The sequence below is a fragment of the Saccostrea echinata genome, unplaced genomic scaffold, assembly GCF_033153115.1.
Source record: "Saccostrea echinata isolate AGI-Se365-2 ecotype Australia unplaced genomic scaffold, CSIRO_AGI_Sech_v1 ptg000002l, whole genome shotgun sequence".
Lineage (NCBI taxonomy): Eukaryota > Metazoa > Mollusca > Bivalvia > Ostreida > Ostreidae > Saccostrea > Saccostrea echinata.
The window spans coordinates 22,690,968-22,758,312 of NW_026889751.1; the positions used below are offsets into that span (position 1 = coordinate 22,690,968).

A 67,345-nucleotide genomic window follows, 5' to 3' on the forward strand; every position below is an offset into this window, starting at 1 on the left:
TGTGTACGCAAAAATTCGGCATAGCAAGAAAAAGATGAACATTATAAAACGTGTCTTTGGGCGTTGACAAAAATATCCAGCGCTCTGACAAGGTGACCCTTGCGTCGCTACTGAGTAAAATGAGGAAAATCTAAGAGGGACTTCCGAAGTCCCCAGGAGGATGCCCGAATCCCCCGAGTACATCGACGCTCTTTATGCGGCGGCTATCTCCAAATAAGCCGTCGATAGAAAGACTTGGCTTCCAAACTGCCGCATAAGGAAATACTGATATAAAACGCCAGCGGTCCAGAGAGGTGTTTCCCCAGTACTGTTTCAATCCAAGTTAAATATTGCAGTAAACCACAGAAAAACACCGCTCCGCTGAAGCAAATATGACATTGTACGAAAACACTCACGTGTTTGATTATCACTTTACATTGTAAATAGTGTAAATTTGTAAATATTTTCTATGTATTGATTACAATTACAAAAATGGCTTTATACTTTTTTATCATCTAATAAAGACAATTGAAATGTGCAATTCTTCTTCTCTAAACTTCTTTTTTTTCGCTTATGTAGTTACTTCAAATTATAGTTACAGAGAATTAATTTAATGTAATCAAAACATCGACGTCAGCATTCTCTTAAACACAAACTTAATAAAATGTCTGGAATTTTGTTACGATTTAAATTGAATACTTCTAACGGTCCACGCAGGTTATCGTGTTGTATAACAGGTTATCTAAAAGTGTCAATAATAAAATTCTTATGTTTTACATACAATTAGTATCGTTGATAAGAATTCCTTAGATTAAATACTTTTATACGTTCAGATTGTAAAATAATAATTGAAGTTCGTTCAACTGTTCAAGCCATTAACTTCACATAATCCTTCATCGATCAAGCTTGTTAACAGATTGTTAAAATGTCAAGTGGCACTCCATGTTCTTATTAATAAGCATGGGAATAATCCATTAAAAGATGTTGATTTGATTTTGCTGGGATTAAATACTTCAATAATTATATAAACTTAAAAGTCAATGTTATCATAATCAAGATGGATACTTATTGTTGTAGTGTTGAATGTCAAAATAATTTATATAGAAGTGGAATTTCTTCATGATCAACATATTACAGCCAAAATATGTCCAATTTGTATCCTTAATAAATAGAACAAAAACATTTTGATATTGGAATGTGACGAATCAGACTCTTTAAATTATTTTAAACTATGTCTGAATGAACAATTACTTCTACAGAAGAGTTTAACAAACCATCTTAATTTACATTTTGCAAAAGAGCACTTTTTGCTTTTTTACTGGAAATGAGATAGCGTGAAAATGATCTCCCAGGAAGAAGAAATTTCATAACAGGTTTATCCCTGCAAAAAATTGAATAGTTATTCTTAAATCAGCTTAGATCTATCAATATAAGATATATTCATTGCGTTGCAGATAAATTGGTGATAAAAAGGTCGAACGGTCTAATACTTTATAATGCTCGGCTTAAATGTCTATTGTGATCGACACACTGCAGACAACACGAGGAACTTCAAAAATCTTTCAAACCATGGCCACAAGCATCTTTGAAGAACTCAAAAAATGCAACTGTCACTATTTTACAAGCCAAATGATTGAAAAAGTGTTCTTTATTAATTATTTTAAGAATTATTTTTAATTTATTATGAAGATGTTGAAAAAGTTAAACTAGGTAAAAAATATGTCACTTTAAAAGAAAAAATGCCCAACTTTGGGCTAAATGAAGAATCGAATAAGTGTAGAAGCCAGTCGTTGTTAAATTAATATTAGCTACTGGTATGAATTTGTATTAATATCATATCTCTTTCCCAAAATATTTAGGAAACTTGATGACAATGGGTTTCAATATTAATTATGAATAAATTTCAAAAAAAAAAAATACGAATATTTAGTTTGATTTTATTTTAATTTTGTGTATAATGCCAAAAAACTCAGATCTCCAATTTCCTGAAGAAATCAGGATTTTTTTTTCTCAAAAATAGCTTGAAATCAAAAGTCATTGGAATAATATATCCAGATGAACTTTGATCATTTTGTACATCATATGACTGAATCTTGCCTCCCCTTGAAAGTTTTTATTGGAATTCCCAGGGGGGTGAACATCGGTCATTTATGTAACACTTAATACGTGGCCTTTACCTTAGGTGACCACTAAGCTGCCAAACTCGGACGATTTGAGATCGATCATTTTAAAGAATGATGTTCCTTTATTTAACTTGTTTACGACGCAGAAGGATTTAAAAGGATCAAGCGTTTTATGCCATATAGAAGCATTTACTACCCAGGTGGCGAGAGTAATAGTTAACATTTAAAACCATCAAATCATTATTGATATGTTGATATATTAAGCAAAGATAACTACATGCAACATTTTCCATCCTACTTCCAACTAAACAGAATGATTTTTTGACTTTAGTACATGTACAATCTGATCTAACATTTATTACGAAAAAAATCTGAAATATGCTTTTCAAGCATATTAATTTTTTTTAAATTTAATTTTAAGAAGTATTTTTTACCAAAATATAATGCTACTACTGGGCTCTATTTCTCCATCTGCAAAACTATCTAAATGTTTGAACAGCTGTCAAAAAGATCACAGGGAACGTATATGTTTTGGCAAAATTAGTTTATTTGGCGGCATTTAACATGCACAATATTAGCTATAGGTCACTAAAAATATTATCATTGCAGATTTACCTTATGAGTATCACTAATTAAACATTTCCTTTGAATTATAAAAACGTGCAAGGTTTTCACGTGATGACAAGTTTATTGCATTATCTTCAAAGTGATGTAAATCTTATGAGTCCTAATGTTTATTTCTTCAGATACAAACGGGTCTTTTATAATTTAGCATAAATTACAAACATCATTTATTCTATTTAAAGCATGAAAACTGAAAAAAAAATGGCAAGGAACTTTTACAAGTATTAGAGACAAACAGGTCTATAAATATACAGTATGACAAATTGAAATTTTGATTACTAAATCGATCAATCATCTGACGTCATAACTGCCTTCAACTGGACCTTCCGTAATAAAGTTGTGGTCAAGCTGAGATGATTATGTACATGTACATGTAACAATTTATTACATAGTTTTATTACAGAGATCAGAAAAAACGATATAGGGCGATTCGGACATGAACTTTCTTAAAGGGCACTGCACCTTATTTAACTTTTTGTATATTCACAAACAAAAGTTTAAGAGGTTTAAGTGCTTATCTGTTTTAGAGCTGGAGATAGTAAAAAAATATAAAAGTCGTATCTTACACAATTCAAAAATGGATAATAATGACTGCATGGTTTTTCCTCTACAATGACCAATGCTTACCTATTTAATGAAAAGTTTATCCAAAGGGATTAAAGTAATGAAATACAGTATTGTACAGGATATTGTTAAATATCTAAAGTACGGTTCTTCTTACATCAAAGGAACACGATACACCCTCCTTTTTTACTTCAGTGTAGATAGCATAAGAGTTTTGGGGCTGTCTACAACGTCCAAGAGACTATAGAGATAGCAAAAAAAATAGTACCGATGGTTTCACTCCAGTGCTACTTGATAAGAGAATGCAGCGGACGGGAGACCAGAGTTTATTACAGAATCTGTTGTTGTTACAGTTTAGATTTTTAGGTTAAAGTCAGACGACGCGTTCCTCAATAATATATAATTTATTTTTCAAGAATTTGTCATTGAAGTATTGCTACTTTAATACGTTTCTTCACAAAAAATAAGACATTTGTGCAAAATACGAGAGGATGTTATTTGCTCTATAATCCTATTAGAAATCACTACCACTGCCAAAATTACAATTTTTTGTGTCTTTATTTATCTACTAAGACATTTTGAAAACAGTTTAAAAATCACAAGATAATGATAATTATGAGTAATTTGTTGTATATCACGAAGAGATACAAAACAGATACTAGTATTCGAGCAACGTATCGTCAGACCTTAAGCATTTTTTGCGGCAAATAAAGTATATAAAGTATGTTATATATCAGGCCCAGCTTGCGTCACAAACGTTTAAATGCTGATTCATTTAAGCAACCATAAATAATACTGAATTTTATTTTAAAATTTGAATTTGTATATCAAAAGCGTGCGAATTTTTCACGTGATGTAAAGGCAAAGGAAATAAATTGTTGTGGACTTATTAATTCGGATATCTGACAGATATACGGTGACCTATAGTTGTATTAACGTAGGGTTGACGATTGAACATATTTAATTTGCATTTATAATCACTTAAACAATCATTTTTGTCAAGAATGTGTTTCATATCAACTTAATCTAGACATTCTGGCGAGAGCTATTTCTCTGAGAAAATATTGATGAAGCAAAGCTTCCTTGAAAAAGTTTTCTGGACAGCTTCAGGTTCTTTGATCTTCTAAAAATCTTTTGCATTTCAAATATCGATTGGAGTTTTTCTCTAATTATGCTAGTTATTAAGGACACGGTTTTAATTATTTTAGAACAAATTTTACATGTTCATGGTCTTTTCATCCTGTAAATAGATTTTTTTAAAAAAAGCAGGAATTGAAGGCGAACTTTAATTCTATTGTCATGATTTTTATTTGAATTGGATTTGAATGATAATGTTGAAGAAGTATTAACTAAGGAAGTGACTTTTTACTGTCGTACTGTCGTAAATTTTGAAAATTGTTCTTTTTCCTATAGATGATTTATACTGTATACTAGAATCCGTGATAATCTTAGAAAATTTTCACATTGCATGTAATGAAGTTGATGTAAACTTTAAATAGAATGTAAATATTGAATGTAAAGTGAAAAAAAAGTTAGAGGAAAAAAAGAATAACACTCTTCTTTTACGATTTTAAAGCATTGTACACTTACAATGTACATTTCAAACAGCACAAATGATTTTGAATTACCACACCTACATGTGTATATTAGATTCCAGAACTTTTTTAAAAGGCCTTAAAACAAAGATACATAGCGGGATATAGCAAATGTTCTACCAAGCTTCTTTTTTTACTCCTATAGAAAATACTTATAACAGTGAGGGGAAACTTCAGCAGTACAGTGAAACAATATATTCGAGAAGTAGAGTTTATCAAACTTGGATACTTTGAAACTCCAAAGAACTTTTAGAATATTTAAAATCTACAATTTTTACCAAAATCAACAGGATCAAAATGAATGACCTTGCAACACTTTGCACAATATTCCCAGGATAAATCAAAGACTATATGCTTTTTTGACATCATAGACAACTGCCTCTTTAATAAGAATGGAACTTGCAATTTTCCTAATCTTGTCTTCGGTCATCTATAACTTTACTCAACAATCTATAAACTTACTTTGTTATAAACCATTCTGATTCTTCATACAAATACTCTAAAATTGCTACTTAAAAATGCTTGAGTTCCTCATTGATAATATCTATGTAGTCTTTGGCAATCTGCTGAAACTCCCGCGGGTTTGATGTATATCATTATTAGCAGATCTGTTTTTGTATTCTTTTGTAGTAGAATTTCTTCAAAAACTTTACATGAAAAGAGACATCTCTTGGTGTGACCTTCAATTCAATATTTAGATATATCGATGACGTTTAATCAATTAACAATACCGGTATTTATTTTCATTTATACGTTGATTCGAGATACTCAGTATCCCATTGAACTCGAAATGAAAGACTACGCGGAGTCTGACACATTTGCTTAATATTTTGATACTTTACTTGAGAAAGACATTGATTGCTAACTAACAACTAAAATTTGATACATGGTACACGTTACATCCATGATTTCAACTTTCCTATCGTTAATGTTCCTTATTTATGTAACAATATACATGTACCCTTATCACCTGCATATGAGATTTATATCTCTCAGTTGCTTCCATAAGCAAAAGCGTAGTCTTCATACAAACTATTTCTAAAATGAAGCAGACTACTGAAAAATATGCTGATGATATAAGGGTATCTAATATCTCGTGTAAAGTCATACATTATGTCTTTAGGTAGAATTTGACAGACGTCTTTCAAAAAAAAAATTGACAGACTAAATTTCAAAATAAATTTACCATGGATTTCTCTTTACCTGATCATGATAAAAGGCACGAAACGGGTGTGACCGGTCGACAGGAGATGCTTATTACCCCGATGGTACCTGATCCCACTATAGATTTTTCAAAAGTCCGTGTCTGCACTGCTCTCAATTGTTTCATTGGACTTCTGAGCATGACTACATGATCTTTACATTCCATATCTATTCGCCCAATCAAAAATAAATTTTTAAAAAAAGAAGAGAATCCTGAGAAAATCGTTTTCGATGAATTGCCAAAAATGTACTTGAATATTCTTATTCAGTAAAATACTCAGCTAGAGAAAACTGCGTTCAAAAGATCAAATATCAAAATCTATTCAAAAGATCATACATCAAATCTATTCAAATTATAATAAATACACATCATGTGACAGATAATGACATGTGCATGTATTTTAAGCACATATATGTATATCTTCTATATCTTCTGAAATTTTATATCATTTTTCCATATTGCATGGAAAAAGTAATAGATACCATGTAGATTCCTTTAAATTTCCCACCACGTAATACCTGATTTAGTAAAGGCAGATACAAGGTGTATTTTTATTCTTTACATAATGTAAGTCCACTCAGTGATTGTGCTTCTGCAACACTAAATATAGCTCCTGTTTCCGTTTATTTCATAGGATAACAAATGACGCCCGTTTCTATTTTTGGCAATTAAAATTGCTTGCTAATTGCAACTTTTTAGGGACACTATATTATTCAAGTTCTAAATTAAAAAATTAAAATGATGTCATCGTTGTTTTAAAATTACTATGCGTATTGCTCTGTTTCCCATTAGCCCTTGTCTTGATGTGTTATATCTTTGACAACTAATAATGCTTAAGAAAACAAAGATCTACAACTCTTGCTCATTATACAGTTTTATTCAATAACAAGCATAAGCTACATGTATATGAACATAATAAAATGAAACATTAAAGCATTGCATGAATGTCATTTCATCCAATTACAATATAATCATTGTAATGTTTTCTCTTTATTACGCTTAGTCTCTCACTACTTAGTGCTGAATTGATAGACTTAACTGCTACAGAGTCTATTCTGGTGTAAGCACAGAAGGAGGATCTAGAGAGACGTGCAGCAGATTGTTCTTCTAGGGCCTCGAACGCTGACCATATCCACAACCTGGAAGACTTGACGTTCTTACGAGGAGTTTATTCATTAGTGGTGCACGAACCACTTTATTATAAGTCAATGATAGTCATCATTTCAGCGACCCAGAACTCTTTTGAGAATGTTGACCTTCCTTTTGTTGTGTCTGATACTCGCCATTACGGCACTATGAAAAGTTTCCTGCACACCAGACCCGGATTTTGCGGAGCATTCTACATAAACATCGGCACCAATTGTTCTGGCCAGAGTAAGGCCTTCAGTGGTAGAAATGTGTCCAGAATGTCCATTCTTTTTTAGGTCTCCTTGTGTACCAACAAGGACGATAGGGACGTGCTTTCCAAGTGCTTTGATTTTTGGAACCCAGAAATTGAGCACACTGTCCATGGAGTCATCATCAACGAGGCTGAAGCAAACAATGTAGGTATCTGGTGTTGTTAGAGAAGATAAGTCTTCATGCTGTAATACAGAAAATTAAAAGAAATATGAATTTGCATTCAAATCCGAGTTTGAATAAAATAATAAAATGATAAATGATATTATTAACTTCTAATAGATATTTTGTTTTGTTCAGCTTACCTCTCCAGCAATATCTAAGACGTTCACGTTGTAAGTATCCCCGTTTGCGGACAATTTCGTGGTGTAATCGTCCTTAAGGGTAGCGACATATTCCTGGTTAAATTGTCCATTGACAAATTTCTTAATCAGACTTGATTTGCCAACAAAACCATCACCAACCACTATAAATTGCACTGATTTCTGCATTGTAACAACCATCATAACGTTCCTTGCTGATTTTAAAGTTTCTTGTTACCGGGAAAATGAACGAGTGATCTACTGGCAATTCACCTCGTGCTTAGAGCCTTATATATATAATCTTCCCACAGGTGACGCAGACTTTGCATTATTTCCTTGTTAACTGGACCGTGACCATCACACCAAAACATTCTAATTTTACGTTGAGTCATGTTACACTTAAAAACATCCCAGGATTTAACCATACATCCTTGCAGCGTTTTAAATTTCCCAAGTATTGACTTAACCTAGGAAATATCCATTGCAGGAGACCTTAGATCCCCTGAAGAAAATTTTCACCAAATGGATAAAATATGTTTCTTTTTTGAAATTCTTTACATAGGTTATTTAAATTATGCACACAAAAACAATATTTAGACATCTAAAGCGTTCTCATGAAATGCTAATTTTTGAAATTTTTGCTCAAGGTTAATATTTTGAAGTGTTTGGTGGTCCAGTTCATAACAAAGGAAATTATGTTACGAAACTTGCACTTGATCAAGACATGACCCTACAATCTTAAGATTAAAATGTGTGTCCACAATGCATATATCAGCATTAAGTGACACTCACAGAGGGACTAATAGGATCTTAACACTTACAAACTCAGGGGAGGGATTCTCCTTTCTTCTTTCTTACTTGCAGGGATATGACAAGTATATATATATATATATATATATATATATATATATATATATATATATATATATATATATATATATATATATATATATAAATATATATATATTAGGGCATTGTTAAGTCGATAATCACGTTGTGGACATCCCAAAAGAACGCTTTAAGTAAATAAACACTATTTCAAGGCATAATCGACGTGTTTTAAAACCTAAATTCCCCATGGATTAACAGTTTTGGTATATTTAGAAAGGAATGAGTCAAGAGTTGTTGCTTTCTTAGTGTATAAGAAAAGAAAAGTAGGGAAGTTTTAAATGCTGAAAAGGTAAACAGCTTTAGCTCTCAATATATAGTTCGATTGAATCGATTCCCCATTGGATAGTAAATAACCACCCGAATTTCCAAATTCTTTTGAATTTAAAGGATTTAATGAATAAATTAACTGATTAAAAAGTAGAGCATTCCCTTACCGAGTTGATAAACATCAACATCACCATCCTGTTTGACGAAGTTCTGGTTACGTAATGATAGAATGAAAAAGGTGTCAATAAATTGCTCATTATCATAATAAACACCTTAACTCTTCTACCAAAGCAAAGGCGTGTAATAAATTTTTCTGTTTATCAGTGAGATTTTCATGCAATAACTCTTTTACATAATCAACATGTTGATGTTATCTTCTAACTTTGAATACACCTCAAACTACGGATGTAAGTGTGTATGCACTTGTTCTTCTCCCTCTTTGTTGATTTATTTGTGTTACAAATCAAGACCCGAAAAACACTCCCTATGCTACAGTTTTAACAAAAGTCATAAAAGTGAACATAAAATGTTTTACTGGTCTTAAAATTTTAATGGTTTTTAAAATCGTGTGCATTGTTATTGCAGTCTAACATTGCTTCGTATATTAATAGGGATAATTAACAAGTTGTGAATTTATATTACCAACAATGTAAGAATTGCAAATGACCGAGTTTGCATACATTTATGATACATGCAAAAAGATGTCAAAATTGTCGCCTCGTTGTCTCGGCGTCCCAGACCTACTAGTGTGGGTTGAAATCTGTTTGGATGCCATTGACACCTGCACAGAACTGAAGTCGTCTGGAGGAGATTTTTTGTCAGCGTAAAAGTGGTACTGACAATAACTGTAGACGACATAAAAATGGAGAAAATAAATATAAAAGTAAATTGCTCAATTTAGCATCTGCAATTAAAACGGTCTTTTCAAAAAAATATATTGCTAAACAATATTATACAATACTTCAGTAATAATACAGTAATAATACAGGGGACTAAAATTGGATTTATCTTTATTATGCCCTTGAAACGAACGGAGGGGATATCGTAACGAGCTAGTAAGTGTGTTGGTGAGTGAGTGAGTGCGCTGTTGTTTAGACTTAAAGTAACAAATATTTTGAGAACCCCTATGTTTGGTAAGTAGCTTGCAAAGTCCCTACTTAGTAACGGTAAAGCATAAGTTAAGCAGTTCCAAAAATTGATTTAATAATCTGGATGTGCTAAACGTAGTTAAACATTTCTTCCAGCCCATGTCATGTGTTGTTTATCTCTTAATAATTAGCAAGAGGATTACAATTATTGCTAACATAGATCTGCACTTGACTTGGAAGGCAACTTATCGCAAACAAGAAAAAACAGAAGTGTTTACGCAATAAGCAAATTGTGATTTATGATTATCCTTATTAATGGTGCCGAGACAAACGGGATCATTGAAAAAATGTTTTGCATTTTGACCTTGAAGGTCAATCGCTGACAATATACCTTTCTGGTGTTTACGCCAAAAGATCTGTGTCATTGTTAATGTAAAACTTAATTAAAAGTGAAATAGACAAGGCCCTACTTTCTTCCACTGTTTAGCAATAAACAGCCAGTTGTTACGGCTTTGACAGAAATAGAATAAAAACATAAAGAAAAACAATTAAACAAGAGGATATTAAGTGGGCAGATTGTGACAAAATGTGGGTGTGGATTACTCACCTTCGTACAGGAACAGCGTAAGAAGAGGATACCGTTCTCATAAAGTGTTGTCCCGAAGTGTCCACCTGTGATACCTGACATTGCTGACGATAACGATGATTATGAAGATCAGATCATTACAGTAATAATAAAAAAAAATTGTAATCAAATCATATACATGTATGTAGTATGATTCACATTTTATTGAGACTTACATCTTATATATAGGAAAAATATAGTTGTATGAAAGCATATGTATTCATTCATCTTGAAATACTCTTTAAACATAAGTACATAGCAAAAGATTTTGATTTATTTATTACAAGCAAGGACAGATAGAATAATGGTATTATCTACTGCATTGGCTACTGCTTTCTCGGAAATATAGGCATAGGGTCATGAAAATATACCTTAATATGCATAAAATATGCTTAATATGCTTGAAATATGTAATAGCATATTTATCAACCCTCCTCTCTAGATCTTACATAGGGTATATTTTCATGACCCTATGCCTATATTTCCGAGAAAGCAGTAGCCAATGCAGTAGATAATACCATTATTCTATCTGTCCTTGCTTGTAATAAATAAAGCCGCCTGGTCAGCAACTTTAAGTGTCCAACTCTGCAACGAAAAAAATCCGGATTATTAACTCAGCCAGAACAATTACGGTTATTTGAAGAAAAAAAAATAATTTTTCATATATTTTTCAGATTAGAATTCCCTATACATTAAGAAAATACATGCAATACATACTTTTTTGAACAATTCTGAAAAAAATGATACTTATAATTCAGTTGTTGATTTTATAGTGTATTAAAAGTTTTACATAAAAGATTATGGTCGAGCTACGTCATGTACATGTTTGTCAGTGCAGTATAAGGGCAAGGAAGTTCACACAGAGCATCATCAACTGACATTGTATAAATATAGAGATAGGATTAATAATTCACAAACTCGATAAAGGTGTCAAATTTAAAGTCTCCTGCCACATTAAACCCGCCCTCGTTATGTTTGATGTTGTGATAAGCAGACCCCGATACCCTGTTTTCCGTTTCAGTGATTTACCTTCCTATTGTGAAAGACGAGATGACTTTGCATTTGGATTGTAAAGTTGTTTTGATCGAAGACGAAAGGGGTTAAAAACTTGGGTACATATTTAAACTAGTTTATCACTGTGTTTCATAATCATAGATTCTTTTCTGCAGCTCATCTCTAGAATACCTCAGAGGATTTAGTGAGGCTATTTTTGTTCTTAGACCGCACCGGTCGTTTAACCTTGGCGCTGAGTTACTTAGGCGATTATTCTGCTGTGTTAACTATTTTTTTCACTTTCAAATTATGTCTTGCTGACAAAGGAATTCGACATAAGCCGTGTAATGTTGAATGGAAAAGGACCACCACATACACTTCAAACTAGTCTCAGATAGAGTAACGTGTAGTTTCAATTATTTTTATTTTATTCAAAAATCGTAATATATATGTACATGTGTATATTGATATAGAATTAAATAGAATTGTCAAAAAGACAGTGATGTAATTTTTCCATAGTTGGATTACATGAACCTCTCTCTTCTGCAACTCTTGTAAAATGTATATATGATAGAGAATTATGTTTCAATATCTCATAGCACCCTAATGTTTAAAGGCCAAACCCTCTTAATCATAATTACATGAATTTACTGATTCACGAAATGGTGCAGGGTTTCGCCGGATGTAAAAATTTTGGCTTACATTCTATTATTTTTAAAATCTAATTTTATCATTTCTAAAGTGATTTAACTGAAACCTGTATATCAGCACACGTTGATCAATTTTTTGTACCAACCACAATTCTTCTTCCTTAACTAAAATATAAGATTAAATTGTAATGAAAATTGTTTTTATTCACAAAATTCTTAAAACGATGACCAGTAACAAAAATATCCTTTTGATTCATCGGTGACATCAAAAAAATAAAATTCAAGCAGTACAAAATACAAAAGCCTCTCTGTACAATAGTAATCTCAAGGAAAAAATGATGACATCAAATGTCTTAAAAATCGTCATTTCTGTTGTAATATTTCCTGATTGTGAATGTGGACACAATAAATGTCCTTTTTATATTTCATGATTGACAGCAATTAGCACAAAGGCCTGTCTGACTCGTGAAGAAAGGACTCTTGAATCCAGAATTCCAAGTGACGAAAAATCTGGAGAGAATTCGTCATATGACCACAGATTATTATGAATTCAAACTATGGCACAAGGACCATAGGATCAATTTCTGTCTATCAGTTCATCTATCAAAAATACGCTTGAAAAGACTTGGTTTTCCGATGTTGCACTTGTTACTGGCCATCAGGACGCTGTAGAATGCTACATCTACCCCTGTGGTGTCCTTTGCTGAGCATTCAACATATGCAGCAGCACCAATGGAATTGGCCAATGTGAGTCCCTCCTCAGTAGAAATATGGCCTTTTCTGTGTGCTCGTCTCTTGTCTGATTGAGTGCCGATCAGAACAATAGGTGTTTCTTTTCCTTGGAGTTGGATTCTTGGAACCCAAAAGTTGAGCACGCTTTCCATGGAATCTTTGTCCGCAAGGCTGAAGCAGACGACAAAAACGTCAGGTATTTCCATGGATGTCAGGTCTTCATGCTATAACCAATAAAAGCAAAACGTAAATTTTTGATGCATCATAGAGTCATTTTGTCTGAAATTACGAAGACAAAATACAAATCATGAAGAGAAAATAATCTTTTGAGAAGACCGTGGACCTACCTCTCCAGCTATATCAGTGATGTTCACACACAGGCTCTCCCCATTGACTTTGCATTTTGCAGTGTAATCATCCTGTAACGTGGCTACATACTCGTTATTAAAATCTCCTCCAAGAAATCGTTCTACCAGACTAGACTTTCCCACAAAGCCATCCCCTACCACGGTACACTGAAGAAATTTGGACACAGACAAAACCATCTTTGCAACGTTTTTAACTCTTTCCCCAGACTCTTACGGTAAGGTAATGTGTACATGATTAGTCACGTCGGCCTTTTTATAACTGATAGGCATGTGACGTAAGCACTTTATTTCCTGGTGGACTGGACCGTGAAATTTAGTCTAATGAGCATGTCAAATGAATTAATACAGAATAAGAGAATGCTGTCACCATGCTAATGGTATAAAAAATATAGATCAAGTAAGTACTAGCTCTTGATAATGTGTTAATTACTGCAATTGCAAGAATAGGTCATTTTCCCCCAAATAATGGGTCATTGAAAATAAGTATATCATCAGAACACTGCAGTGTTTTAGAAAATAAAACTCATCATGAAATAATTGCTTAATAATTGAACAAGGTCAAGGATATTTTATCCCGAATTATCAAAAGTCTGTGTGATAATAACCATTTCGAAATTATGTGATATAAATTACAGTTAAAGAAAGAGGTTACTTTAAAGTTACGTGAGAATTAGCCACTAGAAAAGTCCTTGACCAAGACTCCCCTAAAATTTTATTCAATTCAACGATTTTTTCTTTCTTTCAAAAATCAATTACTTCTTTTTGGACCTAAATATATTCATTTTAGTGAGAGATTTAACTCCCCCAAAGTCAAACGACTTCACAGGGTTTGCGCATATTTTTAATTAGCGAGTGCAGGATGCGTCAATTTCAGGTGATTAAAAGGCGTATTAATTAACAACGCCTCGTTATACTACTTATGCAGCAAATTGGTTTTTGTGAATTCAAATTTTCAGAAAATTTTCAATTATTCGTCTGCATGATTTCCAACTAACAACAAATTAGCCAAGGTTAATTGTGGATGTAACGAATTAAGACAATACTAACCATGATGTATATATTATCTACAAAAATTAAATTAAATGTAAAATTAAAAGAATAGTTTAATTTTAATTTTACCTGTTGTTTAAGCTTAACAGTGCAGTTAATAAATCATAGTGTTATGAGGCGCCAAGTGACTAGATTTGACTGACATAGAAACCCTGTCTTTCCTTAGTACCATAGATTTATCATCGGTAGCATACAAACATTGGGGTAAATGCAAGAACAAAATTGTCACCATATTCCGGCACTACTTTCACAGAAAAGCACGAACAAATGAGTGTTATTGATTGATTGTTTTCATGATAAAGTTCAAAATGACTTCATTTCTTTTAAATGATATTTCAAAAATTCATTTAACTGTAAATTATTGTAGATTTGTCCAAATAATCCTTACTTCATTTGTATAAATGTCAAAAGATCATGTTTGTTTTTGATTGAAGACTCATTATATGTGGTTGTCAGGTTAGATATTAGTAAGACCTCGCTTTGTAACATTAAACTATTACATGTACCTTGCCTCTCTATTTAGCTCATTTTAAACAGCTTCCGATACCTAGTACATATGTATTTTGTTTGCAAACATTCTGTTTTCCTTTGGTTTCTGGCTGTTTTGTTGTAGGAATTTTATAATGATTGGTGAATATTTCGGGGGGATTTGTTTATGTAACTTATTTTATTCTGTCAGTGTTTGTTTGTTTTTTAATTTCAGCATAGGAACAGGGGAGTTCACATTGTGATATACAGAGAACTTGTGCTATCAGTATTGTCTGGATCTCCCCTTTGCATGTTTTACTGCTATATAATACACTTTTTATCTACATTTTATGGCTTTATCGTCATAAAATAAATGATAATACCTATGTTATTTATTTTTGTTTTGATTCGCATTTGAAAGAACTTTCCCAAATCACCAATATGTTATAGTTGCGAGAACAGAAAACAAAGCAATGCCTTCTCTAACTAAATATGGTCCTATGCCTAGCAAATAAAGTAAAACGTAAAATGTGCCTGTAGTTGACAATAAATATTTTCCATACCATTTCATTCTCACTAGCATTAAAACATTACAAAAAATATATAAATATTTTAGAACGATGTGTTTCTATACTCTGTATCTATGGTGTAAACTATGGTTCACTTATGAATCATGCTATTTAAATTTGAGTATAAGAGAATTCAATTCAAAAGTATAATTCATAAATTTTACCGAGAATATCATACAATATTCTAAACCTTAAAGCTATTATTCATTACGTGAGATATTATTAAGTCTACGATTAATAGGACATTTGGTTTATTACACGTAGCTCACTTAAAAAGAAATAACAAAATAATGAGCTTGGAAATCTCATGCCTTTCTTCAATTTAAATCAGTATAATAAATAATCGCTGATTTTATTTTAATTATATATTTTTTACTCGTTACCTTTATATTTTTAGAAGGGTCATTTATGTTTCCGTATTTTTCGAACTTTTCCCACTTACGTTATTTTGATATTCTTCTCCCATTTTCATATGCATCATTTTTTTCTTTTTGTACCACTTTATATTAATTTCCTGACCAGCGTTATCAAATAAATCCTCTCAATTTTCCTTATTCTATATTTGCCCTCATCGTGACTTGAACTCTTTTTCCTCTTAATTTCCCTGCAACATCTGCTAAAGGAAAAAAAGAAAATCATCAAATATTAATTAATTAATAACATGACAAGATACATTTGACCTGCTCTTTATTAACATAACATGCTAGTCACGGTTTGTAAGGTAAACGTCCTTAAAGGACCTGCGAGATGAAACACTGCCTGCAAAACAAATATTATACAACGATTTAAGAGCTGATGTGCCTTGAAGAGTAGGTCGTCTTTTTGTCAGATCATTACTCCAGATCAGTTACTATATTTGGCGTTTTGAAACAAATAAGATACTGTTAATGAACACTTAATGCAAATTGATTAAGCTGTTTGTGGAAAGATATTCTTTTTATATAAATTAGACAGTTGGCTCTTTCTTGTTTTTCTTATAACTGTTGATTTTTTTTTTCATTTTTCACATCGGTATATACTGTACTTTGATTACCTCAATTTGTTTTTTTCTTCTTTTTTAAAAAAAAAACATTGAATATGCTTTCAGAGAAAATTGTTGTTTTCTTTTGTTTGAATAATATTGTATTTCTTCGAAAAAAAAAAATGAGCGTATGTGAACTTTTTGAAATAAAATAATTACACTGTTTCAGAGATGGATAGTTATTTCATATATATACACAAAAATACAGAGATAATTTGAAGAATGAATTCATAAATCCCTTAAGTTAGGATAGGGCATTTTACAATCATCAAACAGACGAATGTGAAGACAAAATGGTCATTAGAGAGAAGGAATTTGCTGATGTGGTATTTTAAGTGGTATATATGTATTAATAAAGTATTAATGAAGAAAAAATGCTTATCAAGCAAATACTCCTTATCCAAAAACTTTAGAAATGTAGTAAACAAGTACTTAAACAAACTAAAAATAGGCACTGCTGAATTATACTTTCTATTTTAAAACTACACATTTCAATTCCAGATCATCATTTCGTCCAATTAGACTCGCTTGGTTTGAATTCTAGACCGAATGGGTCCACAAGGTTTACCGGAGAACTATTGACAAAATCATGTCAAATTAAGCTTCTTATCTTTGTACAAAGGTGGTTGTAAATAAGAAGTTAACTGGCAAACTTGGTTTAAAACTTTTATATAGAAATATAGAATAGTATACCTGATATGACAATGCTTTTTATTTCTAGTGCTATGTTGTTTTTGCATCATACTGCGTTTTGAATTGATAGATTTAACAGTGTTTACTAACATTATACAGGATATTTTCTGTGATCAAAACGTTTAAATATTGTCCATCTGATAATAATACACCAACTCTTCTAGTACAACACTGGGGCGACAAGACTTCTGGCATTACTAAATACGTATTAGCATCATGTAACAATGCAGATTTACTACGTAGACAAAACATTGAATTTGTATTCACTAAAGTCAATGATCTGAAGTAACAACTTTTGGTGCATCTAAACCTGATGTGACAAAGTTTTTATTGGCATGCGCAGTTTTATTGGCATGCGCAGTTTTACGTTGTTTAAGCATCAAACTGCGTTTCATAGTGAGAGACTTTGCAGTGTCTACTTACTTTATACAAGATATTTTCTATGATCAGAACATTTTAATTATTGTCTTTCAGATAGTTATACACCAAATCTCCTAGTACAATTCTGGGGCGACAAGACTTGTGACATTACTAAATACGTTTCAGCGTCATGTAACGTCGCAGATATACAAATATACAATGTATATAAAACATTTTTGTAAACCATAATGACTATCTGGTAGTTAACACAGTTTTTAGATTGTTGATCGGGTTATAATGCAACAATCCATTGACAAAACACGCAAAAAAATTAAAGGCAGGAAATGTGTGGCAATGCGGTCAAAACGAGGCTCTTGTGTATGCTGTATTTCATCAATGATCATGTAATCTTAACCTTTTCTTTAATTTTGTTAAAACAAGAAAGGCAACCTATCGTTTATAAGTCTTTAACAAAAGCATTTAATTAATGTTCATTTTTCTTAACATTCACATCTTATTCTCATTAACATTTCCTGTGGACAAATTTAAGTGATTTTACAATTTTTTTCATTTGTCGACAATCAGGTGCAAAGTTCTTTCTTTACTGCAATTACAGGAAGTGTTCTCTAAGAAAAATTAACTAGGGCTATAGTTTACTATATAGGTTGACAAGGTATATACTTTATTACATGTAAACTTTACTTTGATACGTTTGAAACATTGCTAGATACTTTGAATTACTATGAAACTTCACCTAAGAACTCCTTTTTCTCAAGTTTCAGAGTTCTTAAATTCTATATCAATGTTGCAAATTTTGAAAATAACATGTTCATGAACAACTAACTTTTCCTATTTTAAAATAAATCGCATGTAAGAATCGGAGAAAATGAAATATAACAATTTGAATTTCATGTAAAAATATTTTGATTTCTGTGGTAAAAACTTTGTTTAAAATGGTAGAAACTTTTATATTTTGATATCGACGAGGTTTAATCAATTAACAATAGTTACTTCCATTCATATGTCGACTCGATATATCCCAGTGAACATGAAATAAAAGATACCACAGAATCTGCCACATCTATTTCATATTTTGGATGTTTTACCGACTATAGACGATACGGGCTAACTAACAACTAAATTGCATGACAAACGAGTTGATCTCAGTTTTTTTTTATTGTCAACCTTCCTTATTTATGTAGTAATATTCAGCTAACACCTGCATATGGGTCTACGTCTCCCAACTTATTCGATACTCAAGAGCATACTCTGAGTACGATCAATTTTTAAACCGAGGCAGGATACCGATAGATAAGTTGATATAATAGAGATTTCAACAACCTCGTTTAAAATCAGCATTTCGTAAATTCTGTGGTCGTTATAATGACCTTATTATCAAATATAACCTATCATTGGGTCGCATTTTGACTGACGTGTGTCATATTAATTGCCTTTGTTTTTATACCAAATTTGACTACGAAACATTCCCTATACCTGATCAATACATAGGCCCACAGCGGGTGTGACCGGTGCACAGCGGATGCTTACTCCTCCTTGGCACCTGATCCCACCCATCTAGAATTTCCGGGGATCCGTGTTTTATACCCTGTTTACAGATTAGTATTGTTTGTAGATTTTTTTTTTAGATCGGTCACTGTTCGTTATCTTCACCTTTTTCATTTGATCTACTCCTAGTATATGTTTGTGATTAACATCAATTTTACAAGATTAATAATTATTATAATCCCTTCACCCCATGTATATCATGATTTAAGTACTAGAAGAACAAACTAAAATGCGCAATAACATTATGAAATTAATAACAAAATATTGTCTGCCAATTACAAAACAAATAAGCTCACAAAACATTTATCTGTACTCAAAAGCATAGTTTATATGGGTGCCTTCCGTGAACTTGTACAATTTTATTGCATTGCAAAACAATAAAATGTCCACAGTGGCTAGAACATCTTCAAGAAAAAAACAATCGACTTTCATGATATGAACACTAATTTCGGACCACCTTGATGCCAGAATTGCGCATTTTACTTAATAGTTTTTTCTAAAATTGAATTTAGTGCCCTATACTGCTTCCAAAGGGCTCGACCCTTGTTCATGTATTTATGGCAATGGGCTTCCCCTTCAAAATTATGAAGATAAAAATAATCACCTTTGAAGTATACATTAACCTTAAGATAATATTTCGCTGTGATGATTTTAATTTCATTTCTTACGATTATTATTATTTCTGCTTCTTATTGCACTTTATATACCTACAATTTAATTTGTAACGATGAAATCATTTGTAAGGTATGCATAAATACTACTGTATTGTATGGTCATTGTAACATGTAATAAGGCGTTAATGGCCAGTTAATAACTAAACTGTATGACGAACGGGATGACTCCAGCTTCTCCTATTTATATGCAGTAATCTTCCACAATCACCTGCATATGGTCTTCCAACTGATCGATACTTTAGAAAAGTACGATCAATATTTTAAAAAGACATGCTAACTGAAAAAAAGTTGATGTTACAAGGCTTTCAACCATTTCGTTTAAAGTTTAAAGTTTTTGCCGTTCGTATTTTTTACTGGATTTATTAGTTGGATTACGTTCGTTTTCTTCACCGTTTTCATTGAAAGTGGAAATAACGAACAGAATTCAAGCTCAAAAGTCCATTCAAACAATACAAATAAGAAGCAGAGCAAGCACGTACCTCTAAAACATCAGAGGTGGGATCAGGTGCCATGGAGGAGTGAGCATCCCCTGCCCACCAGTCACATCCGCCTTGTACTCCTTGTCATGATTGGGAAAAAAGGAAAAAGGAAAAATAATGGCCTAACAATTAGTATGAAAAACGTCAGTCAGCATTTGATTTTATAATAAATTGTTTCTATTGACAAGGTTAGAGTATCGACCATAGAACTTGCGAAATGAGCCTGTTAATATTCTTGTTTCATCAACTTGTTTGTCAATAGCTTGCCTCGTTTTAAAAATTGTTCGTACGTGGAACATGTTCTTGCGTATCGAATCACCTGAGAGACATAAACACCATATGCAGGTGATAAGGGTATATTGCTACATAAGTAAGGGGAGTTGACGATTGAAACGTTGAAGTCTTCATATAAAGAAAACTGCAGCAAATTGCATCTCTGGATTTGATTTTACTAGTGCAAAAAGTATATTGTACCAGTAAGTACATGTAAATAAGTATTTCCATAAATGCTTTGAGATACCAAATATTTCAACTATAGCGCGGTAATGATTTCAAAATTATTTTCATAATAGAATTTTTTATTGTTTATTTAAAACATTAAAACAATAGATTATTTTCTTGCTTAATTTCATACGACAGTAGTGATAATTTGACGACATTTCAGCAATAAAAAATTATAATTAAATTAATGAGGGTCATAATGTTAGGGTTGTTTGCAAAACTGGAGCTCTCCTTGCGGCCAAAATATGAGTCATATTCAAAATTAGTTTAATGAATTGGTTTCATGATACAAGTCTTACTAGTTTGGACCACAATAAAACCATAAAAGTATACAAGTAGAATATTAACTCAGCTATACGTAGTTATTTAATGTTCATTTTAACTTTAACATGATCTAATAATGATTCCACTGTTTTGTCTATTAAAGTTTATTCGGTACTTTGCCAAAGTACAAGAATATATGTTTCTACACCTTTTTAAAAAAATTTCCCGATACATCCACATTAGAGTATAATAGAGCTATCGAAGATGGAATGGATTTAACAAATCTCACACCGAACCACCCACCCACCAATCTACCTACGTACATACATCAATAGATTTATTACTCGCCAGTCATTGATTAAATTTTTTAATGATATGATGTATTTAGAATAGACTGCAATAGACACAGGACTTGAAAGAGAGCTGACAGTCACGGTAGCTCGGTCTGTAGAGCGCTGGCGCCGTGATCGGAATGTTGTGGGTTCAAACTCCCAGAAGTCGATAAAAAGAAGTTCCTTCGCCAAGCGCTTAGCACTTTGAAGGAAAATTGCGGGTCTTTCGGATGAGACCATAAAAGTCACGACAGGTATTGGCACGATAAAGATCCCTCACTGCTCAATGACCATGAGTGCATAGTAAAAGCCCTTCACCGGTATTTGGTGACGTTTCGATATAAGTGAAAAATTCTCAAATGGGACGTTAAACAGCATACGATCAATCAATCAAAGAGAGCTACTGTACTGCACAAATATATTTAAATGGAAAACAAGTTTGTTAAACTACTTCCTTAATAAAAAATGCAAAAAAAAATACAATATAAATGTATTATCGATATAAATACTGCATATGAACGTCTTATTTTTATGCCCCCGGATCGAAAGATCCCGGGGGTATATTGTTTTTGTCCTGTCTGTCTGTTTGTCTGTTTATCTGTCTGTCTGTTTGTCTGTCTGTCTGTTGTCAACTTTAACCTTGCCCATAACTTTTGATTGGTTGGAGCTATGACTTTCATATTTCACATGTGTATTCCTTGTGACAAGACCTTTCTTTAAGTACCATCATATTTGACGTTTTGACCTTGACCTTGGAGTTTGACCTACTTTTGCAAAATTTTATGAGACTTTAACCTTGGCCATAACTTCTGAACAGTTGCTGCTTGTGGTTTCAAACTTCACATGTGTATTCTTTGTGACAAGGCCTTCCTTTGGATACCAAAAACTTTGACCTATTGACCTTGACCTTGGAGTTTGACCTACTTTTGAAAAACTTTAACCTTGGCCATAACTTTTGAACAGTTGATGCTTGGGGTTTCAAACTTCACATGTGTATTCCTTGTGACAGGACCTTCCTCTGGATATCAACTTCTTTGACCCTTTGACCTTGACCTAGGAGTTTGACCTACTTTTGAAAAACTTTAACCTTGGCCATACATTTTGAACGGTTAGAGCTAGGGCTTTCATACTTCACATATGTAATCCTTGTGACATCACCTTCCTTTGAATACCAACCACTTTGACCCTTTGACCTTGACCTAGGAGTTTGACCTACTTTTAAAAAAACTTTAACCTTGGCCATAATTTCTGAATGGTTGGTGCTAGGGCTTTCATACTTCACATATGTAATCCTTGTGACAAGACCTTCCTTTGGATACCAACCACTTTGACCTTTTGACCTTGACCTAGGAGTTTGACCTACTTTTGAAAAACTTTAACCTTGGCCATAACTTTTGAATGGTTGGTGCTAGGGCTTTCATACTTCACATATGTAATCCTTTTGACAAGACCTTCCTTTGGATACCAACCACTTTGACCCTTTGACCTTGACATAGGAGTTTGACCTACTTTCGAAAAACTTTAACCTTGGCCATAACTTTTGAATGATTGGTGCTAGGACTTTCATACTTTACATATGTAATCCTTGTGACAAGACCTTCCTTTGGATACCAACAACTTTGACCTTGACCTTGATGTTTTACTTACTTTTAAAAAACTTTAACCTTCGCCATAACTTTTGAACAGTTGCAGCTAGGGCTTTCAAATTTAACATTTTTTATCTTTTGGCCTGGATTTTGACTTGCATTTGAGAAACTTTAACCTTCGCCATAAGCTGCCGGGGGCATCAGTGTTTCACAAACATATCTTGTTTTCTTCTGTTTTACTTATACATGTGTATAATCAGAGATTTAAAATTTGTGACTTGTACAAAGGGTGGAGAGTTCGGCAAGCATTCAATCCTTTTCTTTTTGAAAATAAATACATGATTCAATTATTTTAACCACTAAATAAGAATTAAAATTTGCGTGCTGAAAATGAATTCTACTTGAACTTAGCTTTAGAATTCCAGATCAGTTTTAAAACCAGCATTTAAATTATTTCTGCACATCTTGCAACGCATGAAAAGCAAATTGGTGAACGCCATCACCCAGTTGACTTTTAATTTTTCCTTGAAATTGATTAAACTTTTTATTGTTTTGTTTCTATATCTAGATAATTACAATCATGTACATTATGCTATTGGCCAACAACTGACCAAATATGTTTTCAGTCTATCTCCAAATTGTCCTTGATGTCTGCAGCCTGCACACCCACCAATAAAATCAGAAGATGAAATCTTATGAGCTTTTAATTATCCTTTCTCTTCAGAAAGTGGAATGAAATACACTTTTTGACGCATCTTTTGATTAAAGAAAAGATCATAAAATTAGAATTTTGAGAATACATTTCAGATTCCAGATGCCTTGCTTAAGTTTGCTATTGGTTCTTTCCAAGTTTTACTTGAAAAGTTCATTTCACATCGTAATACCTTAATTGTTGCGTTTTCTACTTTTACATAGCTTATGTCATCTTTAACATAATTACATAGAAAATTAACAAATAAACGTCTCCCTAAATCTAGGCCGCAAATGTGTTTTTTTTTTCTCTGCAGTTGCTCAAATGAGCCAATTAAAATGTTGAAATGTGAAAAATATGGGAAATCAGTTTATTATGATATTCACAAAGAAGTGTCATTATTTGGTTAATCGCACTCTTCTTAATTAAATAAAACATTACCATTGCATATAACAAATAGACATGATTGGCATAAAAAAATAAAGGTCTGCCCTTATTTCATTTTTTTTTTTCACATGTTTATTTTCCTCTTAAAATTCCTAGAAACTTAGGAATAAGCTAATGGTTTGTTCCAACATTTTTTCTGTTGCAATTAATGCCGCAATTCCGAATTAATTTCTAGAAAGTGCATGAAACACAGGATAGAACATAATTGCTTGAGATGTTGTCGTAAAATAATATCCAGTTTCAAATGTTGCTAAATATTATTAGAGTCTTCATTCTGTGCTGATTAATTTTTACTAATAACTTTGAAATTTCCTTAAAAATTGTGCAATAATTATCAGAAATATTTTGTATCCTTTAACTAGTTATATAAGGTTTACTAGAACAGCAAAACATTGAAAAAGAAATGTTACTTTGAACAAATTCATTGACTTTTAATGAGAATTTGCGTCCTGTTTACTTTTAAGAAATGAAAAAAAAAGATTTTCTTTAAATAATGTATTTGGAAGTAATCGAGCTGTGAAACTTTTCATGTGTCCTTCTTTAGCCAAGTGTTAGCAGTCAAATGCTGTATACATACAAAAGAAACTCAGTTCTTTGAATGTAGATTAAGGTGCAGTTTCATATTTTTAAGTTGGTGTAAAATAAATAGTTCTTGTATTAGTGAGATTGTTATGACTTTTTTCCAAGAACTTTTCTGAAAAACGTCCAAATAAACAACAACGGCGACACAATATTGGATTTTATAGATTTCATCAATATCTGTCAAATATCTGCAATATTTTATCTGAAAAATACATCAGAATTAAGATATTATTGTATAAATAAAAAAATACTGCATAATGTAACCATGCTCTATTTTTTTTAAAGTACACCAAACTCCGTCGTTTATTCAGTTGGAATCTTGTATAAACACTTGCAGAGATGAAGTGGCGACAAACAATTGTCATTTATTTCTTTATCCGACCTCAGTTATCGCTGGTACTAGGTAAAGCCCTCTAATTTAAGAGAAATAAATAAAAATAAACACAGTTAAACTAAGTACACAACAATTAATGGAGTGTTCATTCATGTAAATTATGAATAAAAGTAAACCATTATGTTTATATGGATATTCCTGTCATATGAATTCTGTATTTGTCTAAATTGTACATTTTTAAACAGCTACATGCACATGTAGTTGATTACGTACTGCTTCAAAAACCGATATAAAAGTTTAAGGGGTTTCAGAAGATGAAAACATGAAATAAAATTTTACTTTCTTAATAATAATCATAACTATAGTAATCATGCGAATACATGTAAGAAATAAATGGACTCTTATTAAATGTACAAAAATATTATTTAGAATTCATTTTCGAGGAAAATCGTTTGTAAGTGTGGGGTTTTTTTTAAATTTTTAGGGCAGGGTCTTCTGTTTTTCCTTTTCCTTTTTTTTTTTAAATTCAAAATTTAAATAATTGTTGGTAATTCTTTGAAACTGGAAATACATTACCCCAACGGTACTTTTCCCAAAGCAATTTACTAATTTTAGGTATTCATATCTCATTAGTTTTGGTGCCCTTTCTTCCTTTAATTTGTTTTATAGTTGCGGAATTAAAGATAATCTTACGGTCGTGAGTAGGGACAATTAGAGGGTCACGCAGCAACAGAGATAATACACAATTAATGACTTACACACAAACATAAGTACTGTTATAAACTACAAATTACTTACTATCAGACTGTGGGTTTAACATACTAAAACCAAAGCCGAGAAGTACTACTTTATTAATTTTTTTTTTTTTTTTTTTTGTTACTTTATAATTTGAATGTATTTCCGCCATTTCACGTGTATCTTGTATATTGTTTTTGTATATATTGTACATAGAACCTCATGTACCATTAATTGGTTTGAGTGAATAAATTGAACTTGAACTTGAACTTGGTCAAAAGCTTACATATAGAATACTTTATTTTAAACTAAAAAAATTCCCCCCAACTGAAAATTTTTGGCTGTGCCCCCCCCCCTCCAACTGAAATTGCTTCCTACGGGCCTGACATGTATCATATTTCTATATTCTTTCAAAAAATGCACATTTTAACATTAGACTTTAAGAAGTTGATTTTCCTAGAGAGACTCCTTTTTAATTTTTTATTTTATTTTATTTCTTCAGACAAAAAAAAGTTTATTAAGAAATATGTATAACAAAAAAAAAACATAAGAAAATTCATGACATGCTGAGCATGGGAAAAAAAAGATAAAACTGTTAATATAACATAATTAAATACAAAAATATATCAATCAGCTCAAATGTCACAAGTTCAAATTCCTTTCCGGTTGTCGGTTTTAATTCATCTTGATTAACCATCGAACAATTAATCAGGGGTCGAGGCTGAGTGCAAACTCCCATGATGCCGAGGGTGCAGTCATCCATCTTTGCCCCGGTCACCGGCTGACACAGTTTGTAACATATTACCATTAATGATCCAATCATTGTTGATTTGTAAAGCTAAACTATTTAAAATTGATTGTGTTTTGTTGACAGATGACATAACGAGTTCTTCTTGCACTCCGAGTTTAACAGCCGATTGACCCGCTGACCGCCAGAACCAGCCGAGGTGTGAAATTCCTCCGCCGTAAGGTTATATATCTTAACAATTCCCGCTTGCACTTCTTTTGATGGTCGGAAAGCCTCGGGATATATCGACCGACTGGTTATGTATTGGTAACAAAGTCATTGAACGATGCAATTAAAAATTCTTTTTTTAGGACAGATGGCTATCTGCAATATTTAGAAGATTCTCACAAATTTGCTTCTATTTCTAGAAAGGTCTTTAGGTTAAAGCAATAAAATGCCACTGAACTTAGAAAAGGTTGTTGAGCTGCGTCCACTTTACCCTCATTTCAACCAGGTCATGATACCCTTCCTTCAAATAAACATCCAAATGTTAATTGCATTTCACTAAACAAAGTGGATTAATCTATCTTTCATTTTGCCTCATTTTTAAAAAAAAAATGCTTTATTTATGCTTATAAACTATAAACAATAAAATAATAAATGAAAAGTAACAGTCTTTTTCTTTATTTCAGTTTTTAGATTTATATGTATCAATCAGATAACCTGTTCAGATTTTTTTTTATTCTTGTCACTCGTAACAATTCTGTCAACGGTTTGTATCTGGGGAACGCCTCAGGAAAAATTTGAATTAAACCCTAAGAAAATTAATTCTAAATGGATTTGATTGGAAATACAAAACAATCAATCATTCATTTATCAATGAATCGCCCAAAAGAAAGTTCAATTAATTAGTTTGTAAAATGACATAAAAACGTATCAATGTACTAGAAATATTTGATTTCTAACATACATATTTCTTAATTTGATTAGACACATTTGCTTGAAAATAGAAAGAACATTGTTATTTTTAAATGTCAAAATGAAAGGGGAAATTTGAATCTTTAATTAAAAAGTCCAATACCTTCCTTGTTTTCCAGTCAGTTCTGAATAAATGAAAACCATTGATATCAATAAAGGACGTTTTTTAAGGACTTATTAATTTTAATATTTGATTTCCAATTGAAGAAAAAAAATGATTTCCATATTTTACTTTTTCAATTTATTAATATTTTTGACGAGCCTTAAACAATTCCATGTTTCAGGTTCTTTGAACATTATTTGTTTAATTTACTGATTTTTATCGTCATTTTAGCCCTTTCTTGGCTAATTCAAGAACTTGCAAGAAAGCAAAATACATACATGTATATAAGACATACTATAATATAGGTAGTATCAATAACTGAATATACATACAGGAATTATGGCGGTAATAAAATAAAAATATGACGATGCCAGGCAGTGCGCTCGGTTTTGTTTTTTATTTTGTTGCATATAGAGAGTGTAGTAGAAAATGTATTATATATTGTCTACTGAAGACCGTAAGTCTTGTTTGATCCGACCGATGTAAGTAATTTTACTTATATATGACTGTCATTCGATAGTGTCTTATTAATTTGTAAGGACTAACCAACACCATTTTACCGTCGTTGAATGCGTTTTGGGTAATAAAAATGCATGTTTTATGGCGCGGCACATCGTGTTAAGTATTATGAACAGACATATGTAATTATCGGTCCCAGAGAGCAAAAATATACACAGTGTAAACAAAGCCACCCATGCACAAAACTGCCAAGGATTTATAAATGCAGTTAAGTGCAGCGATTCCGTCAAAGCGAAGACTATACTTTTCATCATGAAGTCATTTTCATGAGTGACTAATCATAAAAAAAATTAATTCATTCAATACACATTCAAATTAATTATAAAACAATATCTAAAAACGTAATTAAATCTACGGACATTCAAATTAATTACAAAACAATATCACTAAAAAACAAATTGTCATTCATAAACACAATGCATCTTTTTCTTCATTAGATATTTTTGATATTCTTTGTCATCGTTAACCAGCATGTCAGATTAATTGTTTTCTACTTGGAAAATTGAATTAAAATTTTACCAATGATGAATTCCTCTTTAAAAGGGCGATCGATCAAAAAAGATCAATTAAATATAATCCCGTCTATGACATTTTCCCTTCCAAATTGACTTTAAAACAAGTTAATCATATTATTACTGTCAATGTGCGTATATAAGCTCGGGGTTTATTTTAAGTTCTGCACATTTCCATTTCGGATCTGGTAAAGGACACTTCTGTTAAAACAGCATTAAGGACCCTTTCTACACTAAATGAAAATGGTGTTTTTTTGTTTTTTTGTTTTTTTGTTGTTTTTTTTTTTTTGTTTTTGTTTTTTTTTTTTTGGACATTGAGAAAATTATATTGTATAAAGGTGTAAATATTTAGCGTATTTATATCATTTTCAACATAGTGTACTTGGCATATGCATTTACCCCCAGGAAAAATATTCAAAGTCAACAAAGTATTGATGAACAGAAATCACTTAAGTGGGGGAAAAGCATGCAGATGAGGTGTTCAATTAATTTATCTTGGCCTCTCAAATTGTTAAGAATGCTTGAATTGATTAGAAATTGATTGATAAACTGTAGATTTCAATTTATTTTATTTTAGATCTAAAGGCAGTTTACCCTAAATACATAAAAATACCACAGAATCAGAACTCTTTAGTGTGCAGTGTATAGAGGGTTCTTAAATTTATTCAGTAGCATATATAACCATTGGAGGGGGGGGGGGGTCATGTAAAAGCGTTGAAACCAGAAACAACCTTGACGTCTTGCTATCTTGTAATGTTATTTTTCCCCATTTATGTAGATTTTGCAAGGGTACTCTTTTCAATAAGTGAATCTTTTTTTTACAGTTCATTGAAAGTTTACATATAAAGCCATGAAAGTAAAAATAAATAAAAGCTGTAAGCAGTTTCGGTCTTCTTTATGATACATTGAAAGACTCCACAAAGGGGCTCTCTTAATGTATATCTAGAAGTCTTTGTAAACAAACATGTTTTGCAACCTTGCTATGAGTGCACGTTCGTATTCCCGTGCGCTTATTCCCAATACTTATTAAAGGAGATCTTGATGTTAATTATGTTCTGACAAAATGACAGATTTAAAACAAAAGTTAATAAATAAATGAAGTTTTCAAAATATATTTCTGACATGGAGGATTTCCATCTCAAGGTACAAGAATAAATTGTGTTAAGTTAGGCCGACATAATAAACATCTTTATAAAAAAAAAAGGTCATATATTTGAACACACTTTAGCAAACGTGTAGCATCCTAAACTACTGGATATGCTCGCATATATAAGCACATGTAGTTCGTTTATACACATGCAAGGTCGTTTGTATTTTTCCAAATTATTTCGGGTACACCAATCATGATATGTATGTCTTTAATTTTAATGTAGACCTCTTTGCCAAGATTAAATCAAAAGTTTAATATTTGTATATTATCAGGTCCTTGATAATTTGGGATCGACTTAATATATACAATGTAGCTACAGTAAACTAACCCAATAAGGTACTAGTTTTATCCTGTTTTTAGCAAGACAAGCATCATATTCAAAAAAAAAAGAAAAGGTATATTTTAATGTTAAAAAATCCTCACTTCGTGCAATTCAGATAAAAATCTGCAGCTATTAGGATAAATGTCCCATGGTTGCCTTTATGAACACAGATTTGTATTGATTGTAATCAGAAACCTTACGTCTAGAAACCTGCAATCTTTTTCAAATCACAAACTCAATTTTTAGTACACATGCACGCCAATTTGAAAAAGGTATTCTTCTTGACAATTAAATTGTTCATTGACAGCCCTATAATACATGTATTCATTTAACAAGAGTGGTTTTTTCACGAAGGAGTAGAGTGACACCAATTTTAACAAATTTTGGAGATCAGCCTTGAAATTACCAGTTTTCTTTTATTATCCTCAAGTAGTATTATTAATCTTTCTAGCATTATAAATCTGCTTGTGTAAGCGCGAGTGTGGCAACCTTGAATTTTAAAACGGCCTTTTATGTAATCTGAAAAAGGGCATTTTCAGATTAGGAAGAAAGGTGATGATCATAGGCATTATAAAACCACAAACAAGAAAAAAATTAAAAGGACAGGTAAAATAATTTTAATGCATTTATTCTTCATAGCATGGTGATATCTTTACAAAGGTTCAATTGCAGACACAATTTTACATTAATAGATCATTATTGCAATAAATCAAGTAAGTGTCAGGGTCTCACATATTGTAAAGTCATGCCACTTAAGAAGAAAATCATGATGATGGAATATTATTTTACACCTGATGGGTTTCATCAAAGAATATACTACTGGCCCGAAGGTGAGCTATCGCTTCAGGAAAGTTCAGATCCATTAAATGGTTTTGTGAAGAGGAACACGTTATACGCCCTGTACTGTTTGGTTAAGATGCACCTTTGTTATGAGGAAAGGCAGTCTTTCAATGTCTTTAATAAAAAGGCACAGTTTTTGACTTGCTCAAAAACAACGTGTTTAGAATTACCGTTTGATTTTGAATTCTACGAAAGCAAAATGTCTGTTGTGGAAATTCTGTGCAAACACGTCGTATTTTTGAGTTGAAGATGACTACTCAGTAAATTGCTAGTATCCTCTTGCTCAGTCACAACCAGCTATTTCGAATCAAGAGTTCCCACTTGACACTACGAAAGTTCTCGCTAGTCCATGACAGCGTTTTTGGACACTGAGAATTCATATGATCGGGTAATCATATTTAAGTTAAATCCATGCATTGCTGCACCGGGGTCTTCATCGGCTGAAAACTCGCTTGATGAGGCTGGATCGGCGCTTTCTGCATTTAAGGGTTGCCATCACGACCTGTTCGAAAACGTCTTTGACGCCAGTTTTCTGCACCGCTGAACACTCCAGATAACTAAATGCCCCAATCTGCTTGGCGAGATTTTCACCTTCTTCTTTAGTAACATGGCTAGAACCCTCCTTTCTAAGATCGGTTTGAGTTCCCACCAAAACAACGGGGCGTTTTCTGTCGATCTGGCGAATCTCGGGTATCCAAAAATCTTTGACGTTTTCCAAGGACTCCCGATCAACTGTGCTAAAGCAGACGACAAAAATATCGTTGCTTCTGTAGTCCTGCGTTCTGACTTTCTCATAGTCATGCTGAAAAAAATAAAACAACACTATTACTATTTCATCATTAAAATGGTAGAAATTCACTTAATTCATTCAAAAGGAAGTATTCAACCGGTTTATAATTTTAAAATGATAATTACCTGTCCTGATAAATCCAGGATGCTGAGAGAATATTTGTCTCCTGCAACTGACATGGAGGCAGTGAAGTTATCCTCTGTTGTGGCAATATATCCATCGTCCAGAATTTGTCCAGTGATGGCTTTAGCTAGGGAAGATTTCCCCACCATTCCATCACCGACCAAAGAACATTGCACTGTAAATTTATCCATTGCTACAACCATTATAACTCAAGCTCTAGCAGTAGTGTAAATTGTCTTCCACAGTAATCTTCCGATTATTAAGCGTAAAACGGGCGGTTCTCGGTATTTATAAGGTGGCAATATAACCAGCCAATCGCAGGTCGTTTCGGTAGGTCTATTTTTACCCTCTGGGTTTTACCTGGATTTTACTTATTTCCTTTTCTTACTCAGGTAGGATGACGGACGGCGCGTGGCGACTGTCACTCAGCCGTGAAGACAATAAATCGCCGTTTGTTTGTTTTACTACTCATATCATCTTAGTTTTCTTTTTGAAGATTTTGAGGAGGAAATAGCAAGTCAGAGAAAATTTCGTCTGACAGCAATGAATGCATTATTCTTAAACAGGCCACAAAAGCCGTTGTTTAGCATTCTCATTGCAATTTATTTAATTATGGACATGATAAGGGCAGATGTCTGTCTATTTAGAAAGCTGTGCTCATTTATGTAAAGTTGCCAAAAAGAAACGGGATCCTGCATTTTTTTTTTCGTCATTATCATTCAATTTTCATTGCTAAAATAATGTTGAGGGACATAAGTTGATCAACTTAATTACGGATAATAAGTGTTTTATTCTGCAGTAAATGAATAATTTTATCGTTTCATTATTTTATTCAATTTATATTTTTAAAGATTTTTTTTCTTCCAACATTAAAAATTGTTTGTGCGTAAGTACAACCATAGAAATAGACTTTCTATATTTGTTGAAGAAAAAAAATAATCATAAATGTGTTGAAGTTGAAATAAAGATGAAGAAAAAATAATCAATACATAGATATGTCAATGTAATAAAATTAATAGAAAAATTGAATGGAAGAAATGAAATACGGTCAAATACCTATGAAGAAATTCAAACCAGTGCTAAGACCTTAATTTGTTGCTATAAATATTTTATTTGACACCATTTTAATGCAAATCTGCCATCAAAAATAAATTTCCATCACATTTTGTATCACTAATGGCTATTTTATCGGTCATTACTAATAGTAACTGTCAAAGTGGACACCCCTGCGGCACGCTTTCTCTTTTGTATTACGGCTAAATACCATTTAGTAAAAAGTTGTTTCTTTCCCGGAGATATGCCGTCTTATCATCAACGATTAATATCGCCGATATAAACAAGGTGACAAAAACGTATGGTCAACCTGCCCTCATTCAAAGTAATTTTTTTTAAATCTACATCCTGATGTAAAACATCATTAACAAAGAAAAAAAGTAAAAAGGGGACGATTAATGTTATCATGAACCTTATTAATTATTAAACAGACGCAAAAGACGGGTCACCGCAAAACACAATTAACAACACAAAAAAAATAACAAGAAGTGCTTGTCCTTTTGATATGTAAATTTTTTTTGCATTGAGAAATCTTTTTGATTTTGATGGACACTTTTTTTGGACAATTATATTATAATTAATCCATTCAACAATTAAACCATTGAATTTCAATATTTTGAAGACTGAGTATTTTATATTTCATCCATGATTGTGACTGTCTGGCTATGCTTTTTATGTATCGATCATTACATGGATGATAATTTAAAGATTAAAATATTTTAAATTAAAAAAAAAAGATTAAATGTATGTCATATTAAAATACGTTTTATGGATGTAAGTGAAAATTTCATTTTTATCAAACAACATCCATTACAATCCTATTAAAAAGTCAATGACATTTCAAAATTGGATGACTTTTATGCATCAATATATAAGTAGATTTCAGGTAATAATGCCACCAACATTAATGTTAAAGCAGTAATCTTCAAAACTCGTAGAATTTGGACATCAAATTTTTATTTCCTTTATAAATGAAAGATTTAATATTTCAAGACTTTTTTATTTAGACTATTCAAAAATGGAATGAAATATTATTAAACTGATCGCCTTTGTACCTCAAGACAGAAATAGACTGTATTTTAATGTTCAAAATATTTCAATATCAGACTCCACTTTGATGGCATTGCACTACACTATCATTAAAACATTTACTTTTAGCTAGTACATAAATACACTGAACGCCAAGGAACAGACGGTGCATATTGAACTGAAAGACATTGAATAAAATGCCAATAAATATAATTTTGATATAAGTACAATTCACCACTGTAAAGTGTTTATTAAAAGAAAGGGTAACCGAGGTACCTTTCTTTGTTAGACAAGAAGGAAGCACTTTTCAGTCCGGCAGCTATATACAATGATGTTTTGTGTAAATGTACCGCCTTGTCACATCTCCATTACACGGCGGGTCTATAGTTTATAACTAGATCAATATTTATCACAGTAATTCGATTTAATAAATTGAAGACATATCTTGTGTCACTACGTGGTACTGTGCAGTTTACGTTTTGCAACAAACCTTATTCTGTGCATCAATGGTTCGTTTGTATTGCATAACGTTTACAGTCTGTAGCCATTTATACCCTGAATATTAAACGTAATACATTTGTAGTTGATATTTAAATTTACCAATATATTTCATCAGTAAAAAACCATGTCATTAAATCCAGATTCCTTCTAAATGACATAGCATGACATCAATAAATGAGACTATTGATCTTAACTTGGTCTCTAAATTAGAAAATAGGGGCCTAAAATTAAGGTTAGGATAAAAGGCATATTTTTCAAATGTAGGTATCAGAAACGAGTCAAAGTTCGATGTTTCGACGCTTATGCAAGAATTATCTCAAGCCCACAAATTAGGTATAAACTTCAACTCACCATCCCCACTCCCATCCCACCCCATCAAAAAATTAAACATGAAATATGGAGATAACGAACAGTATTCAAGCTCAAAGTCCATTAAAACAATACAAATCGGGAGCAAGCAATAATTTTATGAAAACAAGACTGAAGTAGGGCAAATATTAAGCACTAAAGAAAAAAGTGTCATACATTCATGATGGAAAGTCATTCTTAATTGTAATATATTCTCATAACAGTAATTAAGATTTTTCTACTATTTTATAATGCATACCTTATATTATTTCACTTAAGAAATAAATAACAAGTTTAAAAACTTCAATGGGAATTGAAGTGGGTCGGTCACGTGATCAAATCCTGTGAAGGCCGAAGGCCTTCTCAGAAGATTTGATCACGTACCGACCCACTTCAATTCCCATTGAAGTTTTTAAACTTGTTATTTATTACTTATATATACATTTGAGACGGACAATCGAATGTAATCGAATATAAATATTGCACTAACTGTACGTCGTAGATTTTGACAAATCACGCTAGTTGTAAATCGGCTTGAAAAGCGGTTACGCTTCAAATTCATCTGGCAAAGGATTCTGTTTTGAAGGGAATATTCTGTGAAAGGCTACTTGTGATCAATTATAGTGAGCATATTGGTATCTGGGAATTTTTGTATTCATGAGAATCCATATTCGATGTTTAAAAAACACAAGAAACACGTCCGATGTTTGATAATAAAAAGTTGGAGGAATTTCGGTCGGAAAGGGATGGATGGAGACACTTGAACTGACACTTGTCCGGACCAGATAACTTGAAATCAAGTACAAACTTTACAAAAACATAAAATCTACGATTTCAGTAGGGCATATTTATTAATTTATGATGTTGACACTGGCGACAGCTTACATTGTTAAAGACAACGTCACAACGATCTCGATGATGGAGGTGTGCCTACCGAACTTCCAAAGTGCAGTGTTTGTCAGCTGTTTGTGGCGTGATTGCATTACATTGATATTTTTCAACAGATTTTCAAATTTATTGTGAGTGAAGTTTAATGGGAAAAAAATTATAGCATTCAGAGGTCTGCGAGAAAAATAAGGGTAAACGTTGAGGCTATGCAGCTCAGACATGAAACTTATAACACGTAGTTTTCTATTCTCTATGTAAAATCGATCAAGAACTGTATTAAATACTCGTTTACATTTTAAATAAAATTATTATTATTTTACTTGCGTATTTTGTACATTTTTATGCATGAAAAACATGCTATATTGCTTAGTGGAGTAAGTCTTTTTATGTAGATATTACTGCGCTGTGTGATTAGGTCATGTAATGACCTATGACCTTCGAAAAACTTCATACAGGTATGAAGATATTTGCTCTCTGCATGTTTATATAATAGAGAGATACCACAAATGTATATATATACGATTATACACTGATTATATGTTTTAATGTTAATTTTAATTGTAGCATTATGTATGGACTCTGTAACTCTGAGGCATAACTGTTCATCATTAATTATATTTATGGGGATGAAAATAAAGCAGAACTTAATATTTCTATAAATGTATCTTTCGTAAATCATTAAGGTTTCGGGAACTACAGTTCTGGATGTTTCTGAATATGAAATGCTCCACCCGAGATTTATCCTTTAATGATGGCCTATGCGATAAAAGACAAAAGACACAATGAAATTGGAAGCCAAAGCGCTCAAAAGAAAAGGGATTTTTTTTCTAATGAAAATTTGGAAATATTTATATTTCTAATAATTATTTTTTCCGGAAAGCAGGAAGGTAGTGCTTGGGAGGGGTAAAAATCCATTACACTATACTTCCTTAAATTTTGGATAGAAATGAAAATTTTAGGAAGGGAGAGGGTTCTTGGAACCCCTCCCCCCCCCCCCCCCTTAATTCTTTTTCTGTGCATAATTTTTAATTTCTTGGCTCAGACAAATGTTTTCTATATGGATCAACATCAGTCAATACTTTCTGTCTATTGATGTGGAATATCATAACACGAGCCAAAAATGAAGAATCTACAGTAAAACTTGTCTAATCCGGACACCACTTGGCTGTATTAGTGTCGCAATATCTATAGTATAGAGAAGTACATTTACAATATGACATTAGACAACTTTCCGGACTCGACAATATTTTTAATAATTGAATTAACAGAAAGGAGAATTTCTTTGTATGCCCAAGTAGTGGCACATGCATACATGTAGCTGAATTATATTTCCCCATTTCTATCTTTGAAAATTGGATATTTTGCTATGTAAAGTACGATTTCTTTGAGAATTTTGCAAAATCAGGGGATTACATTCTTCAGAAAGAAGAAAGGTACAATATTGTACAGCTCTTTAGAACTCATTTTAACTATTTTCTTCTTTGTTCTTTGTCTTCGGTGATGAAGTGTTTTGATCATACTAGATTTAGAATGTCCTCACTAGAGTACATGACCAGTAGACATCGTTCATTCATCAAGCTCTTGTAACTCTCTTGTTTCCGGTGTGGTTTCAGTTAGTTGACAACTGGAACATCATTATATTCTCACCAAGTTTAATGTTCATCTTGTAACAAATGTGTTTTTGATTGTTTTTCCGCTTCGAAGCTATCCCACTGTGTTACGGCAAAATAATTGCATTTTCATTCACGTTTTTCATCATGATTTTAAATATTAAAGTGGTATTTAACTTTTTTTGAATGATAAGATGAATTTTTCATACTCAAAAGCCACAATAAAAACATTATTAGTGTCTATTTAAGGTAAATTTCGAACACATATTTTGGACGAACATTATATATATATATATATATATATATATATATATATATATATATATATATATATATATATATATATATATATATATATATATATATATATATATATATATATTCCATCGGCATCGAAAGCAAGTTTTTTGACTTGCCTAGATAGCCGAGCGGTCTAGCGCGCTGTTCCTGTACTGCTAGGAGACAGATTCCGTAGGTCGAGAGTTCAACCCCGGGCTGGGGCGGAAGTGGGTATCCTTATAAAAAGTGAATTTCTTTGTGCTTTCTATATTAATATTTCTTCACTTAGGGCAGTTATGTTAGTTTAAGAGTTGTTGTAAAATGTGCTTTATAAATAAAAATAAATTTCATTACAACGTGTATTGGTAACGATCCTCTAATAAAACTGATGTCCAAATAACTGTATCTCACTTCCATTCTCAATGACCGTGTAGTGTAGGACAGCGCCGCGAGAATTCCATCGGCATCGAAAGCAAGTTTTTTGACTTGCCTAGATAGCCGAGCGGTCTAGCGCGCTGTTCCTGTACTGCTAGGAGACAGATTCCGTAGGTCATGAGTTCAACCCCGGGCTGGGGCGGAAGTGGGTATCCTTATAAAAAGTGAATTTCTTTGTGCTTTCTATATATATATATATATATATATATATATATATATATATATACGTGTATATAAAATAAACAACGGTTATTCAATGAACATGGCGTTATGAATAGCAATTGCTCTGCTGGCATATTACATGATGCGCGCTACCCTCTACGAATAGACAGAAGATGAATTTATGCTATTCGGTTAACTGAAAGGTGGCTCAAATTTACTAAAAGGTGACTGATTTGCAGAGCTCTGGATCAATGTCAAATTTTGAACAAAGTTACATATTCCAGCCCCAGACTATGTTGTATACACGTTTCTACCACAAAATTATACACTGTACAACTTTGTTAAAACCAAAGCATAAAATACACATCTGAAAAAATACACACATCTTTTTAACAAAATAAAAGAAACACAAATATTCTTGGTCTGTTGCTTGAGTTTTATACTAAAATTGATGTGAGATTCTTACTTTAAACGACGTTGAAAAGGTTTAGTGTGTGAATTACTTGATATCTGAATTCTTAATTTTTTTTTTAATTCACGCTTTTGATAAAAGAAAAAGAACTTTTTTTTTTGTTGGAACAAATGATAAAAAATGTCATTAATGACATTTTGCTTGAATGATTTTCAAAAGGAAATATTTCCTTTATTTCTGATTTGTAAGAATCAAATTAAAAATATGCAGAATGTGGTTTGTTAAATTAATTTGTGGTGTATTTTTAAAGGGTGTGTATCGAACATCAAAGAACATACATAACTCTGTAGATTTTTTTTTATTTCATTGATACAAAATGACAGGCAATGTTATGTCCATTTTCAATGAACAATTTATTTCTGTGATAAAGAAAAAATTTAGCAATGTGATACTGTGTTTACTTACTGGGAAACAATTTCTTTTTTCATTTTATTTGAAAAGTAGTCTAAGATTGAAAAACGCCTTAATTATGAAATATATGTTTCATTTCAAAAACGTTATAACAAATGCAATATCTCAAACAGTACGAAAATCGACCTGGATGATGTATTGCTGTGCCAATATTTACAAAGGAAAAATGGCTTTTTATGCTATTTTTAGATAAGACATGCTTTTAAATAATTTCTGGAATCAAAAAAATTAGGCCAATATTTCTTGATAATTCATTAATGTTTTGTTCCTGTACCTTCTACCAGATTGTTAGGAGTCTTATTTCTTTAATCTTTCTTACCCGATTTCACCTGGACTACTTTTGAAATTTGACATGCACACTGACAGTTCACTTTTTGATATTTAATTTATGTAGCACCTGCAAATCTATGAGGAGTTAGGCTTCATTGAAGATGGGTTTGATTTTAAACAAAAGCTTATACAATTTAACACAGCTGGTTTTACTCTGAAAGAGCTGTTGGTGGTGCTTTAAAGATGCAGTTATCATCAGCCAAGGGTGTTGTCATGCACCTGGGTGCAATTGACCGTGCATACTTATCCATGGCTGTCTACCCCCATTCTTAATGTTTTTTTGTGAAGTCAGCAGTATAATAAATAGCATCTAGAAAATACACAAAGAAGAGATACTAAGATTAGATATAATCTTAACACAGTAAACCAGTGATCTTCTGAAATTTGCAAGAAACATTAAGAGTACATTGACCTTAATAAAAAACGAAAATAATTGTGTTACGAGCTTCCTAATATAGAATGAATGGGGTTCGCCGCATTAATAAATATTTTAAGATAACTCAATACACAATTTTCTATATAAAATTTATTTTTACGTCTTATGATGTATTCATGGTATTTATTTTTTATATATCCCTAGAAATTCATACAATGAGTGTTAGATATACATTAAAGATAAGCGAGACTAGATCTAATGATAATCACTGAATATTTAGAACTTTCTGATCAGTATGCCTTTTGGCTTACAAAAATGAGATGATTCATTATTTTTAAATGCATTTTAATAAACAATGACAGTTCTTGTAACAGCCAAACAGACAAGATCGGTGTCCCAAATACTAGTACCAAATTAAAGTGACAAAATAAGAAAAGAAAAGAGGATAAGTTCATTAATTTTAAACATGTTATATCTTGACACTCTTTTATAATTTGTTAGGTAAATGACACAAAACAATCCAAAAACTGATTATACAATCATTTGTCATTACGACAATTAATCAACGAAGTGTTTCAAGGTCTGCAAAATTCGCAAGTCATCTTCAGTAACAGATAATACTTGGAATATTATCTCATCGGCTCCTAGTGGATGGATGTCACCAGTACCACAATACTAGATAAATGGATAGATAAATAGAATCAACTATCCATTTCTAGAATGGATATGGATATCTGCAATTCTCCAAGTCAAACACGTCATGTACACCTTAAATGCCCACACATATAATAGCATTCATTCTGCTTGCAATGAGCATGGTACATACATGATTTCAAAATGCTCGAAATCAGCTTTCCGGAAATGTTCATACATCCAAAAAATGTGTACGCTTATCGTCTACCAAGACATTCTTCGAAAGGAAGTATTTGTAAACTGTATTCCAGAATAACATTGTTACTAATATTTATCCAATGCCTAGATGCTTTGAATGTTGAACATGATCATTCAAGGTGATCAACACATTCATGACGATCAGTGTTCAACGACCAAACACTCGCTTGATGAGACTTCGGCGCTTCCTGTACTTCAGAGTCGCCATCACGACTTGTTCGAAAACCTCTGTAATACCAGTCTGTCGTGCTGCTGAACACTCAAGGTAACTGAAAGCACATATTTGTTTTGCAAGGTTTTTTCCCTCTGCTTTTGTAACGGGATAAGTATCTTCCCCTCTTAGATCGGTCTGAGTTGCCACCAAAATGATGGGGCGTTTTCTATCGATCTGGCGGATTTCGGGGATCCAGAAATCCTGAACACTCTCCAAGGATTCCCGATCCACAGCACTGAAGCAGACGACAAATATGTCGTTGTCTCTATAACCCTGTGTCCTTACGCTATCGTAATCATGCTACAAAAAGAACGATCAGTTAAAACATCATCTCTCTTTTTTTTATTAAAAATAAAAAGGATCTACCAGTATTTACAAAAAAAAACTTTTTTATAAAAGTTATATTTACCTGTCCTGATGAATCCAAGATATTTAAAGAATATGTATCTCCTTTCACTGATATAGAAGCAGAATAACTTTCCTCTGTGGTGGCAGTGTATCCCTCGTCCAGACTTTGTCCAGTGATGGCTTTAGCAAGGGAAGATTTCCCCACCATTCCATCCCCAACCAAAGAACATTGCACGGAATATTTATCAACTGATACAACCATTTTCATATATATTTTGAAACAACCAAGTCTTAATTTTGAAATCTACCAGGCAATTCAAAGAAAATATAAGCTTAGAACAAAGCTTTGTATTTATATGATTCATTAATTAAATTCAGCAGCCAATCACGAGTTCACTGTTTTAAATTTACTCAATCTTATTCGCCTTGGAGTTTTTCCCTTTTATTCAAAAGAATGTCAGTTTTCACCAGCTGTCACATTAACAAAGCGGTTAAATGGGATTTTATTTCATTTTAAATGTCCATTTATTCATTAACCAAAACACTCTTTATCATTACATGTATATTTTCATTGTCTTACCATTTTAAGAGGCTGAAGATGTAAATGTTAATATGTATTTCTATTCAAACAAATAGAAAAAAAAATAAATCCCATGTAAAGAGGAAATTATTATAAAATTTACAAAAATATATTTTAAAAAATTCTATTAAAAAACGTTTTGAGATTTTTTCAGTTGAATCACCATTAAAATCCCTTGATAATGGACGATTGATGTTTTTCAAACTCGCATAATTGACACTAACATACAGTATATTTTTTAAAAGATTTAAAGATTATAATCTATAATATTTCATCATACATGTACCATTCAAGTGAACTGTCGTATAGACTATTATTGTCGCTATGAATCGGCAGGATCTGATTTTTAAAACAAAGTTTTCACAAAACATTCAAAGATCAGAAAAGAATAGTTTTAAAATACTATTTAAAGATTGAAACAAATTTACTTTGTACTTATAAACCCCGAAATCAGGGGAAAGTTAGCAGACCTATTTTTGTATTCATATGAAGCAGAATTGTTCAAAATCTTGAAAAGAAGGAAACACTTGCTGTGGCCTTCAACTCAACATTTAGATATATCGACGACATACTGTCCATTTCCATTTGTATGTCGATACGATATATCCCAGTGAGCTTGAAGTAAAAGATGCCACAGAGTCTGACACATCTGTTTCATATTTGGATATTTTACTAGAAAGAGACGTAAGTGGTAATCTAACAACCAAACTTTATGATAAACGTGATGACATTTCAATCGTCAACTTCCCTTACTTATGCAGCAATATACCTTCATCATCTGCATATGGGGTTTATATCTCTCAGTTGATTCGATAGGCAAGAGCATGCTCTACGTATGAACAATTTCTAAAACGAGGTAAGTTATTGACAAACAAGTTGATGAAACAAGAATATCAGCAGTCTCGTTGAAAGTCGTCATTTCGTAAGTTCTATGGTCGATATAATGACGTTGTCAGCAAATACATTTTATCATTAAGTCAAATGCTGACTGACGTTTTTCATACTAATTGTTAGGCCATTATTTACACGCTGAATAGTCGACGGATTTTTCTGTTATTACCCTATCATGACAAGGAGCACACGGCGGGTGTGACCGGTCGGCAGGGGATACTCACTCCTCCATGGCACCTGATCCCACCTCTGATGTTTTAGAGGTCCGTGTTTGCTCTGCTCCAAAATTTGTATTGTTTAATTGACTTTTGAGCTTGAATACTGTTCGTTATCTCCATACATTTCATTGAATAATAACATTCTCAAATTAGATATCTGATAACCAGCTTAGGCAATATGCGTATAAGTGATGCATATAATGTTTTATCCCAGGGACAAGAAAAAATAAGCTTACATTTTAAGTACTGGATTGATTACTTTGTTTTATACATGCAAATAAAGAATAATGACTAGCTTTTATTTTGTTGTATGTAACAATTATTGATTCACATCACAACGCGAAGTGTTGATTGTTTAAGTCAAAACGTTGTTTTTATCCTAATTAAAACTTTTTTAAGACTAGAGCAGTAACAAAGCTTGAAAATTAGATAGTGTAATTCAAAATGTAATATAATTCTACAAGAAAGAATTCAGTTTAAATTACTTATTCGTAGTTGAAAAAATTTTTGAATATAGACATTGCAACTTAATTTTTTTAATATAAAAACTTGACAGAAATAATACCATACATTTAAATTGTTCCATATTCTGTAACGATTTTTTTTTAATTTCGAGATCAGGTATTCCAATGTATATTGAAACTTTGAAATGTTTAGGACTGAAAATGTCACGCAAACTCATTTGAAACAAAAAAAAACTGTCTTATCTCTACTTTTTTTTTACTTTTAAAGACTCATATATTGTACTTTGAAGGTAAGACCGAACAGGGCATGGTTCCGTTGAAGATAATGCAGTCATGAAGAGTGTGTATTTAAAAGGACTGGTATAGTTTATGATGGGTGGAATATGCATTTATATGAGTAAAACCAGACATATTTTCTAGGAAATTGATATTTATCATGGCTTAATATGTGTCAGAATACTGAAAAATATAATTAGTAAAAAGGACAGCGCTTAATTTAAATTCATAAAAACGACGCAGTGGTCTTTCATAATATCAGCGACTTTTGCAGGTTTATACTTAATGTGACAGCATTAATTGATCAACATAATGATGTTGCATGTTGATGAACAGGAAATAAGGTTTCATTTATCATTTCTGATCCTTGTAGTATTTTCTATGGTATCCTCAACTTTGTTCCAGATTACATTTTTTGTCTTCAGAAGGAATAATACAATATCCTGAAAAAATGATGAATCCCCCTCCCCCAGCATACAGATATGATAAATTGAAATGGATTGGAAATCAAAGAAAAGGAGAAAATGCCATAATGTCCAACATCTACATGGTTTTAAAATGCTGAGTTTGGAGCAAAAGTGAGGAAAACGTTATTAACACACTCAAGGACACAGCTTTATGCCTGTGTTATGCTAATAGGAGGAAAACATATGAAGTTTTGCAATGTGTTGAATATTGAAGATCACTGCTTTTAAACTAACGGAGTTTTTTGTAAAGTGTACATTACACTTTTTACCAAAATTTTAAAACAAAATTTTCCTTTTTGTGTAAAATTATTTGAAAAATTCATATTTTTTTCACAATTCTGATTCAATTACAGTAAATCTTCTTCTCAAGAACCACTGTGAATAAAAATATGAAACTTATGTGGAATCATTGTGGGGTAATGTAGATTCAAATTTGTTTAAATCATGACCCCCAGGGCGAGTGGGGCCACAATGGACGATCAAAGTTTTACACAGAAATACATAATCTTTAAAATTCTTCTTCTCAAGAACAGCAAAGCCATGATTAGTCTTTTTAAATGGAAGCATCCTCAGGTAGTGTAGATTCAAGTTTGTTCAAATCATTACCCCCAAGGTTAGGGTGGGGCCACAATGGGCGATCAAAGTCTATAGCAAAAAAATCTTTTAAAATTTTCTCAAGAACAGCAACGCCATGATTAATCATATTTACAAGGAAGCATCCTCAGGTAGTGTAGATTCAAGTTTGTTCAAATAATGATCCCCAAGGGTAGGATAGGGCCACAATGGGCGATCAAAGTCTATAGGAAAAATCTATTAAAATCTTCTCAAGAACAGCAAAGCCTTGATTGGTCATAATAATATTAAAGCATCCTCAGGTAATGTAGATTCAAGTTTGTTCAAATCATGACCCCCAGGAGAATAGAGGGGCCATAACAGGGGATCATGGTTATACAAGGAATATAGAGTATGTATCAATACTTTTTTCTCTTAAAAACAGCAAAGCAATTATGAGTCATATTAATTCAAAGACATCCTTAGGAAGTGTAGATTCAAGTTTGTTCAAATCATAACCCACCCCCCGAACCACTTTTATATTTTAATTTTTCAATACTGAACTGATTTCTGCTTTTTCTTAGCCAAAGTGCTCAGGTGAGCGATGTGGCCTCTGGGCCTCTTGTTTGTATTGTTTTAACGGACCTTTGAGAATGATCACTGTTTGTCATCTTCACATTTCATTGTTTGTCATCAATGTCTTTTATTAGTAAAACATCCAAATAGGAAACAGATTTGTCAGATTTCGTGGTGTCTTATTTCGAGGTTTAAATTCGAACCCAACTACTAAACTACTGTGACCGGTAAAAATATTTTGGAGCGTTTTTTTTTATTCATGTTTTTTTTTGAATTGAATTGAATTGAACATATTTTATTGACAAAGTCAAAAGGATCGGACACAAGTTCAGAAACTTAGATAGTCTTCTCCTAATACAACATTTTGTTAAAATTGCCAAAATAAAAAACATATATACATATGGTCTACTACATATACGTAGTTATAGAAAGAAAAAAAAAAGTTTTAAGTGTACAAGTATAACTTGAATTGGTAAGAAGAAAATTTTTTAAAAAGTAAGCTTATTTTGAAAAACGACCACATTCATTTAAGAAAGTTTGAATGGTTTTGAAAAGTTCAACATTTTGTTCAATAGTAAGAGAATCATCTCCCCATAACATTAAATGTACATCTATAACATATAAATAATTAAATGATAAAAGCTTATTCATTAAGGAATTCCTTGCTTTTACATAATATTTACAAGCAAAAAACAAATGATATGCATCTTCTAGTAGTCCACAAGAACAATTAGGACTGGTTATTAGGTTACAGCGATATAAGTCAGACTTTAAAATACAATTATGTCTTAATCTTGTATGAATTATGTTCAAAAACCTTTTTCCATATGAAAAATATTTCTGAGGTTTTGCAATACTGTTGTGCAGATAGTTTTTAAAAATTTTGATAGAAGTTGCCTCCCTTGTTTTAAGACTAAGGGAATTCCACTTTCTAACTGTATCAGGAATAAATGATTTATTATATAGTTCTAATCTGTATTTTGGCAAAGAATAATTTAAGAAATTCCTGGTAGTGTATCCTGAAATATTGCCTCTTGTATCAGGTACTAAATTTTGTAAATAATTAGGTACTAAATTATTGTGCATTTTATACATTGTTATTAATTTTGCTCTGTTTCTTCTGTATTCCAATGGTTCCCAACCTGTTTCCAAATATAATGAATTTCTTGAAGCAATAATTGTAAGCCCAGTAACTATTCTTGCAGCAAATAATTGTACTTTTTCAAGATTCTCAATGTCTGTTTTTGTGCATCCAGACCAAACTTCAACAGCATATTCAAGTTGTGGTCTAATAAAAGATATATACATCTGGGATAGAATATCTCTTGACACAGTAAATTTTAGTTTTTTAAGAAGCCCCAGTTTTTTGTATGCTTTCTTTATAATGATATCAATATGATCAGACCATCCTAAGTTGGATGACAGAAGTATCCCAAGATGTTTGTGTTCTGTAACATATTCCAATTGGCAATTGTCAAAATATAATTTAGGCAACTGCTGCATATTTTTTGAATTAAAAAATACGGCTTTGGTTTTCTGTGGGTTAAATTTCAATAACCATTTCTTTGACCATTCATCTAGTATTCTAAGATCATGGTTAAGATTTTGTTCAATATGATTAATATTATCTGAACATTGTTGTAAGGAATTATCATCAGCATATAATCTACAAACAGATATCATATTTTCAGCCACATCATTTACATACAGTAAAAATAACAAAGGACCAAGTACTGAGCCCTGAGGAACTCCAGCTTTTACATGTCCTACAGAGGAAAATTGATTTCTATACATGACTTGTTGTGTTCTATTGCTTAAATAACTATCAAACCAATCTAGCATATCACCATTGATTCCATACATTTTTAGTTTGTAAATTAAGCCTTTATGCCAGACTCTATCAAATGCCTTGGATAAATCACAAAACACCATACAACAGAATTTACCTTCATCAATACTTTTTACTATAGAGTGGTATGTTTCTAAAAGTTGATATACTGTGGAATGACCTGGTAAAAAACCTGCTTGATATTTATAAAATATATTATGTGAATACAAGAAATTGTATACATGTTTAAAAATGATTCTTTCAAAAATTTTGCTTATACAACTCAGCAAAGAAACTGGTCTATAATTTGTAGTGATGGAAGGGTCATCTTTCTTAAATAGTGGAAGAACATGTGCTAGTTTCCAGCAGTCTGGAAAAGTTTTTAGTGTTAGGGATTTGTTGAATAGTATACACAAAGGTTTTGAGATAGTGTCTTTGCAAGATTTTAACATTTTATGGCTGATGCAATCAGGACCTACTGCTTTATTAACAGGAATAATAGAAATTATATCAATAATTTCCTGTTCTTGTATTTTTATATCCGGAAAATTATCCTTACATCTAGACACTATATTTGGGAGCTCCTGATTACTGTCATCTAAGACTGTAATTGATGTGAAATATTTGTTCAATAGTTCAATTTTATCTATGTCTGAAAATGCAAAATTTTCAGTGCCATTGTTGGCTGTAAACTGAATAGGTGGAATTTCGTTTGTTGGTTTAATGTGAAAAGTGTCTTTCAGTAACTTCCAGTATAGTTTTTGATTGTTCAGACTAGCATCCTTGAGATGAGAATCTATATTGTCATAATAGTTTTTGATAGCATATTTTTTCATGTTATTAAACTTATTCCTTACCTTCCGAAAAATTTCCATATCGGATTCTCTTTTTGTTTTTTGTGCTATTTTTCTTAGCCTATTGCGAATACGCAAAGTTTTCTTTAGAAGAGAATCCATCCATGGTTTATCATTTGGCCTTATGGTTACAGTTTTTTCAGGTATGCATTGGTGAATAATAGAATTAAACTTTTCCGTGAAGTTTGCTGTTGCAGTATTAATGTTTTCTGTAGCATCAATAAGGCTATTCCAGTCGCATTGTAGGATTAAATCATTGAGGAGTTTTAAATCTGCTTGCTTATAGTTCCAAATTTTACGTTTATATGCCGCATTAACATTGGTATTCTGGTGAATATATATATAAGTTGCTTTATGATCACTAACTGTATTACTAACGTTCAATGTTCCAGAATCATGTACATGTATATTGTCACTAATAATGATAGGATCTATAAGGGTTTCTGTATTGCAAGTAATTCTTGTAGGTTCATGTATGATATTTGTTAAACTACAGCTGTTCATTATTGTATGAATCTCATGTGAGTTGTTAACTTTTAAGAAATCAGTGTTAAGGTCACCAAGTACTACAATATTGCTGGAGATATCACAAGCTTTTTCAAAGGACCAAGATAGTTTTTGCCAAAAGACACTATTAGTGTGTGGTGGACGATAAATACAGCATATAAGTAGATTTCCCTTTACTTGTGGTATTTCTATCCAAATGAGTTCAGTATTAATTGGTTCTAAATCTTCTCTTCGACTAGCCTTAATTAAATTTGAAACATAAATCATTACACCTCCACCATAAGAATTGTGATCTTTTCTAAAAAAATTCTTAAAACCTTCTATGAACAAACTTTCATTTGTAACATGTGTGTCTAAATGAGTCTCACTAAAACATAGTATATCAAAATCTTGAACTAAATACATTAGGGAATCAATCTTATTTCTGATGCTTCTAATATTAAGGTGCAGGATATCAAGAGAGTTTGAAGCAGGTGGGCCTGGGTTTGTTTCAATATCACCAGATAGCAAAAGAATGACAAACATGAATAATTGTGCAAAAAAATTAATTCTGAGAGACCAAGATGACATATTTTTATATTGTTTTTTGAAGATACTGGATATGAATAGCAAAATATCTAAAAGTGTAGTAGATTTTGAAACTTTAAAAGCAGACCTTGACAGTATATTATGACATTTAATGTAAAAAACCCCAATCGCGGCACGGTGTTGTTCAAGGGAATTACCCATTATCAAAAACTGTGGTTAAGCAAAATCCAAAGTTTGATTTGCAACTGGGCCGCATTGAAATGGGATTTATTGACATTGTAATTATTTGGCAATATATGAGATGTGTCAATTCGAAATAAATAGAAAATAAAAAAGCACAAAACAGTAAACATAAAATTTGAAAAAAGAAGTGCATTAACTCGCACATTTCCCACGTAGAAATTGGGAGATGCATTATGAAAATAACATGAAAAACGGGTAATAGAGTACCGCTGTACATAACTGAATTGTAGTATTTACATGCATGTGTTGGGATGTAAATAATACGAGACAGAACGATATAACATCCAACTATATACACATGCAGATCGATTTGAAGACAGCGTGACAAACATAATAGTATAAGAATAAATTTGAACATACTGTACATATGTTTGGGACATCCGTTATGTTGATCTGTCAATCACATGTTTATAAATGAAAACGAAAACAGGTAAACACTGATTCGACGAGGTTCCAAGCGTCTGAGAGACGCGAACACGTGGAAATGTTTATAAACACAGTGTTTTACGATTTTGGCGTCGAAGCAAGAAACTGTTCGTCTACGTTGTCATCTTGGAAACACTCTAGGTCCTCTGTTGTGTTTATCAATATTTTCTTCCCATGGTGACCACGGAGTTTCGCATATATTCGACCGTCATACGTCCAGCAGCTGTCAAGTTTTTTGTTTTTTACTACTTGGCGAGTTTTCCCATACAGTTCCGCCCGTCTGGACGTCAAAGCTTCGTTGATGTAGATGGGTCCAGTTTGTTTTGTTGGGTTTTGGTTGTAGGATTTTAAATTTCGTTTATTTGCATAAACTCTAGCTTTATCTCTGTAACTAATGAATTTTACTATAATGTCTCTGGTTTTCCGGCTTGGGTCGTATTTGCCAACTCTGTGTGACCTTGAAATATCTTTGGTCGAGATTTTCTCATTGTTTTCATTTAGAACCAGGTTGTTGATGACATTCAGAACTAGCTTATCAGTAGATTCATTTTGTTCTTCAGGTATGCCAGTAATTTTTAGGCAATTTCGCCTTGAATATTGTTCCATTTCGTCGATTTTCGACGTGAGCTCATTTATTTCTTTTCTGAGTGAGCCTATCTCCGAGACAAAAACTCCAGCAAGAGCGTTTTTAAAGTTATCTTTATTGAGTATAAGAGTGATTGTCTGTTTGAAGACGTTTTCATCCGAGGAAACGGAGTCTAACAAATCATTGAGTTTGCTTAGATCACCAGAGCGTAAGACGCTACTGTCCTGTCTGGCTCTCTTGCTTGGATTTAACTCAGTATTGTCAGTGGCCATAGTGCTTTAACACGATGTATAAACAAACAGAAGTGTAGAGGCCTTGAAGTTCTAACGTAGTCTTGCTTATGAGTAGTGAGTAGGTGCTCACAATGGCGACATACACTCTATATAGAAATAACTTTTGGGAAATTGCTAACACGAATAACTCTTAAATAACTTTTTTTTCAAGACTTTTTTGTTACATATTTAACTTACATAGTTCCAGTAATCACTCATTCCTGAATATCCTATTTCAAATCACTCAAAAAAGACAAACATTATCGGAGCCCCACAAAGTCCGTCCTGTCTACATAGTGACGTCACACACACACTGTTTTTTTTTTTATTTTAATTAATTTTAATTTATAATACATATTCAAAAATGTAAAGGGAAAAAATCTAGAATATTCAATTGCATTTATCTGTTCTACTAACCTCGTATTGTCACTAAAACTATATCATTAGCATTACCATTGTCATATAAATTATTTTTATAGGAATTAATTAAATTGCAGGGATATCGTAAATTTTTCTTCATTATAAGATGAATTTCACCAGATGTTTCCGATGCCGCTTATTCTATATAATGATTATACATGTACTAAATATCTCATATTTTGCGGTAAATGTAAAATAAGCAAACTACAAATAAATTGCACATTTTTATAATATAAATTACCTTAAAACAACACCAAAATAGCACGTCGACTAGGTAACAAGACATAACCATATTTGGAAGCAAGTTTGAATTACCTTAAATGTTTTAGGAATGTTTTGGATCATGTAAGATATAGCTGATACATTAAGGACAAAAATAGCCTTTTCTCGAACATAAGCATTACAACATGGTTCTGTGCAATTGTACTTAAAGAAAAAAAATCCCGAAAGATAATTATGTTTAGTTTTTTAATTTTTTAATTAATAGTCAAGATCAATCATACTGAAAGGATGCATCCTCTGTTTCTAAATTAGTATGAGTAAAGTAAAATTAATTGATTGATTGATTATATGTTGTTTGATGTTTGAATTATCTGCTTGACCTATGTTAACTTTCGTTTGCTTAGTAGAAATAGCATGCCAACATGCCAAAAAAATTAAAAAATAAAGCAAGGTCCACTAGTCACACATTAACACTGTTTACAGGGGAAATTTGTTTTAAAACATTACAAAAATAAACAAATTGAGTGTTCAGTTTACTCAAACCCAGGATCACTTGGTAATTTAAGGACATACGCAAGGTACCTTACCTACTGATAATTTTTCAAGATATTTTTAATGTAAGATTATAATGCCATCAGATGTTCGTAGACAAAAAATCAGCATGCATTACCAGGGGTTTTGAAAAGATATCAATTGATGAAAATTCTTGTATAATTCAAAGAAAAATATACAAAAATTACTAAACATATATTCTAGATGTTTTGTTTATCCAAACTTGTTTTAGAAGAAGTGTACAACAGCATATATAGACATTAAAATGTAGCACACAGTTCCTTTAAGTATTGGAACTCTTCAACTCCAGGGGAAAAGACAATAAAGTACAAACTACGTTGCGTATGTCCTTAACTACATAATTTAGCCAGTTACGGCCTTGTTCGATAGATACTAGGTATCAAATATTTAGAATTTCACGTGATATTATTATCATGAATTGTAGTCCTACGCACGTGTTATAGTTTTGTATATCATCACCGCGTTAATTGTTGTCAATGACAGGTGTAAATTCATTTTTGAATACCTTTTTTGATTTTGTCCGTATCAAGCTGAGTAAGCTACCAGTTAAAGATTGTCCTAAATTTGGAAAGTGATAAGTAGAAAATGTCAGAGGTAGACGTTAATGGGGATATATAATGTGTCAAAAAAGATGGTGAGGACAATTGAGAGAAAATAAATTTTAAAAAACATATGTACAAAAAACCAAATTTTCATCGACGCAAAGTCCTTATATTTGACACAAGATTTGACGTAAGAATGATATTGTAAGTAGTCAGCATTTTAGAATTATTAACTCATTAAAATGGAATTCTATGATTAAGACTTAATTATTCCTTTTACTTCGTTGAATACTTGTGGCGCCCTTTTTAAAAGGTTATATTGACCTTGCGTTTGCAACTAATTTGCCTCAATTCAACTCTTTTCTCTCCAAAATCACACTCTAGGTTAGTATGTCAATAAAATAGAAAAGGTGTGGACTTTTTCACTTTAAATGAAAAAAATGAAAGTTTCAACGGATGTACATGTATCCCGCCAAAATTAGTACATGGATGCACTACTGGAATTATTAGAGTGAATCTTCTTTTTTCAGTACAAAATATATAGCTTTGACAACAAGAAAACAAAACGAAGAAAATATAGATGTGAAAAAGGACTGATATATATTAACAGTAAATTATCTTTTATATTACTTCTGTTTCAAATCATCATACAATGTCATTAATCTCATTTTTAATCTTCACAAAATTTTTCCTAATATACAAATTCAATAGAGCACATCCTACCGGAATAATTTTACTAGAATTTAATATCAAGAACTTAAGCGTTGAAGTCATAATGAAAATTGTGAAGATAAGAACAGTGATCGATCTCAAAATTTTTTTTCAAATAATACAGATTTGTGAACAGGACATAAAACACGGACCCCTGGCAATTTCATACGTGGGATCAGGTGCCAAGGAGGAGTAAGCATCCCCTGTTGACCTGCCACACCCTCAGTGAGCCTTATGTATTGATCAGTTAGACGGAATAATCCGTAGTCAAATCAAGTATATATACAATTGCGCAAATGATATTAAACATGTCAGTCATAATACGACCCAATGATAGTCTGTGACTGCAAACAAGATCCTTGCTCATCAACACAATCTGTTGTTAGGTCGAATGTTGACTGGCTTTTTTTGTACAAATTGTTTGGCAATAAATTTTATACGGATTCGACTACGAATTTTTCCATTTACCCTATCATGACAAAGACCACAAGACGGGTTTGGCCGGTCGACATGTTCACTTTTTCAATGTTTCTAGGTAATTCACTTAAAATCATTTTAAATTAAATTTCAGACAATATCAATACATAGAGGAATTAATTCAATCCCCTATCAAAAAAAAATGCCGCACTTATAGATTTAAAGCAAAATATGGTGTTGGTGTACTCTCAGATAGTTATAATTTGGAAAATATTTTATCATGATTTCTCTTAAGATAAATATATATTGAAACTAGTTTCAAGAGTTTGACTTTAAAATCATAAAATTAATAATTTTTGCTCAGATATTTAATGGTCACATTTTTTTCCGATTAAATCATACTCTCTGTTATCTATTATATTTTCCTGAGTTCCAGCTTCAGATTCATAAAAATCAAGATATTTTATGTTCAGTCATGTTAGACATTCTTTTGCATCTTAAACTAAAGGTGAATATTTTTATTAGGGTTATTGATTTCTAAAGACAAAACCAATATCTAATATAAAAGCATACACTTATTTAAATAGTTTTTAAAATCAAATTTCCTCTTTGATGGAGCATTCTTAAGTGAAAAAACTAAAGTAAATAATTGCGTATCATTTTATTATTTGGTTAGAGAAAGATAATTTTATGGCATACCTCTTTTTCACATGATATTAAATGATTTGAGTTTATTTGTTCTAACCAATATCTAATATAAAAGCATACACTTATTTAAATAGTTTTTAAAATCAAATTTCCTCTTTGATGGAGCATTCTTAAGTGAAAAAACTAAAGTAAATAATTGCGTATCATTTTATTATTTGGTTAGAGAAAGATAATTTTATGGCATACCTCTTTTTCACATGATATTAAATGATTTGAGTTTATTTTTTCTGTGTCCATTTAATTACAAATTATCACTTTTTAAAATCATATTGTAGAAAAGAATATGCTTTTAATTTCTTACCATGAAATAAATTCACCTTTCCTTGGTTTAGTATATGATTTAGAGTCAATTAAAATTATTAGCAGTATTAACTGTCATCGTTATTAATGTGTCAAGACAGGTTAATAAATTTGAACATCTATTTTAAGAATGAAAATAAAGTTTAATGGCAGGATCATGGTGATAAAGATACTGATGATGAATGCACTAAATTTCATATTTGACATGTTAAGGAAAAAATATCATGATCAGTTTTACTGGAATAATTTCAGTCAAAGACTTGATACTCTTAAATATAACAAAATATTTAGTTCATTCAAAAAACTTTGCATGGAATCAATCAATGTGTTTTCGTAGCTTAATTTACTTAAAATCTAATTTTATATATATATATATATATATATATATATATATATATATATATATATATATACGAGGGGTTATCAAAAAGTTCGTGGACTGACGCGATAACATTAATAATATGTAGTCTTTGCTTACAAAATTTATGCGGAACATAAAACAACAAAAGTTTAAGAAATGTTGAAAATTTTAGCTTGATAAGTTGATAATTTGCCAAATTATTCTAAAATTAAAAAGACTTTATGTGATCACCCGGCGCTGTCGCCGTTTAGTGTCATGACGTCCGCTTAACGTCATTGTTTCTTAATGTCCGCTCTCTCTACCTCATACACTTATCTTGATGAGATTACCTGGAGTTAAGTTAGGACTTAAACCCGTCTTATTTATATGAATTTACAATGTCATGAGCAGCTGTTTTCAATGCATATAATATTGTAAATGGATCTTTATATGGGGAAAGATCCTCACTTGATTATGCCAGAATACTTAGCTTGTTGGAGTTCAATTTCTACCACACATGATCAACGTCACTTTTCGACGTGACTGACTTTTGACACCCTGACTACAAATCGACACTAGCTGTGCATATTTCATCTCTCTGAATCTTTTTAGGCATTAAAAAACAAGTACTCTGGATGCATTTTATTTTTCTGTAGCCAGTTTAAACATTCCTTAGGTCAATACCAGTTTTTCCAGGACCGAAACTCTATAGAGTGTTTGAAAAAGAAACCCCTCCCCCCTTTTGACGTTATTTTCAAGCCCATAATTGTTTGGACACTCCATATAAAATTTACGATAAAATTTCATAGAAATTACAGAATGGGGTAAAAATTCCAAATTTTACTGAACAAATGTGTCATACCACATGCCTGAATTAACGAGATTTTCTGATGACAAATACTCATATCTAAAGAGTTTTTCTCAGTTACACTCAGGTAGGAAAAAACGTCATATTAGAGGTTGCGCCGCCTGGACATACCTTTGCTTACAAAAACACTAACATTTTATTAAAAAAATAAAAATTATGATTTATGGTTTATTCTATAGATAGAAAGGATGATGCTAACTAAATGTGTAAAAATTCATTGATGTACCTAAAGCGGTTTTAATTTTATCACGCTAGTCCACGAACTTTTTGATAACCCCTCGTATATATATATATATATATATATATATATATATATATATATATATATATCTTTATCTTTATGTAACCAGTATTTCCAATTTAATTATCTACAAATAGGTAACTTTAAAACAACTTTATCATGTGTTGTATTCCCTTTTAATCTTTATAAGGCGATCACCTCTCATTCCTTTAACTAAACCTAGCTTCGAATCAACCATCTATCAATCAAGGAAATGTGTTTGTAGTCTTATGAGCGACTCTAGGTCAGTATGTCATTACCAAGGTGACCCTTGCTGCAGAGAGGTGCATTAAGGAGCCAATTTCTTTTTTAAAAACACCTGAGTAGCAAAAAATGGATCCAAAATAAAATATGGAGTTCTGAGATAATCTGGTTAAAAAATTGTAATTTTTAATTAACTAATGAAGGCAAGATAATATTCATCTTAATTTTTATTTATCTAAGATGAAATATATAACCAACAGAATATGAAACTTCAAACAGTAGTATTTTTCAAAATGATTGATTTGAAAATTAATAGAATCTTTAAGAGAAGGGAAAGAATATTCTGATTTTTTTTTTATTCGGTGTTTCAACAACTAAATGAAATGGTTTTTCAACAATTATAACATTAATGATTCTTTTATAATATTATTGTGAAGAAAAAAATATATGGTATTTATTAGTTGACAAATATAATTATAATTATAGAACAGAACAGGTTAAGGTTAGTAAACTATCATATTTGATAAACAATTTTAAATTTTAAGACATCCGTGTATTTGCATACAGAAGTTTACAAAATAGTTTCAACTTTGTGAGTAGGCCCTGGAAACTGACACAAAACAGTGATTAATATAATGCAACTCATAATGCGAACTTGATTTATGAATAAATCTTGCGAATCTTTCCTTTATTTCAAAATATATGAATATTTGGAAAAAATGAAATTTTTAAAAAAATCTTGTTTTATCTTTAAAATGTAATTGTAAATTGACTACGTTATTTAACAACACTTTTGAATTTCCACTATCTTTATAAAAATAAAATCAAATCAAAGATCTTTTTTTGAGAAGAAACCTTGAAACACTAAATAAGTGAAAATAGTTTAAAGATTTAGTAGGGCTCATAAATACAATTAGAAATTAAAATTACCACATCAATCTTTTGAGGCTTTCATAATGTTCTGGTACGAAAAGGTAATGATAAAGGCTTTCTGAATTTCTTTAAAGATAAATGAAAGTAACCATCGAGTTCCTATTTTCTGACTGGGTCAGACCTGGAACTTTAAATATTCAAGGAACACGTGTGTTGATTGTAGGTACTTGATGAAGAAAATAATGTGATAGCAAAGGGTGATTTTCTTTAGTCACTATTTTTCAGATTTTTTTTCTAGCGCTCACACGTTTTCCTTATAAGCTTTATCTTGCTAATAATTGTAATTTTTTTCATAAAGAAATCCTATATGAATTTATTCCCCCTTTGAAAAAAGGGCAAATTGGTTTGCATCTGTCGATTGGTTGGTCGATATGTCGGTCGGTCGTTAAGATAGAACAAATGATCTTGAGAACCCTTTGCTTGACAGACACCGAACTTTGAATACTGTTTTTATTTTCTTTTTCAGGGGTATACGAATCCTATTGATCTTGGGGTCACTAGGTCAAAGGTCAAGAATCAAACAATTAGTCCCTTCTCTTCAGAACCCTTTGTTTGTCAACCATTAAACTTGGTACAAATGGTTCCCCTTAGGAATAAATGATCCCTGTTGAATTTAAAGACAGAGTCAAATGTAAATTTGAGTCCAATTGGACAAAGGTAGATATTGGCTACTCAATATCATGCAAACTTTTTTTCTTGACAGACACCAAACTGTAGATCAATGAATAAGGTATATGATATACAATATATTACTTCTGACGTCCAAATATAAATGACAAAAGATGAATATAGAACAAGTCAAATATAACACCATATAAAACTACTGATACATATATTTTCAGCTTGAAAATAAAAATGCTTTTTTAACTTTTATGTAAAATAATATTCCAAATGCATTTATTTTTCAGTTAATGAAACAGTTATCATTATGTTAATTAATTATTTCTGTTCCTCTTTTGTATTTCAAATTATATCATCTTTCATTCTAACAAGTAATTTATATCCAGAACGGATTATTTATTAATCACGCAAATGTGAAATTTGCCATATTTATTTAGAAACTCTGAGTTAGTATGTAAGTAAAATAAATCCGAATTGCCGCATAGATTTCAGTTGATTCTTTATTACGGTAGATTAAATACGAGAAGCAAGTTTAAAAAACTTTATTTAAAACACGCGTTTAATCCTTTGCGATTGATATAACTGCTTAACTCAAAACTTCAAATGATAAAAGATTTACAACTTATAATTTTTTCTATTTCATAAGACAAGGAAAAAAGAAAAAATCGACTTTTTGCCATTTCCCATCATCCCTTCATTAAAAAGGAATACTGCTCGATAGGTTTCTAAGAACATTGTTTCTATTTGTGCATAATGCAATGATTTATCAACAGTTTCTCTGTGAAGTAAAGCTAGGGGTTTGACACAGACACACTGAAGTCGTAAAGAGTACAAATTGATTGCCTTGAAAAAGTCACAGTGATGCTCTTATCTGTGATCATCTTGGCATGAAATTCAGAGATCAGTAAAATTTAATGTACGGTTTTAAAAATAAAAATGAAAAAAAAGAAAGAAATGTACACTCTAGAGAAGAAAAGGCACTCTAAATGCCAATTTTACATAATGTATCGGTGCATTTTTGAGATAGAAATTCAATTTGACTTTCAAAAATAACAGAAATTTACATTAGCTTCAAGGCCATCTTCATTTAAAGGGAAACTCATAATATAAACTCAGTAAAGTGAACTTGTCTCCAACATTCACGAGAAAGAAAATGTACTATAAGTAGAAAGAAATATTGAAAATCAAAGAAAAATTGTAACATTGATAGTTAAAATAAGGGTTCTGAAATCCGCGTCATATTCTACCCGCGGATTGAACAGAAATTGTGATTCCGCGGAATTTAGACCCAATGGAATAAAATACGTTAACAAAATCTGGAATGTAAAGCAAACAACTAGTATTTGTTAATCTTTGCTTTTCCACATCGGCTCGCAAACACCATTTATTAACAACCATATGCTGTTTAATGTCCTCAAGAAGAGTAGGTCTTCTAAGGGACAGTCATTGAAAGCTTCCCCTCACCACCATAAATAAACCAAAGAAATAATCACTTAAGATTGATTTAACATATGCTTTATTTGACCTGTTTTAACATTTAACTGTACAAATTAACTTTAATGGACATAATAGATATATGTATTATAAAGGAAAACAAATTTTGTTTCTGTTTCGCAACTTAAATGACCCTTCTTGATCCAAAAATATAAATAATCTGAAATAGAAATAGCATATATTAAAATTCCTGAATACTAAAATCAGAATTGTAGCCAGTACTTTGAATCCTTAAAACTGTTAAACTTAATCAATTGTTTATATTCCCAAATCTTGTTTTCATTTACTTTTTTCCTTCCTATATAATTTTAAGTAATCTATGTCTGATATAGAACATTACAAAGAAAATAACTATTTACTTTGTATGTATGAGGTCTGAATTGTTGTAAATTATGTAGGTCAGTGTGTCATTAAGACAGAAATCTAAGTTTCATAATGCAGGAAATAAGGACATACACATGTCTTACATATTCACTTAATGTTCAATGAAAAATGCATTGTTAAAAAAAATTTTGCCAGGTTTGGTCTTCATTAGATAAATATTGAATTATCTTGATACAGTGTATTGTTAGAATGATTGTATTTTTAACAACATATTAATTGTATCACATCATATGGGTCAAATGAAATGCAGGGGAAAAATTAATTTCAGAAAGAAAAATATACCACTGAGAGTTTCTGCATCTACTGAAATTTATTGCCACGTGCTTTTATATAATACATGTAAATGCGAAACATGTTATAAAGAATCGGTTTAAACATAAATGAATTTTAAAGGCCTTGCACCCAAGTGAAATGGTGCTTGGGGCTTGAATAAGACCCAGTGAACTTTTCGAATAGTGCACCTTTGATGTATTGAATAAAACATATGTATTCTAGTTTTCTTTTGATCTTCTCGGCATGAAATGCAGAGACAGAATGCATAGCTTTTTAAACGAAGCATAATATGAAATCTTTGAAAATGTACCTACAATAACTATCAATGAATGCTCATTAATTTTAATCCTTTTTTTAAAATAAATGTTACATGGTTTTTTTTTCCTGGAAAGAGGGGGGGGGGGGTATCAAGGACACCTTTCTGGTATATACCCTTAGACTGGTATGGTATGATATTGCAAATATGGTTTTAAATCTGAGTAGAATAAGCATTAAATTAAAATGCAGTTCTATAAAGACACTTGTGGAAGTGGGTTTCAATGATGAGGACATATTTTAATTTCAACAAAGAATTTGACATTTATTTTACAATAATTTAATTCTGGTTGTAACGCTGTATTTGATTGGATAAAAAATTTACTTTATATCGTATAAAATGGATTGCCTACGTCACATTGACTTGCGTCAAAAACGTATCGATCCGCCTGACGTTACATTCAAATTTTGAACAAATTGTAGTCATTTTTTAAGGACAATCATCTTTTTTTTCTAACACCAAATGAATGAAAATTAAATTATAAGGAATGAATTTAATAGCTACCCAATTTATACGGTATAAACGGTTTATAAAGCGTAAACTGCCCCAACCCAGTTTATACTGTATAAAATGGGTAGCTATTAAATTCATTCCTTAATTGAAATTATTGTTCATTTTAGACCCCTTCAATATGGAGTAAGACTAAGAAATTAAAACTAATTGATTTATGCTCATTTTCTTTAAATATTCCGTGATTTACTTTTGGTGTATTTTTGCTCTGGTTACCCATTTTCACTGGAAAATAAAGAAATCGATTGATTTTTGAATAATTGATTGAATGTTTGCTGTTGAACGTCTCTTGCAATAGTATTAAAAATTTTCACTCATATGGGACGTCGCCATATCCCGATAAAGTTAGACCTATATACTTGGCACTCAGGACCATTGAGCAGTCCTTATCGTGCCAACGCCTGCCTTGACAGGGAGCCTCGGTTTTTAAGGTCTTATCCGAAAAACCCAGTGATTTTACATATAGATATAACAATATGCTATATAGTAATAACAGTTGAAAGTACATGTATCAAACGTACATAATCAATAAAAAGCACTGTGTCGTAATACAATATGCCAAATAATAGTTGAATGTATAAGGTTGAAACAAATTCATTACTTTAATACCTATTAAGTTGTAAGATAATAATTTCCAACGTCATTTCTCTGACTGAGAGAAATGATACACAATTTTCCTATATGGGATTTTTCTTGACTTTTTTAAGCAACCTTCATGTTAACTGTTTAACAATGATATAAATTGCGATATTCTTTTTTATACTTTAAAAGACGAATTTCAGTGCTAATGACGTCATGTAAAATAAGAAATCGTTTTCTACTCCATTATTTTGGTGATTATATAATTTTACATGCCTATACTTCTTTACGCAGGTGAAGAGCATCTTTGTCAATTTTAAAAGCATCAACATTATGTTGTAGATTTATGTCACATGACCTAACTTATCTTGAATTTTTAAACTATACTTGGCATTGATACCGGTAATTGTCAAAAACTATAAAGAAGATATGAATTTAAGATAGGAGGAAATTTGAATCTTCCAAGATGCCAAAGCTGTAGGTGGTGATTTACAAGAGACTTTAAAACTGAAATTCGAAGGGGTTTTTTTCCTTTTCAAATTGAAACATTATAATTTACCAAATTCCAAGACATTTGAGCATGTCAAATATTTTTATTACATGACTTTATATTAAATCCCAAAAGTAGACTGTGACATTAAATTAAAACATTTTATTCTGTCATTCATTGTGATTTTTAGGTAATTGACATTAATGTTTTTGATGTCTTTGCTGAAGTATGTCCCATTAATAGAAGATAACTGAAGTATGGAATTTAAGTTTATTCAAATAAATGCCTTCTTAAATCTTAATATTAAAAAAAAGCCATGTAAAGAATGTTTGCACATTAATATGGTTTAATTCCTTTTTAGTGGCATCTTGATCACATCATTACGAATAAATGTTACCGAAAATTACGCCTAGTATAAGGCAGCCTTTACATGTCTTTAAAGTTTACATTATCAACAAAAATATTTTTAGTTCTATTTTTTTAAAAGTGAAGACGCTCTATTCTTCATAGCAAAAACGTAAAAATAAACTTATTCCAATAAAATAAAATCTTGTGTCATTGTTGAAAATTTCTCCAGTTACGATTTTAACGTATTTCAAATAACTTTCTTCATTAACATATTCAAGAATACTAATTGTCATATTTCAAAACATAAAGTGCATTGCTAAATGTATTTGCACCGGTGACAAACTATTTTCTACTCCCACGGGGTTTCTTTTCCAGTGTCATCGTGTGCATATATGTACTTCACATTCTGAAAAAGATGATCTGGTTCTTTTTCTCTTGATGTGATCCACCAAAGACATCATAAAGATAGTGGACTGCAACCAAACCTTCCTGCAAGATTACCAGTCTTCTTTCTTTTGGCATCTGTTGGTCTGTGACGCTATTTAGATATTTACAGCTTCTATCATTCTTTCATTTTCATTTTTGCTTGTTTTTGTTTGGACGTTTTGAAGAAAGAATGGGCACATAATATAGACATTAAAAGAACTTTGCTTTGACAAATTATATGATGTTATTTTGGAACATTTTTTATAACTTTTTCATAAAGTAAGATCCAAAATCCGTAACACCGAAGATGATCATCAATTTGAAGACTTCTTTGTAAAATGATCACATATAATAGCATATGAAATTCTCTCTCTCTCTCTCTCTCTCTCTCTCTCTCTCTCTCTCTCTCTCATAAAAATGTTCATGATTTAAAGAGACCAACTGCAGTTTATTCTGTCTTGATGATACAGGCATTTCATACATATAATCCGTTATTTTACAGTACTACATTCTTTTTTCGATCACAGTCTATTGCCTGCTCTGTGTATCAAAATGAAAATAATATAAATAAAACAAGAGTTAAGTTAGAAAAAGCATATTTTCGATGACAGATGTTTCAATCATACTATAAAATGAAATATGTAGATAATGAACAGTATTCAAGCTCTTAGTCCATTTAAACAATACAAATCGGGAGCAGAACAAACACGGACCTTCAAAAACATCAGAGGCGGGATCAGGTGCCATGGAGGAGTAAGCATTCCCTGTCGACCAGTCACACCCGTCGTGCGCTCCTTGTCATGATCGGGTAAACGGAAAAATTCGTAGAAATTTCAGTGTGTAAATAATGGCCTAACAATTAGTATGAAAAACGTCAGTCAGCATTTGACCTAATGATAGATTGTATTTGCTCATAATGTCATTATATCGATCAAAGAACTGCACAATGATGATATCAAACGAGACTGTTGATATCTTTGTTTCATCTACTTGTTGGTTAATGGCTTGCCTCGTTTTAAAAATTGCCTATCCAATCAACTGGGAGACATAAACCCCATATGCAGGTAATAAGGGTACATTGCTGCATAAGTAAGGGAAGTTGACGATAGAAAAGTTGAAGTCATTACGTTTATCATTAAGTTTTGTTGTTAGGTTATCATTAACATCTTTCTTTCTAGTTGAATATCCAGGTATGAAACAGATTGATCAGACTCTGTGGTGTCTTTTATTTCAAGTTCACTGGAATATATCTAATCGACATATGAATGGAAATAAATTTTGTTAATTGATAATTCGTCGTCGATACATGTATATCTAAATGTCAGGTTGAAGGCCACAGTAAGCGTTTTATTCTCATGTAGCAGTTTTTGAGTAAATTCTGCGTCATAAAAAATTGCTGTTTATAATGACTTTACAAAATTTCTGTAATACTAAGCCTTATGCCATGCTTGGCAAACTATCAACTTTGTTAATTTTTAAAATGTGACTGTTTTTCTTTTTTTTTTTTTTTTTACTATTTCATTTTAAATCAGGGAAATTTCAAATTTGGGCGGACCGAAGATGTAAAAAATAAATCATCTCTGTTCTAAATGGGAATTACAAATGTTAACAATTCTCTGTAGATATGTCGAATGATCGGGAAAAAAAATTAAAAATTGAACTCTGCTAGAAAAATGTCAGTAATGGACACATAATAATTTGTACCTGTCTACTGAATCATAATTTTGTGGTTCATGTCAATCAATACAAATATATGTCTACCTAATTTCTCCCGAATTAATTGAAGTAAATGAGGAAAATATAGGACTTGAAAGAAAAACCTCAAATATAACCACAATTGTGTTTTTAGCTCGAGATTTCCCTTATTTTTCTTCTAGTTTCCCTAATTCATGGTCTTTTTTGTATTATTATGAAGCAGAATTAACTTTTTAAAAATATATTAGAAGAAAGCCTTTATTCCGACATTTAGATATATCAACGAGGTTTTTCAGAAAACAATACAAGTATTCATATTTTCATTCAAATGTTGACTCCATATATCCCAGTGAACTCGAGAAAAAAGACTTCAAAGAGTCTGTCATATCTGTTTCACATTTGGAGGTTTAACTGAATAAATATGTTAATGGGAAACTAACAAGTAAACTATATGACATATACATGTAGGACTTCATTTTTTCTATTGTATACCCCAATTTATGCACAATGAGGTAATATTCCATACGTTCATATTCTGTTTATGTTTCCCAACAGGTTTGCACCGGTACACAAGAGCAATGTTCTAAGTACGACTAATTTTGAACCAAGGAAAGCTATTGACAAATAAGTTGATGCTATAGGGTTTTCAATAGCCTCTTCTAAAGTCAGGATTTCGCAAATTCTATTGTTATAATGACTCAAAAAATCGTTGCGTCGAATTTTTACTGAGATGTTTCAAACCAATTGTTAGCCATTGTTTTTATAAACTGTACTATTGTTTACTACGAATTGCCCTATAGAGGGTTTACGATGGCTGTAACTGACTGATCGACCGGGGATGCTTACTCCTCCTAGGTATAAGTACCTGATCCGACCTCTGGTGTTTCCAAGAATACGCGATTTTGCCGTGTTCACGATTTATACTATTTATAAGATTTGTGAGATTGATAACTGTAAGTTACGTCTTCACCTTTTTCTGCATTTGACATTTTTTCTATTTAACAATTGTAATCACACCTATTTCTGATATGGAAACGTTTTATCCTCTATGTAACACGTTAAGCATTTTCAAGTCAGTTTTCTGCTATGTCATTTATTCAGCATGACTGTTTTGCTCAGATGCTCGAAAAATTGCTGTGTTAAGTATTAATTATTCCAGCCTCATTATCTTATGAAACATAGAGTTATGGCCTAAAGAATGCAGAATGCATGTCGTTTTCACGAGGATAAAATACACACGTGTAACTTGTTTACAACATCAAATATTCCCGTACAAAGAGATAGATTTATTCTGAATAAAAGCATAAATGAAGAGGAGTTTAGGATTTGCTCTCAGAGTTGTTTATTTCCGCTATTTGCTTTATCATTCCTTTCATCATATCTCTTTTAACAATTTTAGCATTTAAGGTTTATAGAGGGCATAGATATAAATGTCTGGTTTATACATTAAATAATTTCACGCTATGAGTTTTTTTTCAATAGGATTGTACTGTGGGTATAACTGAGTTCTTTCTTTGGCATCACCACAATAAATGTTGATCAATTTTCAAAAATAGTTTGGTTTTTCAGGGTATTTTTAGGACAAGAATTATATATATTAAAGAAACAAAATGAAAGTGCATGTATTTTTTTCCCTTTTGATCAGGTTTTTATTTCATGGTCTCAGTTAAGATTTATGATGATCCAATATTGCAAATGACAAAAGACTTTATGTGTTTATGGACATTTTGACCTCATTGCGCGATATGATAGAAATTTGAACGATAATTGCTTCATTTTCAATGCATTAATGTATGATATTAAAAGTAATGTTTACTGTGCATAGATTTATCTGTTTAAATTTTTTTTTACAGTCTCTCGTACCATGATACCAGTGAAAAAATCATAGACGCCATGGTATCTTTATCATACAAACTTATATCACGGAGAAATTGGAAACCTTTGGAAGTTCCTGTTAAAATAAAATTACAGACACTTACCTTAAATTAAATACAACTGGTTTTTTTAATCAGATTATGATAAAGAAAAAGGACAAAATCTCGCAGCTGGGAAAAATAGAATAATTACAATTGGCCAATTAAAAAAGAAGCATATTGTCGTAGTAATTTTCAATTCAATTATTTGTTTTATGACAATAAAAGAATTTGTTCTACATGTACATTTTTTTCAAACATTCAAACAATGAGGTTAGAAGAAAAAACAAGGGGGATTTTGGGCAATAAACACAATTGTGGTTATAAGATAGAATCTTTTATATGTGGTTTCTCTTACAAATCCTACTTTTTACTCAGTAATTTTTGTAAGAAATAAACTCCTACACACATATTTTAAAGAAATGTAAAACAAAAAAGAACATTAATTTGACATAGACTGAAAAGCCCACACAATTATTGACAAGCGTTGACCACAATAGGCAGATATAAATAGTTACATATTTAGTAATGACATTCATTTTGTCGAACTTTCCTCCTTGTGAACATTTTCATTAAATTAACTGGGTATTTAATATTTTTAATAAAAATAATTACAAAGAGAACCACTGGAATTGAAAGTCATGTCGATAAGTATCTACAGATAACAATTAACAATGTTCTCTGGGAGATTTTAAAATGTACTCACTTTCATTCCTCTTACCTTCAAAAGGTACAATTTTGACATTCACAAGAAACGAAACAATAAATGATTCAGCGAAAAATTTGATTTTTAATATTTCTGGAATGTTTCCCCTAACAAAAATATACTATAGTTAACTACTGTTTACTATAGTTAACTAAAGTGTAAAAGTTTTTACTATAGTAAATCAAAGTTTTAACAATAGTAAATCAAAGTATTTTTACTATGGATTTCAGATTGTTATATTTCATGTTCTGTAATCCATACATGTAATTTTTTTTTATATAAAATGGAAATATTACTTGCATATTCACATATCATTTACAAATTTTACATCAATGGTATTAAAATTAAGAGATTTTAAGCTTTAAAATCTCAAAATAAGTTTTATTGTAAAGTTTCATAGTAAATCAAAGTGTCAAAGTGTTTACTATAGTTAACTATGAAAATTTTTGCTAGGGGCATCTTGAAATATTTCTCTCATCTCAAAGAATAACATGAAAGAGATGTGACCCATTAGTATAATGAAAATCTGAAAGAATGATGCAGACTTTCACTGCATAAAAACTACTTTTGAGTGGTTTAAATCTTATTATATTCTTTCCAATTTTATTAATCCTAATTTAACAATAAATCAAATAACG

General features: G+C 31.5%; 5 protein-coding genes across 5 annotated transcripts in view; 1 reads left to right on the top strand and 4 right to left on the bottom strand.

Annotated features, from left to right (window-relative positions):
- LOC133201619 (cdc42 homolog) overlaps positions 1-183 on the top strand; it is an 878-nt gene extending 695 nt beyond the window's left edge. The window contains exon 2 of the mRNA XM_061337413.1: positions 1-183. This exon is cut by the window's left edge and continues 293 nt beyond it. Within this exon, the coding sequence (XP_061193397.1) occupies positions 1-67 (67 nt within the window). The 3' untranslated portion in view covers positions 68-183.
- Positions 184-6,945: 6,762 nt separating this feature from the next.
- On the bottom strand, positions 6,946-8,047 carry LOC133201628 (uncharacterized). Its single transcript, XM_061337421.1, has 2 exons — positions 7,793-8,047; positions 6,946-7,672 (listed from the first exon to the last, which is right to left on the bottom strand). The coding sequence occupies exons 1-2, from the start codon at positions 7,991-7,993 to the stop codon at positions 7,313-7,315; spliced, it is 561 nt and encodes a 186-aa protein (XP_061193405.1). The 5' UTR covers positions 7,994-8,047; the 3' UTR covers positions 6,946-7,312.
- A 4,439-nt stretch (positions 8,048-12,486) lies between these two features.
- On the bottom strand, positions 12,487-13,640 carry LOC133201639 (uncharacterized). The gene is made up of 2 exons (XM_061337431.1): positions 13,383-13,640; positions 12,487-13,259 (listed from the first exon to the last, which is right to left on the bottom strand). Exons 1-2 carry the CDS (start codon positions 13,578-13,580, stop codon positions 12,900-12,902), a joined length of 558 nt encoding a protein of 185 aa, XP_061193415.1. The 5' UTR covers positions 13,581-13,640; the 3' UTR covers positions 12,487-12,899.
- A 17,027-nt stretch (positions 13,641-30,667) lies between these two features.
- Positions 30,668-32,057, bottom strand: LOC133201651 (cdc42 homolog). The gene is made up of 2 exons (XM_061337442.1): positions 31,822-32,057; positions 30,668-31,708 (listed from the first exon to the last, which is right to left on the bottom strand). The coding sequence occupies exons 1-2, from the start codon at positions 32,020-32,022 to the stop codon at positions 31,340-31,342; spliced, it is 570 nt and encodes a 189-aa protein (XP_061193426.1). The 5' UTR covers positions 32,023-32,057; the 3' UTR covers positions 30,668-31,339.
- Positions 32,058-40,697: 8,640 nt separating this feature from the next.
- Positions 40,698-41,428, bottom strand: LOC133201662 (cdc42 homolog). Its single transcript, XM_061337453.1, has 2 exons — positions 41,228-41,428; positions 40,698-41,118 (listed from the first exon to the last, which is right to left on the bottom strand). Exons 1-2 carry the CDS (start codon positions 41,426-41,428, stop codon positions 40,753-40,755), a joined length of 567 nt encoding a protein of 188 aa, XP_061193437.1. The 3' UTR covers positions 40,698-40,752.
- Between the last annotated feature and the right edge of the window lie 25,917 nt (positions 41,429-67,345).

Coding starts and splice junctions, on each gene's coding strand:
- LOC133201662 (XM_061337453.1), bottom strand. CDS start 41,428: ATGGTTGTATCAGTTGATAAATATTCCGTGCAATGTTCTTTGGTTGGG. Junction 41,119..41,227: donor TCTTGGATTCATCAGGACAG/GTAAATATAACT, acceptor TTCTTTTTGTAG/CATGATTACGATAGCGTAAG.
- LOC133201651 (XM_061337442.1), bottom strand. CDS start 32,022: ATGGTTGTAGCAATGGATAAATTTACAGTGCAATGTTCTTTGGTCGGT. Junction 31,709..31,821: donor TCCTGGATTTATCAGGACAG/GTAATTATCATT, acceptor TATTTTTTTCAG/CATGACTATGAGAAAGTCAG.
- LOC133201639 (XM_061337431.1), bottom strand. CDS start 13,580: ATGGTTTTGTCTGTGTCCAAATTTCTTCAGTGTACCGTGGTAGGGGAT. Junction 13,260..13,382: donor TCACTGATATAGCTGGAGAG/GTAGGTCCACGG, acceptor TATTGGTTATAG/CATGAAGACCTGACATCCAT.
- LOC133201628 (XM_061337421.1), bottom strand. CDS start 7,993: ATGATGGTTGTTACAATGCAGAAATCAGTGCAATTTATAGTGGTTGGT. Junction 7,673..7,792: donor TCTTAGATATTGCTGGAGAG/GTAAGCTGAACA, acceptor TCTGTATTACAG/CATGAAGACTTATCTTCTCT.